The 60,948-nt window shown below is 31.5% G+C and overlaps 3 protein-coding genes across 3 annotated transcripts in view; 2 read left to right on the forward strand and 1 right to left on the reverse strand.

Moving 5' to 3' along the window:
- The window catches only part of LOC139496356 (contactin-5-like), a 16,052-nt gene extending 11,092 nt beyond the window's left edge, over positions 1-4,960 (forward strand). Inside the window, exons 7-10 of the mRNA XM_071284882.1 lie at positions 1,927-2,059; positions 2,628-2,746; positions 3,281-3,437; positions 4,897-4,960. Coding sequence (XP_071140983.1) covers positions 1,927-2,059; positions 2,628-2,746; positions 3,281-3,437; positions 4,897-4,916 — 429 coding nt within the window. The 3' untranslated portion in view covers positions 4,917-4,960. The remainder of the gene's footprint in view (positions 1-1,926; positions 2,060-2,627; positions 2,747-3,280; positions 3,438-4,896) is intronic.
- Positions 4,961-10,711: 5,751 nt separating this feature from the next.
- On the reverse strand, positions 10,712-20,161 carry LOC139496353 (uncharacterized). The gene is made up of 8 exons (XM_071284879.1): positions 20,069-20,161; positions 18,682-19,778; positions 16,227-16,340; positions 15,119-15,255; positions 14,646-14,778; positions 14,260-14,384; positions 12,381-12,543; positions 10,712-10,824 (listed from the first exon to the last, which is right to left on the reverse strand). The coding sequence occupies exons 2-8, from the start codon at positions 19,751-19,753 to the stop codon at positions 10,796-10,798; spliced, it is 1,773 nt and encodes a 590-aa protein (XP_071140980.1). The 5' UTR covers positions 19,754-19,778; positions 20,069-20,161; the 3' UTR covers positions 10,712-10,795.
- Positions 20,162-27,334: 7,173 nt separating this feature from the next.
- On the forward strand, positions 27,335-43,014 carry LOC139496352 (uncharacterized). Its single transcript, XM_071284878.1, has 14 exons — positions 27,335-27,450; positions 28,520-28,744; positions 29,575-29,802; positions 31,016-31,123; positions 32,028-32,141; positions 34,499-34,612; positions 35,068-35,181; positions 35,795-35,928; positions 37,050-37,191; positions 38,612-38,745; positions 39,808-39,940; positions 40,898-41,016; positions 41,884-42,040; positions 42,856-43,014. The coding sequence occupies exons 1-14, from the start codon at positions 27,375-27,377 to the stop codon at positions 42,873-42,875; spliced, it is 1,818 nt and encodes a 605-aa protein (XP_071140979.1). The 5' UTR covers positions 27,335-27,374; the 3' UTR covers positions 42,876-43,014.
- Positions 43,015-60,948: the final 17,934 nt, after the last annotated feature.

A 60,948-nucleotide genomic window follows, 5' to 3' on the forward strand; every position in this document is an offset into this window, starting at 1 on the left:
AGAAAGAAATTCACATAACATTTCATTGCATATAAGAAGCTAAATCATTACTGGAAGTTAACCAATCAAATTTCTCCCCTTATTTAAACTACTAGGTGTAGTAACCATGTAACCTAAAGTTTATAAATATTCTATAGAAATCCCAAATAAAAAAATAATGGTGCTTTGAAATAACAAAGACATATGTTTATGACACAGAAATGTTTTACAGTAATAAAATGTAGGATTAATTATATTACCTACAACTGTAAAATTCAAGGGAATATTTTTTTCGTCCTATTTTCTTATACAACCGTATGTGACGTACCATGATGTGGTGGTATTACACCTCATAAGGATATACATGATATAAGAACAGAAATTACAATTATTCTAGTTAAGTAAATGCTGCTTTAAAGAATTGCAATTTCTTGTTATCTTGAATTTTTGTACAGACTTCTGTTGAACATAACGGCAAAAAATGACCTTATGTCTCAACCGGTCTATCACGGATGACAATATATTTTATAAAAGAAAACATTCTTAAAAACGTAAAATAGTTTCTCTGATTTCTAAACAAAATATATACAATATGCATTTTTTCAATTTTTTTGTTGCATCCCAGTTGTTTTCTTCTTAAAATTAATGTGTTTCTCCCGGTTTTGGTTTGTGACCCTGGTTTGTTTTCTCTTAATCGATTCTTGACTATTGAACATTGATATACTTATGTACTTACGAAAGAATTCAAATGATACATTTCTGAACACGAATTTCTGGTTCGTCCAAAAAGGAGTGAAACGGTATTTTAATCATTATATATAAATAGATTTTCTATTCATAACCGGAAGAAAAAGGAAAGAATGTGACTTGTGTTGTTTATTAACCTTTTAGTAGTACCTATTTATTTTACTACTCGACACTTCTATTATCATAATTTATCTTGAACTGCACTAATGATAATATAAGCTCTACACAATATATGGTTTCGACCAAACATATATAAAAAGTATATTGTGTTCTGACATCCAATCCTTGGTAGCAAATGCAGCAGTCTCTATACATTTCTGAGTTAACAATCCATTTTCAATCTGACTTTAATTCTAAACATTTCAATGGTTCTTTATCGGCATTACATATATGTGTAACTAATTGGGCTGTAAATGTATGCTCAATGATAGTTTTACACCACGCCAAAAATAGTAAATACATGTATAAAGCATCTTTATATATCCACCACAGTTTCCGGACATAACCATTGGTTTTATTGTGTTCTTTTAACATTTCTTTGTAGACACAATAATCCATCTGTTCTGATGTATTCCAGAATCCCATCTGGTGATTTATAGTGTTAATTGTTTTTGTGTTTTTCAATACTTCAAATAGCACATATACTTTATACTCTTTTTGACGAGGAAAAATTATAATTACCATAAAACAATTACCCTGTAAAAAGGATTATTGGGGATAAAAAGTATGAAAATAAATAATGTCACTGGCAAATGCATGGGTAATAAATTATGATAAAAAAATTTAAAGCCTTGCCACCTACAAACCTCGCAAAGAGTTGTTGCAATGGTAATTAAAGTGCAGAAAGCATGAACCCCTCATGGAGGCATCTGCTTGAATGTCCAGGATGTGGTTACGTAATCAACTATCCTTCATAACCAAACGAGGCTTTATTTGCACCTTTTTAACTCTATCTTTTAGGATAAGAACGAATCTGATCATACTTGCATTCCGATACACCCTTGGAATGGGTTGGTAACATAGGGCAGTCAGATCTTTTAGGATGTTCGCTCCTCTCGTTTTGATTTTTTGTCCGATATTTGAAATCCTGTGGTTTTATCCATATGAACAAGCAAATGGACAATTATTTTCCCTCTTCTTTTCAGTTTTTTTACTTCTATTCTATCAATTATAGCTAACCACATTAATATGATTTTATAGATTCCTCAAGCTACAACTGGTGCAAAATTCACAGTTTCCAGAGTAACAAACTCTACCTCCGGGGTGTATTCTTGTATTGCGACCAATGATGCTGGGACCAGTCAAGCCAACATTATTTTGAAAGTTACTTATGGTAATAATTCACTGTTGATATTTTAACAACAACGCATACATTTAATTGTTATCAAACGTACCTGGCATCTTATTTACTACGCCAGACGCGCGTGTCGTCTACATTAGACTCATCAGTGACGCTCAGATCAAAAGTACATAGTTGAAGAGCATTGAGAACCCAACATACTAAAGTAATATGCCATATACGACTAAGGTAATATATGCCTGAAATAAGAAAGACCTAAGTATTTAACAAAAATCAGAATTTTGTAAACAGGTAATACGTTATTACTTGACAGAACAACTCATCACATAACAAAAAACTCTTTCTCCTTATAATGACTTGAAATACAAACAAAACAAGAAAGCCATACTTTAAACAGCGACACAATAGGGTTTGGTCAACAAGCTTTGTTTGCGTAAAAAAAACCTCTGCTTTTGTCTGTTGATGGTGTTGACATCTATTGTCCGTGTAATATGATTTATGAATTTTTAATTTGTGTGTGTTTTGATTGTTTTAGTAAATACCGTGAAAATCAAACAGTTTGCATATAAATTGTATACAGTGTTCTCAATTTCATTGTTAGATCATCCTAAGATATTGAGTCCACCGTTACCAACAATAAGTACAGCTGGAGAATCTCACAATTTTACATGCAGAGCTACCGGGCATCCTATTCCAGTTGTTTCATGGATTTTTGATTCGGTATTATGTATAGTATACACAATAATGGAATTGGTTACAAAAACTTCAGAGGGCAACTCTTACATGGGTTAAGTTTTTAAATACACGATAATAAGTGTCTATCATCTTTTAAATTATATTCTATGATTTTAGATTTCATAACGTGTCACAATCATCGCTAGTGTGATGAGTGTAGTCAAAGCAGTTTCTGTTGTATGTGTGTATGTGCAATCTGTATGTGAGAGAGGTGAAAGATGCCAGTGGGACATTAAAACTCATAGATCGAAAATAAACTGACAATGTCAGGACCTACGTTACTCTTTGTTTTTGTGAGAAATTTCCGCAAAGTTGTTGAGTTTTGATCAGATAACAATGAAAATAATATAATAGTAAACATCAGAAAAAAAAGCTTAACCTTCAACTTGTGTCATTGCAAGTAGTTAAAGTTGTTGACATACTAACAAAATAAAATTATGCCCATAATTAAACGTAAACATAAATGAGTTGATTTAAAATAAGGTAACACACTTCATTCTACTCTTCATTTATCTAAAGTTCACTCACCATCCCAATGGCTTACCACGACATGTTACCTTTGAGAATGGAGCTGTGTTAGAATTAGTTAATATGCAGGATTCTGGCCAACTGACATGCACGGCTGAAAATGAGTTTGGATCAGACACAAAGTCAACTAATGTTATTGTTAAACATCGTAAGTTTTGTTCAGTAGAGAAAAATGGATAACCTAAATCGTTGTTCACTTGTTTAAATGGTCAGAATTTAACTTGAACGAGTCAATTAGGTATGTATGTCTATTTGTATGTTTCATTGGAATATGACTGACTGTAAATAAAGGCAACAGTAGTATACCGCTGTTCAAACTCATAAATCCATGGACAAAAAACAAAATCGGGGTAACAAACTAAAACTGAGGAAAACGCATAAATATAAGAGGAGAACAACGACACAACACTACAATGTAACTAACACACACATAAACGGACTAAGCATCAGACAAAATCCCGCGAGAATAACAAATATAACATCAAAACCAAATACATGAATTTGGGATAGACAAGTACCGTGACACGTCTTATCGCAATGTCAATTTATACTCAAAAATAAGAGAAAACAAACGACGCAACGTTAAATTGTAACACACACAGAAACGAACTATAATATAACAATGGCCATATTCCTGACTTGGTACAGGACATTTTTAAGGGAAAAAATGGTGGGTTGAACCTGGTTTTGTGGCATGCCAAACCTCGCACTTTAATGGCAATGTTAAATATAACATAGAAATGACAACATAATATTACAGGACTATAATACAAATAAATAGGAAAACGTATTAGAAAAAGAAACACATGATTAATGAATAACAAAAAGCATCAGGTTTAAAATTTAATACGCCAAAAACGCGCCTCGTCCACACAAGACTCACCAGTGACGTCCAGATATATGTTATTGTCTAATATGCGACATAGTAAATTAGGATTATAAAGTATTTAAATTAGAGAAAATTATCACTTGAATAGAGTTATAGTAAATAATTTATTCAGACCAACATCTGAAAAATCTGCAAAAATAATCTTGAAAAGTCATGTTCAATTTTCCAGTCTATCTGTTGAACAATGCATTAGCAGTTAATTCAGTACCGTTCTGTAGCGTTTCGTTAAATTGAGTATGTTGTGTGTGTGTAAAGGTAAAACAGCAACAATGTTCTGAACATAGATTCAAAATATCTTAATTGATTGCAAACGAAGTGTTCAAATATGTTGAATTAACCACATCAGATAGTTCTTGAAGTCGACTGTGAGATTAAAAATATCAAACTTATTCATTTTTTGTTGTTTGATGAACTGCTTAGATAAATATAAGATCACACATGTTCTACTAGTAGATGGTCGTAATGGGTCGTAAGGGGTTACAATAATTTGAATAATGATATGTTCGATACTACAAATACTTGAAATGATAATGATTGATTGATTGTTGGGTGTTTAACTACAAGTAGGCAAATACTTCATGCATTTTCAGAATGACCGATAATAAAAATTATCAGAATAATAAAAATACAAAATATGATTATGCCATTAAACAAGATAAAAAAATATCATGAAATGGACATGAAATACTCATATTTTTTTTTTATTTTTATTTTACAGCAACTGCAGTGATTGGATAAATCAAGACAATACTAATATTAAGAAAGTAAATAATTGTTATATAGATTCGATATTTCTTTTAATTGCAATGCAGACACTGCGTCTTTCTAGTTAGAAAAGAACAGTTCTGTAATAGATGTTAATTTTTGTGTCATTTGGTCTCTTGTGGAAATCGGTCTCATTGGCAATCATACCACCTCCTCCTTTATTTGTAAAATAATCAAATTGAAAATAAATCATGCATAATTGGCTAATTCATATGGGCGTTTCCTATGTCTACGCAGACTTTTTCGAATGTGATGTGAGTGACACATTTTTTTTTATCTTGTCCCTATTCTATATAAATTGCCTTTTTGTTTGTCTTTGCTGATAGGTTGGCTTGTGTTTGTAGTGATCAAGATTATAACACAATGTTGGACTCTGTACCTCTATGTTTGACCCTATTACTTAATATGTACACATCGTTAACAATACAATTGAATCCATACGACTGTCAAAGAAGTGAGAGGTTAGGCAAGCAAAACAAAGGCTTATTCCACCATTGTCTACGTAAAAAAATGCGTGTACCAAGTCAGGGATATGACAGTTGTTATCCATTCGTTTGGTGTGTTTGAGCTTTTGATTTTGCAATTTGCTTAGTGACTTTCCGATTATATTTTTTTTTCGTAAAATGTTACATATACTAAGATTATGCCTCCTGATTTCGATTTTAACACTTTAAAACAATATCAGAAATATTTTAAGGTTAATAGATTTTAACGACCTTCTTCCTAAATAATGTAAGTTGTTCTTACCTCCCTTTGGCATCAGCCGCAAAGAAGCAGTGCTTCAATTTTGGAGAAAACAGAAATATTATATACAAAACAAATGCTGATGGATACAAAAAGAAATACATTAAACCAAAACAAAGAGTGGACGTAACCTGGGTTCTTGAACAGGTCAACATCAAGCATAAAAGCAAGTTAATTAATCAAAAGATATTCAACTTTACAAAAAAAGAAAACAGACACACTAATTAATCGTGGAAACACAAATGATAAAAAAAAATCCTGTGACAAATGAATTTTAACGATCATGGATTGTTACTTTCTAAAAAGGAAATATTATATTTGACAGTCAACAGATCTTATGTATGTTGTATGTATCCCCCTTTGCCGCTTCGCTAGTTTTATTGTAGTATCTATTGATATTTTATTAATTAAAACGTACTCTCAAATTGATATAATTAGTTTATTTAAGCAGAATATTGTTGGACTCGGTAATATTGTGTGACTGTCTGTCAATTGTACGAAATATATGAAGTGAACTTAATACGTTTTCAAGATATGTCAATGGGTTTCTGTATCATTTACATTCCTGATTATTGTACATTTCTCGCACTCAGTTATATATATGATTGATTTTTATTCGTGCTTGGCAAATTATTATACTATAAGTCTTACTTTAAAAATTAAAATGTTCCATACTAATAAAAAAAAATGCAAACCAAACAAATCTAATCATACCTGTAATTGGTTATTCAAATATTACAATTGATTTAAGGTGGTACCTAACACTACAGGGAGATAACTCTGTAAAATCAGCTAAACGTTTTAATTACGTTATCTTGTTAAGGGAATATTAACGTTCTCAATGATCAAAATTAGTGTTTGTCAAACTGCTATGTGACCAGTGTAATTTTTCTGATATATTGGTTGGTTCAAATTTTTATATTTTTGTCAAAGGGTTGAAGTAAATACTTTGTCAAAATTTGATGAAAACTAAACGAGTCAAATTAATTTTAGTGAAGGTGTTGGGTACCACCTTAAGCACATAATTGTGTAAAAATTTTATATTTTAACTGGTAAGTGTAAACACATTTTATTATGTAAAATAAATAATATACGGAATTAGTTAAACATTTATTAAAACAACTGAACATTTACTGGTTAACAATAACACGAATAGGTTTGCAGTAACCGCAGTAACCGCATATCTGCATAAATTGATATGATACTGACTATGTGTTGTGACAGTACAAAAACAGTTCATTTACAAATCAATATAATGAAATACAACTAATTCTATATATCTGGTATTGTATCCAATTGTCATTCCTGTAGAATACACAAACACTTTTGTTCTGTTAGTTATTCAAATCATACACTGCTACCTGAAGCTGGATGAAACAAAGTTAGAAAAAATATAATCATGAAGATCATTTAATGGTCTCCATTTGTTTCGTTATTGTCATTGTATAACGTTGAGCAAGTCAGATTTTAGGGACTTCTTTGTTTTGAATTTAGTTTCGCGTTCAAAATTAATTGTTATAACATATTACGTAACGAATAAGTTCATGAGTTATAAACAATCATTATATTAGTAAGAGTAGACGCAATCCTTCTAGAATAATATACAGAATTCGGAGAGCATCCCATATTGCATTTTTACAATTTCACTGCAAAACACACAACTGTCATTACCATACACGAACTATGCACTCTAGTTGATTTGAGTGTTTAAATATGACAGAATGGTATTAACAGTGCATTAGAACGATCAGAGTGAAAAGCAAAATTGTTTAAAAAACATCATTTTTTATTTCGAAACTCGTTTTCATCTGATTGATCGTTTGATTTTTTGATTGTGTTGTGTTTTAACGGAAGTTTCGGAACGTTTGTTGTATTGTGTAGTGCCCAGTTGTTTAGTGGGAAGCCGAAGTGCCAGGAGAAAACCACAAATGTGATAGCAATTGTTATTTGAACAGTCCGATTTTGACTTACATGTATGCAAATAAAAATATTGCAACGACGGTATTGTAAAAGGTTTTGATGGGGGGAAATGGATTTTGTCTTTTACTATTAGTATTACCATTATATATCAGCTTTACTATTAAATATGTTATTTATATTATGGCTTTTTAATAGTCATGCGCATTTCTAATGACAACATGTGCAATCACACACAATGATATATACCTACCAGTGTTTTATACCGATGAGCTCTGTTTTGTCCTGATTCAGTTTCAGCATACTTGAAGTCATCCAATTGCTTATCTCTGACAAACACGCTTTCAAACGGTCGGATAGATCGTCCCAATCATCTTCCGGTTTAATCACATGATATGCCTGAGTGTCGTCGGCATACGAGTGGTAAAGCATTTTATGTCGCCTGCATATTTCAGAAACAGGTTTTGAGTACATGCAGTATAACTTTTAACCTAGATTGCTATTTTTTTATTTTATTTCAATTTGTTGACAATGTGTATTTGTATTGATCTTTTATATTATGGTAGGCATTTTTGTTTTATATTTTATTTTAGTATTTGAATCTAACACAGTGTATGCATATGTGTTATGTTTTTGTCTTTGATTTGTTTTAATTACCATGCTGATGTACAGCGTCTTAGAGTAATTTTTACTTCCTATATAGGGCGCTCTATAAATTTTCATTATTATTTTTGATTGAAATGGTAAAATCAAAAGATAAAACACATCAAAAGAATAGATAACAACTGTCATATTCCTAACTTACTATTGGAACTTTTTGGTGTAAAAATGGTAGTTTTAACCTAGTTTTATAGTGCTAAAACTCTCACTTGTATGACAGTTACATCAAATTAAGTTAATTGAAACCGATGCATGAAAAAAACAGACAAAGTAAGTGAAATTGTCAAAATAGGGGTACAGCAGTCATCACTGTGTCACAATCGCAGATATCAAATTTAACAACCACATGTATTGCTTACTTAGAAAGTTGCATATGACGTCAGAATCTTAACGTCACACAGGTGGAGATTTAAAACATTTTTGTCGTTCAAAGTATGCAAAACGTATAATAGAAAAATAACATAATAGCGGGATTTAAAGTACTAAGCCACGTCATATGTATTAAAAAAACACAAAATATTGCATGGACAAAGGACACTAGCAATTATGAAAGATAATACAAACAACACATTGACGGGATGCATAAATACCGAGCCACGTCAATTTGATATCACCAACAACAGACCAAACAGTAAAAGTAATATCCATAAAGCAGTTAAAAGAACAATATATCACGTTATTAAGATAATCAGTCCGCAAAATCTACACACCAAGATCATAATGTATTATTTGTGAAGTTGATACGGAATATATATCAACAAGATATTGGTACCTTCCGATAAACTGTTTTAGAAAAAAAGGCGAGACGGTTTTCGACATACCATTGGTTCTTCAACTTTCTGCTCATACATTGGTTACGTTTAACAAAGTGTGAGTAGAAGTTGAAAGCTCTTAATTGTAAATAAGTTGGGAAATGCATACACCATATGCAGGTGAAGTTGGTATATTGCTACTTAGGTGGGGAAATTGATAATTTTAATTGTCTCGATTGTCAAATAGATTCTGATACTGAGATGTTTGTGGATGTCAATATCGAGGTCTAAAAAAGTCTAAAAATGAGGCGGAGGAAGTCGAATCTGTTGTTTACAATGTTAAAATGATCCATGTGTTTGTAAATTTTTCTCGTCCGTATATAACATTCTTTTTTTAAATTTGTTAAAAGCACGTGTCTTATTGCAATTGACTAGTGACTCTAAGATATTTAGACCCTACTGAAGTGTATGGTCAAAAGTGTTTTGTTTCGTTTGGTTTTATTCTTTTCGAGTCAACAATATCTAACATTAGTTCTTTATTTGGTAATAATACAACTTTTTACATCGGCAACAACGTACTGACTTTAAACAGAGTGTTACATAATGATTTCTACCACATTTGACAAGACAAACTTTCTTAGGAAACAAATAAATTTGCACGGACAATTAAAAAAAACAAAAAAACATGCTTTTGCATTTAGTAAATATTTTGTTTTCAAAACAATTGTTTACATATAAAAAAATAGATCTGGTATGATTGCCAATGAGACATCTCTCCACAAGAGAACAAACTGACACAGAAATTAACAACTATCGGTCACCGTATGGCCTTCAACAATGAACAAAGCCCATACCGCATAGTCAGCTATAAAAGGCCTCGAAATGACAATATCAAACAATTCAAACGAGAACAACTAACGGCCTTATTTATGTACAAAAAATGAACGAATAACATATATTTATCATATGTTTAGTAGTAAATACAGTAGTTTTGCATATGTGATAAATAGCCTGCTGTTTAACCCATATCGCGCAACTATGATGCGCACCCTTTATCGCATACCCTTTATCGCATACCCTTTATCACACCCCTACCCTTTATCACACCCCTACTTTTTTTTTTTTTTTTTTTTTTTTTTTTTTTTTTTTTACATAAAGTCAGTTTTAGTTTTTTTTTTGCTTAAGAAAATTTTTCCTAATAATAGGTAAATTTGTTGAATGACGTCATTGTTTGGTATATGACGTCACGAACGTCGAGTTTTCATATTGTATGTGACGTCACGAACGTCAAGTTTTCATATTTTTGGCACACTAAATGCAACTATGAAAAATACAAAACACACAAATTAATACAATAATAAACAAAATATTTTTACAACAACAGCACGCAAATTGTAAGGTAACCCAGGTGCTTCGGATAAGTAATTGAGCAGTTCTTTTAAAGGCCTTTGAAACAAGACAAAAGTAGAACTGAAGGTAACCCAGTGCTATGGATCAGAAAACAGTTCATATAATATAATACTCTTCTGTTGAAATATATGATAAAGTGTATAATACATGGCAAAATCCGTATCACATGCCGTATCACCCTCGACCAATATCATCCCTCGGGCCTAAAGGCCCTTGGGCTGATATTGATGTCTCGGGATGATACGACATATGATACGGATTTTGCCATGTATTATTCTCTATATAACACATAACCAAACAACAAGTTACTACATCTGGTTCACATTTCTTGATTAAACTATTTTATAAAATGTTCACGTCTTGTATCAGTTATCCAAAACCAACGCTGCTTCCGGAAGCTGAAAGTAAAATAGACACTATGAATATTTAGCTGGAGAACATATTATGGCGTTTTTGTTTGCATTTTAAATTATCCGTTGATACAAGAAAAAAGGCGTTACGACATTATGGTTGAAACCCTTTCAGCCAAAGGTGACCGCATGTTAATTTGGTTATGGCTTTGAGTTTATAATGTTTATATTGCACATATCAAACCTCACAATCCCATATTTTATATTTCTGCTAGTATGAATTAAATACACATGGTGAAAACTAGCTTTGTGGTCAATCATTAAATTTTAATCTCAGATTTTCAGATTTGTAGTTTTATACGGTTTTTTTTATGCGTTGGCAACTATTTTTAGTGTTGTTGTCAATGATGAATATAGAACTTTTCTAAATGTGCATAGTTTAGGATAACAATAATCATTTATGTTTCGTGATTTATTGTTGTTTCAAACAGCTAATAGTAAAACGAAATGGAGACTATAAAAAATACCTGTACAGGAATTATTGCAAAAGAAAAAAGAAAAAAAAATGTGATGAAATTGTAACACTTGACACGGATTGACAACTACTTCGAATGATACCAATTCTTTAATAGAGATACCGAATATATCAATACCATATGCAACAATACATTTTCTACAGTTAAAAACATATAGATAAAACCACCTAGTCAAGCAATACGTATTCAAAATATAACATGGAAAAATATCTAACCAAACAACCGGGTGTTGATCTGACATGTTCATCAAGAGTAAGTAATGTCTGCTTCCTGCTTGACACACAGTGGATTCCTTGTGTACATTCAATCTAACTGATGTCATATTCGACAAAACGAGGATGATATTTGATAATGACAAAGGGGAAAATCTTCATTGAAAACCCAACATATACTAGTTTTCAATATCTGTCAAACAGTTTTTAACTCGAAATGGCATAAGTAAAATGTTCTTCACTGTTTGGAATATTTGGTTTATTAGTTTAGAATCAACTTTACGTTAAACAGATCATGATAAAAAAAAATAGATACAGTCATATCGTCTCAACTCAATGACATATTCACAATATGCTACCCTAAACAAACAGCAAACAAAAACCATTAAAAAATCCTAAATTAAAGGGAGATACCATAAAACACCTATTGATTATTACAACTTTTTTTTTAATTTTAATATCATAGTTGTTAAATTTCTTTTGGGTATTATTTTGTGTTTATAATAAATATATTGGAGTTTAAGTCTCTTCTATGCTAACAATGTTTCACACAGTGAACATTTATATAGTATGCCAAGAATTGCTTTGGATACATAACACTGTACAACTCGCCGTTATATGACTACAATAAGGATCGGGAATCGTATATATATTTAAGTCTTGTACATTGCTGACAAGGTTTATTGACTTTGATGTAAAGAAAAACCATGCAAGACAAAAAAAAACCAGAAGAACATTTATAAAACGTTAAAAAGTAAAACACAGTTGAAGATTTAAAGATTCAGAATGATTTGGTAACGTTTAAAGTCACTGCCGAAACATTCTTATATTGATATCGTAATTGATTTGAACTTACGCATGTTGAATATAACTGGAACGGAAACCTGCTCAATTCCAATATCGTTACGTGCTGTACAAGTCAGAGTCCCTGATTCTTGTGCTTTTATTGCATTTAAAGTTAGAATCGTTCCATGATGGTATAACTGATGAGGTGGCATCGTGGTTGAATGATGTATAAACTAAAACAAATCAGATTGCAAGAGAATAATTCTAAAACAAAAGTCATAGGACTAACATCGTAACAATGTTTTAAGGGTATCGGTGCTGTGTAAAGAAACGCACCGTTTAAACGAAACGAGCAATAAAGTTCTATGCAACCAATTTTCAAGGTACTTGTTACAGGTTTCCAACAAATGGGTTATTTATTTGCATACTTAAACAATGCTTTCTGTGAAATGAATTGTTTTTCGTGTCTAGAATGTTGTAATACAGTTACAATCTGTGTAAAATTAACCTGTGTCATGAACGTTATTCCTCTTGTAACGTGAAGAGGGCATATAAAGTCACGCATGATATCTTTTATATTGATTACAATATGGAAATTGATGCAACTGTCATAAGATTCATATAGAATAATAAATGGCAAAATCCGTTTCGCATGCTATATCATCACGAAAAACCAATATCAGTCCCAAGGGCCAAAGGTCCCGAGGGCTGATATTGGTCGAGTGGTGATACAGAATGCGATACTGATTTTGCCATGTATTATTCTGTTTACCATATATTTTAATAGAATCAGATTTATGGGATATCCATTTTTTCTTTAAGTTGTCTGAAATTATAAGCAAGCATAGACTCATTGGTGGACATCAGCTGTTGTCTGCTCTATGGGTTGTGGTCTCTTTGACATATTCCCCATTACCATTCTCAATTCTATTATTACTTTCCTGAATTTTTCCAGCTGACTTGTTTTTTTTTATAGACATCCTTATTTGCTAAATATCCACATCGTAATGCCCTCCTATAATCTTATTACATTCTCAATTTATGTTAAAGACCATGTATTAAAATGCATCCACTAAAGATACTGTCCTATTATTTCAACTAAAATTAACATTTATCAAGTTTAAAATATAAGATGTTTAAAGTTTTATTGTTTTTTGGCGATGATATCATCATCTTAATTTGTTGAAGAGGTGAACAGCAAGACAAACATTTCTTGAAAAATTTGCTATCTACATGTATTCTTGGCAAAATTTAAACCGTAAAAATTTGCATTTGTGCTTAATCCATCAGGTCATGAAAACAAACTTCACGAAAATGATGACCAAATAAACAATGAAACTTCATAAATTTCTTTATCTTATTGTGTTTTATATATATATATATATATATATATATATATATATATATATATATATAAATCGCTCGTAAAGTTACTGGGTAATAATTTTTGGAAAAAATATCGATTTAAGTTAAAATGATAGGACATTTTTATTTACTGGGAACTCATTTTTGTCCTATGCCAGGAAATACAGCAACTGAACGTCATAGGTCAAACGTTGACGTCATTCAAATTGTGACGTCATGCCAGATATGCGATACGGATTTTGCTATGCGATACGGGGTATGCGATACAGGGTGACTGGAAAAAAGAACCTTTATTAGATATACAAAAGTGCTGTATTTTGTACTAAACATATGATAAAGAAGTTTAGCTAAGAAAATACCTGTATCAAGTTAGTAATATGACAATGGTTATCCATTTGTTTGGTGGGTTTGAGCGTTTGATTTTGCCATTGATAAGGGACTTTCCCTTTGAAAGTTTCCTAGTGATTTTACCTTTTGTTACACGTAAGCAGGACCGCTTTACATTAAATATTCTACAATAACTGATAAATCAAAGGTTTTGTGTCAGGAATATCCTTTAGGATGCAATACTAAACAAAGCTTACCGTCTCGAATGTCCATTCAATGGATGGTGTTGGCTGTCCAGTAGCAGAACAGGTGAAATTGTGGGAGTGACCAGTCATAATAACAGCTGCAGTAGGTGGTGTTATAATCCGGGCAATATCTGAAACTTTACAAAAAATAACTATTAGATATTGATCAAGAATTAGATCACATGGTAACTTCCGTAATGCAATTATTAGTGAATTTGAAATCATTGAACAAAGCTTAATTACAGTGTGTGCTCCAAACACTAACATACCATAAACTAGTAGAAATTGGTGTCCGTGGTTTGTAGTTTGAATGGCTGTTTCAACTTTTGTTAGGATTGTTTAGTCTATCATGTCATGTGTTGTAAGGATCATTATCACTGTTCGTACAAATGGTTTACCTTTGATTGCTTCTAGTTGTATTTGAGCTTGACTCACACCAACATCGTTCGTTGCAATGCACGTGTAATGTCCTGTTTTGTCACTTGTTACATCCTGTATAGCTAACACGTTTCCAGTATATAACAAAACGTTCTGTAATAATAACAAAAAGTCTAATTTAGAACAATGTAGAACGAGGAACAACAATTGTATTGTTTTATTGTGATTCTGTAGAAAACTGTAATTACGATATATAAGTGATAAAAACTTACAAAATATCGTTTTGAAGAGGAATGTTATACATGATTATGTTTATGTGTTTTAGATCTGTTGTATAAAAAACAAAACATCAGAAAATAAAGAACACAAAAACGCATCGTAAATAAACAATTTTCTGCATTATGTGCATTGACATTTAAAATTGATAACTAAAACATTGTGTCTTCCTTTATCATACGACACGTTAAATAGTACAATTTTAGATAATGCTTACATTGTTATATTTCCACGTGATTGACGGTACTGGGAAGCCTTCGACGTTGCATACCAGTTTGGCGTCAGAATGGTAATTTACTTGCACAGTAGATAATGCACGAATAATAGGTCTAGTGTGCAATATTGTTCCCGTTACTATAAACAATACAACGAAAACAAATAAGGAATAGGTTAACATGGTTAATTTATACGTGTTTCTCGTTTTTCGTTTTTTTTATATAGATAAGACCGTTGCTTTTCCCGTTTGAATGGTTTTACACTTACTCTAGTAATTTTGGGGCCCTTTACAGCTTGTTGTTCGATGTGAGCCAAGGCTCCGTGTTGAAGGCCGTGCATTGACCTATAATGGTTTACTTTTATAAATTGTTATTTGGATGGAGAGTTGTCTCATTTGCACTCACACCACATCTTCCTATATCTATAAAATGCACGGTAACTAATTAAGTTTGATGTTTATTTTGTACGACAACCTTGTCCTGTAGTTTTGATAATTAAACGAGTTAAATATTAATAAAATCATATTTCCGAAGATATATATGTTCACCAAAAGAAGAAGAGAAATGTTTTTTTAATATGCTGGTGCGGGAATCACTGCCGAGTCTTTCGTAGACGAAACGCGCCTCTGATTTAAAAATATTCGAATAGTTATCAAAGTTACCAGGATTATGATTTAGTACGCAAGACGCGCGTTTCGTCTACATAAGACTCATCAGTGACGCTCATATCAAATTCGAATTGCACAACAAAGGTTTTTCTATGATAATGTTGTTGTTTCATTCACTTCAAGAAGATGTTTAATATTAATAGCATCGCACAAAACAAGATATGTTTAATCCTTTTAAAATCATTTGATAGTTACCTGCTCTTTATAGAATGATATAACACATCTTCTTAAAGTAAATAAAATGACAAATTCATGAATTTCGTAGATTGAAAAAAAATGCTTGTTTTGAATTCCAGTCATCAGACACACAGCAACGTTATGGGGAATATAAGAATGACATATACATGATATCAAAAGTAATAGCATGTCAACTTTGGAGGGATCTGAAAGATACAATATTTCTCGACTATCACGATCTGGAGTTATTAAGTAGATAACAAACCGTGTTGACAATTCTCCCCAGTAAAACCTTGTGGGCAGGTGCAGTGATATCCGTTGGTTATATCTAAGCATTGACCACCATTCATGCATGGAAAATTGTCACATTTGATAATGTCTGAAAATCAAAGTCGCTCTTAGAATCTCAATATACGTTTCAATTATCTAATATATTTTATATAATTAATATAGTAAATTGACTGCTTTTTATGTGTTCACTTTTGTTTTTTGGGTTTTTTTTTTGTATTTGCTGTGTTTGCATGTTTTACATTTCATTTACACATATATAGTAAACTTATGAATAGCAAGATTACCCTTTGAAATGGTTGTATTCTGTTTCTTTTTGTCAGGGATATATAGATCTTATACACACTTTGTTGAAATTGAATAACAATTGGAGAAAAATTATGCAACTATTATATAATTGTATTTGTTTATTCATTGCTCACTGGTACAGGTTGAAATAAGTGGTTACCAATTTGACAATCTCTTCCACCATAATCAACTTGACACTGACATCATCTCTAAAAGGGCATTTGCCATTGTTTTTGCAGGGGTGATTAGAGTATTGATCTAGAATAATGGCAAGAATCAAAAACATTTATCTTTGTCATGGAATGAACTACTTTGTCGCTGGCTATTACTAAAAATGGTGAAGTTGAAATCATCCCTTCGTAAATTTAATGAACGCCATTACAAGTTGGTTAACCGTTATGGAATAACCGTTTCACAAATGATATCGGATATGTTCCTTACGTCGTAACTACAATTTCCTTCCCTTTCATGAAGGTGACCTAGCGAATTAGACTATTTACCGGATGTTTTATAACATAAGCAACACGACGGGTGTCACATGTGGAGCAGGGTCCGCTTACTCTGCCAGAGCAACTGAGATCATCCCTAGTTTTTGGTGGGGTTCGTGTCATTTTTTCTTTAGTTTTCTATGTTGTGTCATGCGTTCTATTGTTTGTTTGTCTTTTTCATTTTTAGCCAGGCGTTGTCAGTTTATTTTCGATTTATGAGTTTGACTGTCCCTTTGGTATCTTTCGCCAATCTTCTAAATCACTGACCCCAAGGGTGACTGGGGTATAGAAATATGGTCACTTGGTCTTCTCCCGACCGGCAGTAAAATGCTTGCTGAAGTGGGGCGTCCGTATGGCTGTGCGGGATGTATCAAGTTCGCAGTCACGTCCGTCAGAAGGGGACGTTAAATCCGATGCCTCGTGTAAAGAGAGTGCCACGCCCTCTGCACGTTAAGAACCCTTGCAACAACTCTTTGAGGGGTCCGGAGGTGGCCTGTTGTAAGGCAAAATTTCTGTCCCTATCCAATATACCCTCATTTTCCAGTGGCAGTCCAAATTTCCCCGACCATCATCCTAGATGGCCTCTATTACAACAACCTACCGTTTGTATTTATTGTGAACTTGTTCTCGTCCTGAATATGCTTGAAATATTTGCCACTGGACGTTAAGCAACCAACAATCAATCAATCTAAATCACTGGCGTGCATTCTTAATATTTCGTTACAACATACAATGCACCTAAATAATCAATAACACATTTATCTTAAATAGGCATCTCATATTTTATACTCGACCTAAACAATAGTTAATCTATCATTATTTCAAGTTTTATAAACAGGCGCCTGTCCGAAGAGCATGTTATCAAGTACTTATCATTGAATTCTGTTTGTTTTACGTTTTTTGGGTTTTTTTTTTTTGGTTCCTTATTTACAAGGCTGTGATGTTTCCATTTGATTGAATGATTCGTATTACACTTAGAACCCTTGATAATATGTGGGGTTTGTGCATTGTTGTTGGTCGTACGGTGAATAGCCTATAAATTCTTACAACCAGACTATTTTGAATCTGTAGATAGGTGTGTCATAGGCAATCATACTACATCTTACATGTTTTATTTTTTTTAGATCTCTCTATACTCGGTCGATTTAGATTTTATTTCAATTATCTTTAAAGACGACGTCTTTTTGGTGTACATGGTGTAGTACGTGTTGTGTTTGAGATCATGTTCCATTTAACACTACCAACATGTCTGTTTAACACATTGTACCAGTTCATACACGATTCTAGCCCGATATGAAAAACTCAAAAGAAGAGCAGCATATATCAAAGGATCTTGGAATTGACTCCCATTTGCTTTGCTTTTTTGTATGTGTAGTCTTCTCATTCATAAATAAATACATACTTTTGAAATTAAGATGGAGTGCAACTTTAGGTAATAAGTTTTTTTTCGAGATAAAGTTTTTGGAATTTTTTATGTTATCTTCTTTTAACACTACTCGTGTACTTGTTATATAGTATTCTATTTTAGGGGGGGGATTCACTTAAACATTAAAAATTAAAAATAAAAAATTGAATTGAATCGATGCACATTAAATTGATAGCCATCTATTCCGTTTAACATTACCTGTGTAATTAGTCGATACATATGATACATACCTTCTTTGAGAGACAATGATGATACGACATAAAAAATAGTCCTCTCAAGAATCTCTGCCAAATCCACCTGTTTAAAAACACCTGCCATAAATTGATACTCATCCGTAATGTTTAATCCAGTTAAGTCAGCCTGGTTCATTTTGGTGACGAAAAAGTCAAAACTGTTCGTGAACATTTTACTAGTTAAAAAGTCTCGTAAGGTACCAAGTGTCCACAGAAAAAATATAGACTGAATATCCTCGCGAATGGTAGGTTGATCAGTAAACAACGGGATGACAGATATCAGTATACGTTCCAATTTGTCAAATATTACTTTGTTATTCGAATTCACAAGGTAATTATAAATCAATAATTGTTTCTCGTTGAAGTCTTTTGCATTCTTTACTTCGGTGATAATGGATGTTGGTTGTGTTTTTGTCGTTGTTGAAGACGTTTGCGTTGGTGTAACAGATTCATCTGTTGTAACCGAATATTGTGAATTTGGTTTAATCTTGCTAATTTCAGCGAGTAAACCCGGTAATACAGGAAGGATATAAGTTTTAATGGTTCTCTGTATTTCAGCAAATACAGCAGTAACGATTTTCTTAGCTACAATTTTATCCGACCCTTGTGTCACCATCCAATATTCAAAAATGTCAGCTGATACTTTGTCAATTACATCGAGCCAGTCCATCTGTGAGAAAATTCCAGACATGACAGTGAATTCGTTTGTCCTGTTAACGATCGATACATTAGCTTTGTTTATCTCAACAGCAAAAATGTGAAAACAGTTTTTAAATGTTTGACTTTGAAGTAGGTTCGGCAACTCACCCATCGTCCATGGTACCAGATGATCCGTAATCTCGGGTCTTAACGTCGATTCTTCATAAAGCAATGTTTGTGCCTCAAAAAATATATGTTCAAGTCTATCAAAAATTTCCGGGTTGTTTAAATAATCGAGCAAAAATCCAGCTTTTTGTTGAATGGTCATAGTTTGTAGTATGCTGACAATACTATTAAGATCAAATTGAGCATCGCATGGAGGAATCGATAAAACACAGATGATGGTGACGACAGTTGTTAGGAAATGCATAGCAGATGGTCGATTTCACACCAACCTAAAAAATATAGATGTTATAATTAATACAACTTTTCCACGTTTATAAGTGTGTTTCTGTTTTTTTAAGATATTCATTATTTTATAAATGCATATGAAAAACAATGGAAACTATACCTGACTATGTGTTCAATTCGAAAATTCATAGCAGAAGTCTGAATGCACACTGACCTAAACAAATAGAAGTTAGACAATTTAATAAATTTTTCAAGTAAATTAGTTTCTGTTATTTTGAAGAAATTAATAACGTTTCATTTTTTATAAATGCATACAAACATAAAGAATCTTTACCTGACGATTTGGTGAATTTCGCAGTTACATGAACTTAGTTAGATAAAAACAGTCTTGCCTCAGCATGTAGAATGATAACGTGTTGTAGTTTCATATGTTTTAAGTGGCTCTTAAGATTATATTTTGTCATTCTGAACGATATAAGATAAATTGAAGGTCATGGTGAACTTTAATCACGACAGTGACTACGAGTTATTAGTATTATCCAGTTTTGTGCATGGTTGACCTACGACAGATTTGGTATACCAGTAAATTTCCTTGGTCTAATTGCTTTTTAATTATGTATTTGATTTGACTTTTTATGTTTTAGCGAGCACCACTGATGAGTATTTCGTAATAAATGAAAAATATTGCTTGCAGTATTTCTATTATATCATTACAACCACCTGTTATTGTTTTGTTTTTAACATCGAAAATGCTACTAAATGATGAGAACTCAAACGTTTTTTGCAATTTATTGTCAATCCCAAAACTTTTTGCTGTGATTTAGTTGTTCTCTTCTTCTTTAGTCTTTGCATTATCTGCTAATCCTATTAAATGAGTATGTGTTCTTGCTAATTTCCTTAAAATAGTAAACCCCTTTTAGATAATGACTACTAATCGATCTGATATTTGGGTTTTTTAAAGAAGAACTTGAATTACTTCAGTTTTTGCATTTTGTTTGATTTCTCATGATGAGGGCCTCAGGGAAGATTAGTTATATAGCTAACTGTGTAACCCTCTTAAAATAAAGTATTGTTGTTGTTGTTGTTGTTGTTGTTGTTGTTGTTGTAGTCTAAACCCAATGACATAAAAGTTTAATCCATATTTGGTAATATTCTTTATATATAAATATGTTTGGTCATTTAATCATTTAACAGTATTTTTTCATATACAACTGTGTCTTTCAAACATTCGTCTTTGGGAGTTCCTGGTAAAGGTAGATTGAGAAACCCGCTTAGAACGCATGAAATGTATAACATGTAAAAAACTCTATGAAAAGTCCATAGTAACAAAACAATGCAAAGAATAATAGTAATGATATTGGGTATCTTATATCTATTATATTTTATGTCTGATATATATGCTTTATTTATTGAAATTAAGAAAAATAGAAAATAACATAAATTCCTAAGTTGTACTTATTGATCTGAATAACTAATATATATATAATACATATGAAAGACAGGTAGGGACCGAAAGGAACATTCTGTTGTTTTAAATATTTTATTTCAAACTTGACATTTCTTACTCACAATTGGATAGTTTTCAGGTCAAAGTTCAAGGTTTCGTATGATCAATACTGTTACATACATGTGCTCTTTACTGTATCAAAGTGTCCACATGATTGTATCAATCCATTTAATGTAAAAAAAATTGTTGCAGGTTATAGAATTTCAGTTGTGTAAAAATCATCAAATGTACTCTGTTGTTTGATTTAGGTATACGTTTTATTTTCTAACAAAAATTAGAAGAATTATACTATTGGGAAAAAGCAAACGGGACAAAAAAAAGTTAAGGCAAATGGTTTTCTGAAAAGGTTGATCATAGACATCTGAATAAGAAATGTGGTGACAAAGACACAATAATGTTAAAATAAAAACAAAACTTCTAAACAAACAAACTGCATATAAATTGTCCATCAGTCCTGTTTTTTCGATAGTCGAATATAAAATTCGAAGAGTTTTTAAGGGATAGTTCCACATTTTTTTTTTGGTTTACTTAATTTCTTATCATTGAAAGTGACACGTTTGTGACAAAAATACATCTACTGAACATACTTTCTCAGGCTGATGGATAAATCAAGAGAAGAAAATTATCAAAGGATTTACATACAGGTGAAAATGAATTTTGTGAAATTTTGCGAATTTGATATTCACTGTATAATAAAATAAATAAAAAAGCATCAGTGGCCTTATTTGTATAAAAAAAAATACAGAAATAAACTGTAATCATACATATTGCAATTTGTTTGAATATCATAATGAAAGAATACTTAATTAACTGTCTTAAAGAAGTGTTAGAAAGTGGTGATCAGTGAAATAGAATAGAGAATGAATACGATGCGTGACGTCAATACGTTACCAAATAACGTACGTTATGTGTAAGGACCAAAACAGTTGGAGACTTTAATGACCAAAAAGGACCAAATAATAAGAACCAAATCCATATATGGTCAACTTCGCTTGAGGGAGTTGAGACCTTAGTTTCTATTCGTAGTTTTTAGGATCGGAAAGGCTTGTTTTCAATCACGTCGGTTTCGAAGAACAGACTACTTAATATTCAGGACTGATATGCATAAACTATTTAAGTTAAGATATGTTCCGAACGGACGAATTTTCCTACGTGTCATACGATAAGTAGTACCTCGATTTCATATCTTAACTTATGTGTTATTAAGCAAACGAGCCCAGCTTTCTTACAGTTGAAATAAAAGCTGTTTTCTCCTATATTTTGTTTTCATATCTAATATTTGCAACTGGACGATGAGGGGAAAAAATAATCCGTATTTTCAGAAGTTTCTTTTCAATTTCTATGATCGTTATATATATGGTTCCAATAAAATTCTTAAACAACAGTATTTTTATTACATAACTACAATGTTCCTTGGTGTATATTTTCGGAAGCAGTTCCTGTATTTAATATAACAGTATATAACCTCTACTAAAGTAAATTAGGTAACTTAGTGTGTCGGTTCAAGTAAACTCTTTGTTTTGTGTATATGCACATATTCATATATAATTCACATGATTCATGTTAAGTAAGATACTCGAAGATAAGACTACTATGATATAAGGCGTTCACTTAGATTTCACATTACTGCGCTGGATACCATGTTTTTTTGTCTAGGAGTATATCTAGCTGGTCTAGTTGCAATAGCCCAGGGCACAGGTAAAGTTTTAACGAAACAATTCTATAATGATTTAGTAGGTTATCTCCCTTTTCGCGTTTTCTTTCATTCTTTGGTATCTCTGCTGTAATTTTTTTTTACAGCGGAATTAAAAACAAGAATTTTACACATGTTACAGTTCAAAACGAATATCATATACTATTTCGTATCATCCACCATCTAGATTCACAATAGTTCTTAAGTTTGAAAGAATGTCAGAACACTCCGTCATATTTTCTTGACAGAATGTCGGAAAACGTCGTTATATTTTTCTATACTAAATTATGTAATGCCAAAGTTGTGTACTTCTCGACTTAATCTTATTTCCCGTGATTAAATTTCACGATTTCATTTTTTTCTTGTGTGTAGAATGTGAACTTTATTTGGTCTATGTCTTTGCGTCCGTCTGCCTTATTGATCTATATGTTAGTGTTAGCCTCTACTGCTTTGACCTTTTCAGATAACAATTATTATGTTTATACGTTCTATGTAGGTAAACTTGTCTGTTCTCTTTTCTTTTGTGAGGCTTGTATCAATATTTATATCAGTAATGTCTAACTGCTATTTTCTTTACAGTATGTTCAACATCGTATAAAGGAGCTTGCATCGACATATTCAGTACATGTCCTAGTGGCTACGTTCAGAGTTATAGTCACTGTGGTTTCTTAGAACTTTGTTGTTACCCATTACATTCTACAAGTACCGGAACCGGAACTGGAACAGGAACCGGACCTGGAAGTCACCAAACGAGTAGCGGAGGTAAATAAAGATTAATATTACATTGGCTGTATTTGTCAATACCTTTTTGGAATCGTTTGTCCTCAATGCTCGTTAACTTCTTAATTGATTTTGCATTTTAACATTTTTTTACTCGATCTTGCACTGATGAGTCTTAAGGAGGCTCGCGGGTATAAGATTTTCAGAAAAAAATTAAACTTTAATTTTTCATTACAAATTTTATTTATTACCTTAAGTAGTTGTTACTTTATCATATGGTACAAAAATCATTCCAAAAAATCAATTCGTGTTGGCCCCAGGTGACTTTTAAAATGTTGATATCATTGACAAAGCTCCAAATTATCTCCCTTTGGTGCAAAAATGCAATTTTTTGGCATTAAAATTGAAATATCTTTTTTTACTCATCGGTGACCTATAATTTTTATTGTTGTTTTCGAATAAGCTGTACTTAAACTAAATAATTGTAAAATTTTAGCGATTTCTGTAATTTAGTTCTTTTTTTATTTCGATATTACTACTATTTCTCCTATTACAAAAATGTATGCTTCTTTCGAAGGCAGATTGTGAGCGTAAATAAACGGTGACCTCATTTTTTTATTTCATTTTTCTATTAAGTATAAGATAAAGTTCATTTATGGAAAAATATAGAGAAATCCTATATTAAATAAAAAAATTGATTTAGACCCGCGAGCCCCCTTAAGTAGACGAAACATACGTCTAGTGTACAAATATTTAATATTTTAACTTTTTGGAGATTCAGCTGGTTATTAATTGTAGCACAGTCAGAATATGATAGTTGTTTTCCGGTCGTTTTGTTGATTGATATAGACTAGGCGTTTGATTTCGTACGATTTGTATGGAAGTTTTATTGATTTTCAAATTTATGTTGTTATATATTATTTGTCCTCATCAAATGAAAGACATAAATCAAACTAAATTAAAAATGATCAGCATAAACACCATTTTATTTGTTGATGGCATGCGGGGGGCAGACAGATTTTGAAAAAGACAAACCATGCTCGGAAAGATTGAAAAATCTTGACTAAGAGATGATGACAAATGATGAAATTTTACCCTCACAATGCTTGAAATACCGCGTGACATACATAATAAATTGGTCGTGTAGAAACTGCGATTGTGCAAAGATTTGAATAGTTTTGTACATTTAAGACTGTATCGAAATTTTGGACTAGGAGGACAAAGATTTAATAATTTAGTTCAGCTAGGACTGTATTGAAACTGCCAGCAAGGAATACAAAGATTTAAATAGTTTAGTTAAGTAAGGGCTGTATTGAAAATCCCTGCTAGAAGAAGAAAAATTTTAATAGTTTGGTTCAGTTAGGACTGTTTTGAAAGTCCCTGCTAGGAGAAGAAAGATTTAAGTAGTTTGGATCAGTTAGTACTGTTTTGAAAGTCCCTGCAAAGAAAACAAAGATTTAAATAGTTAAATTCAGTTAGAACTGTATTGGAACTTCCTGCTAGGAGAAGATAGATTTACATAGTTCGTTAAGTTACGACTGTATTGGAACTCCCTGCTAGGAGACCAAAGATAAACTAAGTTTAGTTTAGTCAGGATGGTACTGAAATTTCCCTCTAGGAGAAGAAAGATTTAAATAATTAGAACTGCACTGGAACTTTCTGCTAGGAAACAAAAGATTTAAATAGTTTAGTTAAGTTAGGACTGTTTTCGAACTCCCTGTTAGAAGAGCAAAACATTAAGTAGTTTTGTTTTGTTAGGTTTGTATTGAAAATCCCTGCTAGGAGAAGAAAGATTTACACAGTTTCGTTCAATGAGGCCTGCATTAATAGTCCCTGTTAAGAAAAACAAAGATTTAAATAGTTTGGTTCAGTTACAACTAGTGTATTGTAACTTCTTGCTAAGAGAAAAAAGATTTAAATAGTTTAGTTAAGTTAGGACTGTATTGGAACTCCCTCCTAGGAGATCAAAGATCTAAATATAGTTTAGTTAAGTAAGGACTGAATTGAAACTCCCGGCTAAGAAAGCAAAGATTTGAATAATTTATTTCATTTAGGACTGTATTTGGAACTCCCTGCTAGCAGAATAAAAAGTTTAAATAGTTTAGTTAAGTTAGGACTGTATTGGAACTCCTTGCTAAGAGAGCAAAGATTTAAATAGTTACGTTAGGACTGTATTGGAACTCCCTGCTAGGGAGCAGAGATTGAAATAGTTTAGTTAAGTTAGGACTGTTTTGGAACTCCCTGCTAGGAGAACAAGAATTTAAGTAGTTTAGTTAAGTTAGGAGTGTATTGAAACTCCTTGCTAGGAGAAGAAAGATTAACTTAGTTTAGTTCAGTTAGGACAAAGATTTGGAAAGTTATGTTCGGATTAGACTATAATGAAACACAATGCCGGGAAAAAGAAAATTTGGTTTATGTTTAAAGTCAGGAGCCTGTAATTCAGGGTCTGTCATTTGTTGCTGTGTTAAATGTTTGTTTTTCGTTAGTTTTTTAGTACATTGATTAGACCATTAGTTTTCTCGTTTGAATTATTCTCCATTCGTCATTTCGGGGGCTTTTATAGCTGACTATGTGTTATGGGCTTTTCCCATTGTCGAAGGCCGTTCGTTGATCTATAGTTGATAATATATGTGTGAATTGGTCTCTTATGTAGAGTTGTGTCATTGGCAATCATGCCATATTTGTTTGGTTTTTTTTTTTATAGATAACACTATTTATTGGCTGTGTTAAAAAAATATCACTTGTTTCAGTATATTAATGACTAAGGGCACCATTAGTATACAGATATGTTAAGAAGGCGTTACTCGATTCGACAGAGATAAATCAAGGTAACCATATCATATTATATGAGGGTGTCACTTAAACTCCAAAGTGTCACAATCGAGAATAGAACAACATAAGATATATGTACTTGTATCTTAAGTTATAAGAACGCTAACATTTCGTTATTGATTTGTGACACTGTATACTGCTATCGGTATCCAACTCGTAATGGTGAGCGTAAAACTTAGAATCAAATAGTCAACTTAGCCATTTAAAGCGAGATAACTGAAATCGTAAAGTTTGTATAATGTAATTAGAGAGAAATGTTTTCCTGTTTCAAGAGGTGACAACTTATTCATGTTATTTTTTTCTTAAAGCGTATCAACAAAATTATATTTTCATTTGTTCACAAAACATACTTATAAGGGATCACACCAATAAAATGTTTTGCAACTGCACATATAATTAACACCTAAAACCAAACTAATTTTCTGCTAAATTGAACCTGCGTCTTTTTGTTTGGGCATCACACATTGAACATGTTGAATAACAAATGACTAAACTGAGAATTATGAGTAATATACGGTTAAATTTAAAACAATGGTAAGAGAGCACGAGTTTGCAGTAAAAAAAAAAAGGTTACACCAGTTAGTTAAGATGAATCACACATAAAAGATTCGAATCATGTGTTTTGTTCAATGGATCTAGACGACAGTATATTAAATATACCTCACAAATGTACATTTATAATTTGCGTAAATAGAAGGTACATGTAAATCTTAAATTCAATCCATTTGCTGATATTTACATGTCGTTATCTTAAATGGGGTTATATTTCACAATAATATTTGACCTATGTGTGAAGCTAATCAAACAAAGATAAAAATTATACCTTTAACATGGCTTTCTCTCATTTGACTATGCAAGTATTTAGAATAAGTGGATCTGTATACTGTCATGTTTCTCATAATAAGAATTCTGCTTTGCTCGCCTTTGATGGGAACATTTTTGTATGCAAAGGAAAGTAGAACAGGTATGTTAGGTTAAACATCTATTTACAACTCCCTTTAACAGAATATACAGTGAAAATGACAGCTAACTGTGTGTGTACCATATCACAAAAAAGTACCATAGATCATTTTCATATCTAGATGAATGACGCAAGCAAGAAAATCAAAATTAAATCTTAAAATATTATACATAATTATAATAGTACCTTTAACTCTTAATGATCAATAATAACAGGTTAAAAGAACATGACACACATATTTTAATTTTTCCTGAAAGGTATCGTTTCATTAAATTAGTATCTTATACGTTTTCATTCATTTAGAAGTATTAGTGATAAATAACTGAAAAAGAACTGATTCGATTATTATTCAGTTATCTTTACAACATTACAACTAACACACATAAACCAAAACAGATAATACAACACGCGTTATTTTGTTTTTTTCTCAAAAGAAATACACGCCTCCGGGTGTGGGATTTTCTCACTGTATTGAAGACCCATTCGGTTGTTAGTTGTTCTGTTATCGGGTGGTTTTATCGTCGACACAATCCCCACTTTCATTATCAATTTTATATGAATAACAATATGTCATCATATCTTTGTACTCGCTAAAAGGAATTTTACAATTAACTCCAATGGTTGTTTCTTTAAAAAAACAACTACACATCTGTTTTTTAATCCATGGCAGCAATCTCAAAAAATTATCAAACCCGATGAACCAACCGGAGTTTCGGCACGAACGAATGCTTTAATAATGAAATTCATCACACAACTGTTTAACATAGTTGTTTACAGTACTAATATTCAAATATGAACTTTTATAGCTGACTATGCGGTATGGGCTTTGCTCATCGTTGAAGGCCGTACGGTGACCTATAGTTGTTAATGTCTGTGTCATGTTGGTCTCTTGTGGACAGTTGTATCATTGGCAATCATACCACGTCTTCTTTTTTATATTTATTGAAAACGAGGAATGTCCCTATTGTTAAGAATTAAGAATGAAACGGACAAAGTTTCAAAGAGACAAAAAACAAACGCTTAAAAGCAGAAAAATAGCTCCAGGAATAATGCAATAACCTGTTTCTTTTAGATAATTATTGCTACAACAGACATAATAATGGATCTACATATGCTGGAACAGTTAACTCCGCAGAAGGGAGGCACACTTGTTTAAACTGGAAAACAGTTGCTTCGCCGTATATTCCGTACCATGAAAACCATAACTTCTGCAGAAATCCAAATGGGTTTCCGCAACCTTGGTGTTATACAAATTCTACCAATTATAAGTTTTATTACTGTGATATTCCAGTGTGTGGTAAGCTATTTTTCTAAAATATGATGTAAGTATAGTTGCAAGTATGTCGTTTTATCATGACTTGAGTACAATTAATATATTTTGTTTAAAATTCAAACTGTCAGCATGGTCAATGCCATTATCTTATAAACCATAAACGTTTTTCTTCAAAATGAGTAGGTTTTGTTGAAAATATTCATACACTATTCAAATGTAGTTAGTGAGGTTTTAGATAAACATTTTACTAGATCGGGTATTACCAAGTCAAGAATATGTCAGTTGTTATCCGTTTGTTTGATGTGTTTGAACATTTTGATTTTTGCCATTTGATAGGGATATTCCGTTTCGAATTTTCTTTGGAGTTCGGTATGTTTCTGACTATACTTTTAAGACAATTAATTATGTCTGTGTGTATTTTCTGCTTCATCTGTTGTTTTTAGTACTTTTCTGATTAGAAAAACAATATTAAGTCATGACACAAAATCCCTACTGGTAGTTTATATAATGATTTCATTTGATTATTAAAGTCTTAGTATATGTGATTGTATATATTGTTGGTAGTATAAAACATAAAGCTAAACGGTATTTGGATAAATTTCTATACGTTGGTTGGCTTTGTTATCTATGTTATATCTATCGATTGTTTAAGCTATTGATTTAGTCATTTGATTAAAGACTTACTTTTTTGAATTTTCCTCGAACATGTCGAAGATCAGTATATTTTGTGATTTTTCGTTTGTCACTAAGTGCAGGTCACTTTTGTTATGTCAACTGCAAAAGAAAAAGATGTACATGTATAGCAATGAAAACAAAATGTTACAGAAACAAAAAAAGATGCATATTTCTTTTAGATACTGGATGCTACAATAGAAACAGTAGTGGATCCAAATACAATGGAACAATCAGCACAACAATGAGTGGACGAACCTGTCTTAATTGGAAATCTGTAAATTCGCCATTTGTGTCATTTCATGAAAACCATAACTTTTGCAGAAATCCCAATAGTTTCTTGATGAAGCCATGGTGTTATACAGATGCTGATAGATACCGTTTTGAATTTTGTAATGTTCCTCTTTGTGGTATGATATTTGAATACAAAGTAAAATTGAGAATGGAAATAGAGAATATGTCAAAGAGATAACAACCCGATCAAGAGCAGGCAGCAGCTGATGACTACAAAAAAGGAGAAAATACCGCTCCTGGAGTAGGTCCTCAGATAGCCCCTAAATAAAATTGTGCACTAGTTCAGTGAAATTGAATATCAAACAAACTACAAAATAAAGGCAACAGTAGTATACCGCTGTTCAAACTCATAAATCCATGGACAAGAAACAAAATCGGGGTAACAAACTAAAACTGAGGGAAACGCATAAATATAAGAGGAGAACAACGACACAACACTACAATGTAACTAACACACACAGAAACAGACCAAGCATCAGACAAAATCCCACGAGAATAACAAATATAACATCAAAACCAAATACATGAATTTGGGATAGACAAGTACCGTGACACGTCTTATCGCAATGTCAATTTACCGTCAAAAATAAGAGAAAACAAACGACGCAACGTTAAATTGTAACACACACAGAAACGAACTATAATATAACAATGGCTATATTCCTGACTTGGTACAGGACAAACAATATAAATGAACTAAAATTATACATGCCAGACCAACTAAGGCCAAAGGCTCCTGACTATGGATAGGAGCAAAAATGTGGCGGGGTTAAACATATTTGTAGAAATCTCAACCCTTCCCCTTTACTTTTATCCTCCACAGACTTTTCACACCTGACCTATAAATGAATTGTAAAGTATTGTTCTTCTGTTCAAAATAAAAAATATATTAAAGCAAGAAAAGTATGTTCAACATTAAAAAAAACGCATTAAAACATTATTTTTAACGAAGGGTGCATATACTAGATCGTAGATTGTTGTGAAAATGAATATCAGGAAACATCAAAATACCATACCAGACCTTTATTTGATTTACCAGACAAGAAATCTCACATGTTTGTTTGTTGTCTCATTAAGACATTCGTCAAAAACTTGACAGGAACATGTTAGAACTGCAAAACGATTAGTTTATTTTTCCATCACGTTAAGATTGTGAATCTTATTGAATATTCATTAGTTATAAATGTACCAAGTGCAAGAAATAGAAAATATCTTATGCCTAAAAGTAAATTTGATAAAATAAGTAATGAAGAATATATATTACAAGTTTATTACAATGTAACAGTATATATAAAGTCTAGATTTAACATAATAGTCTTTTACTTGAAGGAACATGTTCTGAACATCTTTGTCAGCATGGGTCTACGTGTGTAGAAGACCACGGCAAGTTAACTTGTATATGTAATCCTGGATTTCTCGGTGCACAGTGCAATATTGGTAAGAACAAATACATTAGTATGTTATGTTGGTGTACGTTCTTATTTCATTTAATTATAATGGCATGTTGTTTTATTTAGAATAACTACTTGATAGATTAATTTATTTGTCATAGTATATAAGTTGCACATGTCTTAGTACTAAACATAAAATGAAAACATCACGAACATAAACAAAATTGTATTTAAGTTATTAATAAATGTGCAATTATCTGTTTAATGTATTAAAATTAAAAAAAGAATTGACAAAAACATCATGCTTTCCAATGATAACGTAACCAACTGTTTTTGGTATATCGTGTTGTGCGTGCTTTATATTATCTCCCAATTGATACTATATTCCCGTGCTCGCATTTCTTATCATGATTTTCTTGATAGAGGGTTGTTGCTCACAATGAAGTTATTTAATCAAGAGTTCCAAATGGTGAAGTTGAAATCATCACTTCGTATAATTTACGGACGCCATCACGAGTTGGTTGACCGTTATGGAATAAACGTTTCACAAATGATATCGGATATGTTCCCTACATCATAACTACAATTCCATTTCCCTTCATGAATGTGACCTACCGAATTAGACTATTTATCTGATTTGTTATCTCATAAGCAACACGACGGGTGCCACATATGGAGCAGGATCTGCTTAAACTTCCGGAGCACCTGAGATCACCCCTAGTTTTTGGTTGGGTTCGTGTTGTTTATTCTTTAGTTGTCTATGATGTGTCATGTGTACTATTGTTTGTCTGTTTGTCCTTTTTTTTAAGCCATGGCGTTGTCAGTTTATTTTCGATTTATCAGTTTGACTGTCCCTCTAGTATCTTTCGTCCCTCTTTTATATTAGATGACACATGATTTAAAATATATTTCATAATGCCCCAATATTTGTAATTTTTGATGTATTATAGATATGAACGAGTGTGCTAGTAACCCCTGTCACAATAATGGAACATGTCATGATAGAGCAAATAGTTATACATGTTCCTGTAAAGCTGGGTACACAGGTGTGAATTGTGAAACAAGTATGTATCATTATAGAAAAACTAATCTAGACGGATAACAAGCCAAAAGTCATACATGTACATGATTTCATATATATAAAAAAAGTAGTAAGGGATAAATAATAGGGAAATTCAAAATAAATTTTTAAAAAACACAAAAAACACAGATACTACTATGTTTAAAGACAAACCTATAAAAACGATCAACAGTTCGCAATTGATAATGTATGGACTATGCCGGTAAGAACATGTTTACAAACATCGACACTATAGTTCTGAATGTCATTATATAAGATCATGTAATCATTCCAGATTGCTTTAATATTCTTTTACATAGTACATCAATTTGTGCTCCACTTTTAAATTTGTTGGATTTTTAATCAAGTACACCATTATTGTGGAATTAAACACTTTTGCAGTGAAAACTAGTACTAAACGTGTATTTCGAATTTCCTTATATCTGTTATATGAAACGACAATATTAAGATAAACAGAATATTAAATCGTAGCATGTCCATATGCCTATGTTAACAAGAATTTATTCCATGATTGTCGTGCGTCAGGAACTTTGTAAAATATTGTTCCGAGTTATTTATCTCGTCACTGATGTTATTAAGTAAGCAACCTTATCTGCGATTTTCGACAGTCAGAAACCTCATAAATTGTGATCAAAAGTCAGGAATATCGTCACTGAATGTAGCATTTAAAAACCCGTTAATGATTGTCCGTCACTGTTTTATCCGGATTCAAAAACTGAACCAGTCTTTGTATAGATAAAGGACCATTGTCACTTTCTGTACCGCGTTAGAAACCTCGTCATGATTGTCCTGAGTTAGGAACTTTTGAAGTGATAGTCCCGAGTTTGTAACCATTTCAGTTGTTGTCCGGAGCCTGGAACCTTTTCAGTAGTTGTCATTATTTAAGAATGTCGTCATTGATTTTCCCGAGTGAAGGATATTGTCATTGATTTCTTCGAGTTTTGAACTTTGTCAGTGGTTGTCCCGTATCAGGAAACTCATAATGATTGTGCGAAGGTCAGAACGTTGTCCGTGGTTGTCCCGAGTTGGTTAATTTGTCAGTAGTGATTTTCATATTTTCGCGTGATCGTATGTCTTATTGTTGTAAATTAGATCTAATTATGAAATTGTTCTAAGATCCTGTAAAATGGTATTTTTTTTATATTTTTCTCGAATTTATGTATGATTTGATGTTTCCCCATTTGTTTGTATTGTAGTGTTGTCATGTAGTGTTGTCATTTTGATGTTATATTTTACATTGCCATGGAGGCCAACCATTTTTTCTTGAAATGTCCTGTGTCAATTCAGGAAAATGGCCATAGTTATATTATAGTTCGTTTATGTGTGTGATACATTTTAGTGTTGTTTTTCTGTTGTGTCATGGTTCTCCTGATATATTTGATGTGTTTCCCTAAGTTTTAGTTTGTAATCTGGATTGTTTTCTTCTCAATCGATTTGTGGATGTTAACAGCGGTATACTACTGTAGCTTTTATTTGATGCATGTGCTATTGGTACACTGGTAGAGTATATATATGTTGTTGAAAACATTATATTGAACTCTGTAAGCCTTTTGGTAATACTGTATGTGTGTCGTTGAGTTGCTTTCTCGACTTCCTTCTCACAAAATGTAAAAAATTCTTTTTCTGATTTTAGTTTTGAATTTCTTTGATTAATACATGTAAAATGCGCCTGATTTCCCGGTTGTCAAACTGATATTCCAAAGAGAATGAGTACGCATAATTCTCGAATTATTAGATCAAGTAATCTTGGGAAAAGCTGTAATATGTCTTTGCTATGTAGTTAATTTCCTTCTTCCTTTTTTTGTTGTTTATGGTTATTCTAACTGAGATGTAATAAATTGTGAGACTGTAATAATAAACGATTGATAGATTATCGTACGGCGAAAGTGAGAAATTCAATCGAGTTGATATTACCAATGGTAAGTTTATCGCTATTTCATCTATGACGACGTTGTTAATTTCATTGACAACGACACGTGCGACCTTAGTTTCAAGCGATAATTTTTGTATCACTCTACTGTGCTGATAAAGAACATTATCAGTCAGTAAACTCAAAGGAGAATTCATATGATAGCGATAAAACATTAGCATTACTACAACATGTTTACTATGATATCCAACAACTGAAAACGTTCAACATGCACAGGTTAAAATCGGGCTTCTGGCAGAAAAATCGTATTCTCATTTTTCAATCACATTTTCAATGTTTACGTACAACTATTCTTTCTTTCTCAGTACGCGAGAACAATTTTGAAATTCATAATTATATTTTCAAATATTGGGTCATCTTTAAAATTGCGCGTTCTACGTGCAACTCTTTGTTGTTCAATTTTAATTTAGATATAGATGGATGTGCAAGTGATCCGTGTAGATATGGAGGAGTATGTCACGATGAGGTAAACAGCTACATTTGTGTTTGTCCATCTGGATTTACTGGAGTTAATTGTGAGAATGGTTAGTACTAAATATTAACAGTTTCCTTTACAACTGGAATCAAGGTTAAATCTATACTTGATATCTTTAAATTAGCAAGGAGTGGCGATAGATATTAGAGGGACATTCACAATCATAGATCGAAACAAACTGACCACGCCATGGATAAAAAAGAAAAAAAGACACAAAGACAAATAATACTACACAATACACAAAATAAAAAACTAAAGACTGAGCAACACGAACCCCGCCAAAAACTGGGGTGATCTCATGTGTTCCGAAAGGGTAAGTAGATCCTGCTCCACATGTGAATAGTTGTCATGTAAAAACAAATTTAATTTAACAAACACATTTTAATTTCAAAGAATTAGTCATTTTTAAATGAATGGCTAACGATTATTTAAAAGCAACATACATATATAGTCAGCCAGTATGAGTTCAACTAATGATGAAGTAATGTATTTTTCTATATTTAGAATTGAATGAATGTTTGAGTAGTCCCTGTCAGAATAAAGGCACATGTATAAACCAATTCAATGGATACAAATGCATTTGTCGAAAAGGAGACTCCGGACCAAATTGTCAATTAAGTAAGTTTTGATACGTGGTATATAACATGTATAAGGTTCATTGTGAAAACAAGTTGTTTCGAGTATACTCAATGATACCCATGTGTATTGTGTGTTGTTATATAATATATATCATACTGGTTTTTCGTTTAATGTTGATATAAACCATAATAAGTTTCTCGTTTGAAATGGAATATTTTTTTATTCGGGAGCCGTTCATAGTTGTCTGTGTGATATTATACATTCATTTCCCGTGCCTGAGGGAGATATGAAGATTTGTTCACCCTCGAATATTCATATTTCACGAGGGCTTTGCCCGACATTTAGTTCAGTGGAATAATATGAACAATAATCAACATGCAGTGAACAGTCTAACGTTCGACCAAAGTTGATTTTAGCATTAAAAACACAATGGCAGGATGAACCTATCAACGTCAATCATACGTATATACAAAACATGAAACATACACATGTAAACAGTAAATGTGTAAAAATATAGAAAGACAAATAGTTAGGAATATATTAAACATGTAATTAAGATGACAACAACCTAAAATATATACTGTAACTTTAATATATTAATACATTATGCGTTATATCTGTGGAACTATATACCATATCAATTGTGTTAAAGGATCTGAAGTATCTGTACCCCCAACTATAATCATACCAACTGATAGAACTTTTAAAGAGGGAACACCTCTAGCCGAGATATCATGTTTTGCAGAAGGAATTCCCCCTCCAGATATAAAATGGCGAGCCGTAAATGTATGTACAATTAAAAGCATTCATCAAATGATGTTAATATGCATACAAGGTATTATATGTCTCCTATGATTTTTGTATTTGAATACTTCTGTATGTGTTGTATTACTGGCAACCTCATATTTTAAGCAAGATTTAATCTAAAATTACCAGAAACCAACGAGAATGACTGTTGATTTGTATGCCTACATGTCGTAATTTGCCCGTAATTTTGCCCAATTAAAAAAGGCAACAGAAGTATAATGCTATTCGAAAGTCATAAGTTGATTGAGAGAAAACAAATCCGGTTACAAAATAAAAAACCGAGGGAAACACATCAAGTATAAGAGGAAAACAACGAAACAACAGAAACACCAGAGTGCAACAAAACCCAAACGACAATGTAACACCCACAGAAACGAACTATAGGATAACAAATGTCATTTTCCTGACTTGGTACAGGACATTTTTAGAAAAATATGGTGGGTTGAACCTGGTTTTGTGGCAAGCCAAACCTCCCGCTTTTATGGCAATGTTAAAATTTTAACACTAAAAGGACATCATTACATGATGATAGGTATGAAAGGTACCAGGCTTATAATACAATACGACACACGCGCCATTTAATCGATACGCGTAATTGAAATAACTATAATGACTAAATTGTTTGCATCCGAATTGATTTTAATTTTATTTACCTTCACATAGTCTTCACCAGAATCGGAAGCACCGAGTATATAATGAGCATTCAAACAATAAAATTTGGATAGCGCTGAATAGCTTGACATATTGTATTTTTTTAAACTAAGGGGACGTGTTTTAGTGTCACTCTGACTGTCCTTCACCATTGTGTACCGATCGATTGCAAATATTTGCTGATACTCATATCTATATCGATAGATTGATAATTCAAACATTTAACTTATCAATCTAATATATATATGCATGTACTATATAGAAACAATTGTAAATAAAACTTTGTTGACTTATGTTTTTGACTTGATATCTTTTACATTTAATCAAGTATGTTTATATTTGACTTGATTATTATCTTGATTCCGTTACGTCGACAAATCTATTGGGTTTTTTTCTGTACGTCTTTCTAGTATTAGTTCATGTTTTAAGATTTTTATAATTTATTCCAGGCAAATTTACAGGGTAATACAAAACAGATAGCTCATTATCTAATAATACAAAATGTGACGGTAGCCGATGGTGGATATTATATGTGTATAGCAACAAACCGAGTCGGCACTGATATAAAAGCTGTTCATATACATGTTATTGGTGTGTTATTATGCCTTACGAAACTTTATAATATACGAATGATTTTATTATCATAATATCTTTGTATAAGGATATCCCTGATCAAACAAATATTCGCATATCCTGCCCCGTTAATTATCTTGAGTACTTATTGTTTTCATTTTGAATTTGTTTTAAAGCAACACATACATGATATTTGATTCAGCAGTGTATTTTATTTTGATAGCAATTTTTAACTCAATTCACTGTTTTTCAAGTTTATATTTGTATTGAATATATTTATAAAACAAACATTTTGGAAAGGCTACATCTTAAAAATGTCATTTCAAGTCAATTGCATGGTAAATGATGAAAAATTCTTGAAGAATTTTGGTATGATTTAGAACACAAAATCCTTGTAAAACTAATTAATTTTTTTTTAAGTTTTCCAAAAGCATGATCATGATATATTTGTTCAATATCTTATCAATCAATATTATTTGTGAGATCCTTATCATGGTTTTTAAACATCTGTCTGTCCTTTATAATGCAGCAATATTTATATTGGGCTTGGTAAAAACATACACAGTCAAGACCAGTTTAAGTGTAGTCGAACTCTTTTCATTTTTGGAATCCTTGCATAATTTATTTGCGTGATCTAAAATGGCCGTTCTCGGGGGGGTGAAACACATGTTTATTGAACACATAAGAAATTAACAACTTGGTTGAAGCTAAAAAAAAAAAGGAAATGGTTAAAAGTACATATGATCACGAATAGCTAAATATCTACTACTTTCAGATGTAAGAACATTTTGTAAAATTTCATCATGTATGCATTTAATATATCTGAACACGTGGTACTAATCTAAAAATAAAACATGACTTCCGAAAACGATAGTAGAGTAGGTGTCTCCAAACTTATATGCAAAAAAGATGGTAGCTCATTTGTGATGTTGAGACTACTTACTACTCAAGGAATGTAATTATATTGTTTGCCAGAAACAATCAATATGAGAAGCATGGATTCATCAGGCCAACTGATCAACGCAATAACAGTTCTTTACAAAAGGTTATGGTCAATGATCGTAAAGTTTAAATTCTTAGGAACAAAACCGAACAAAACTTTATATTTCCCGTAATCATGTGACTGCATATTTTGCAACAAAAAAATGTTAAGCTATGAGACAAAAAAAGTACTTATAAATATGTATTTACTGTTTAATTCCCTGAAACAACATTATTCTTTCTATTTCGACATCGATTTTATTTTTATAAAAAGTATTTCCATCATTATGTACCAGCAAAATTTTTTTTAAGTAAACTATTGACCTAAGTAATTCGTGATTAGGCTTATTTTCAAACTCTTGTCTACTGATTTCCATCCTCGGCATAAGATGTTAGAATCACCCTACTGTCTATTTACTCATCTATTTTTGTTTCGTTTTTTTTTTTTTCATTTCAGCAAAACATACATTACATGTAGCCCCAGTTATAACAGCTCCTTCTGAGGTGACAGTGTTTTATTATACAGAGGCTAAATTAGTTTGTAACGTTACAGGATACCCTACACCTGCTGTTAAATGGCTATACAATCATGTATGTAAAATATGATTTAATTTTGTGAAGAATATCTGACAGAAACAAAATGCACGACATGAGAGTCGAATATCGCACGACAGAATTTGAAAGTTTGTATATTGGAAGTGACCTAAGGGAAGGGTACCATAATACATTTATTGAAATTTGTGTATCATTTATCGTTTACTGATTCAGTAGTTCATGTAGTTCGGGTACCGTGCTCTTTTTCCTCTTTCATATTAATAACTGAATTAAACATGTTTAACAGTAATAACTAAAAACCAATATATTCTACTATTTTCATCACACATCTTATACTATCACAGTAGACATTGGAAAATAGCAGTAGCATATGTAGTCTTTGAAGTTATGTAGACTAAGTTAAAGACACAATTGTATATACCAAATAACGTTGGTGATGGGATTTACAGGTCATTATTACACCTTATTTTTGTATTGAGCAAGCATATTTACAATTACTGTACCAACATTCAATAAATGAAGGAAGTATACAACCTCTCTTCGCACGTATCTATAACCTCATCGACAAGGCATGGTAATGAAAAACACATAAAAATCAAAGATCACTCCAAAATGATGTATGTCACCAAATCATTAACAAGATCTCGACTCGTATTCGTTTTTCTAATCGTAAATACACATGCAAGCATTTATTTGTGTCTTGTTTGTCCGTGTGATCTTACAGCAATCCCATCATTTGCATTAGCCAAAAATCTTCACCCAAAGAAAATAAATTGAGGGCGAAAATATATCTGTTCGTCCGTCCGTCTGTCCCGCTTCAGGCTGAAGTTTTTGGTCAAGGTAGTTTTAATTAAGTTAAAGTCCAATCAACTTGACACTTAGTACGCATGTTCCTTATGGTATGATCTTTCTAATATAATTGCCAAATTAGATTTAATACCCAATAACACGGCCCATTGAACATGGAAAATGTTAGTGCGAATGAGGCATCCGTGTATATTGGACACATTATTGTTTTGTTGTTTTTTTTATAATAGAACACTGTACCTTATTATTATACATTATTGGTTTCGAATTAATACATGCTACATATTGCAGGAAGAATACAATGCTACTGGGAACACCTTAATTATATCGACAGTTACAAATGCCACTATCGGACTTTACACTTGTATTGCAACAAACGATGCAGGGACAAGTCAAGCCAACATAATACTTAAATTCACCTATGGTAAGAATGTCTGTTTAAAGGAAGTAAAGTCTATTATGAATTATTAATATCTTCGAAATTAAAGTATGATGCAACACGTATATGACGTATTGCATGCGCAGATATAACTTTAGACTGTGAAATGTTTTGTATACATATCAGTGCATTCAATGTTCAAACGCTTCCAAATGGGTGCGTGCGTTATGGTAATAATTTGGTGGACTGTAATTGACACCCGGTATTGCTCGAAATAACAATTCTAGTTAAAATTTGTCACATGCATAATTGAGTCATTCCTTTAAATTTCTATTCTTAAATTTCAACAATTTAAGTCACATAAGTAAGCAGTGTGATAATTTCATCTATTCAAAAGACATCTAATCAATATACTTGAAAAAAGCAAGAATAATACTACTTCTTGTTGTGATTTGTTATAAGTTTATCGAAATTAATGGACTATTTATTTTCACAAATGACTGATGTCTGTCAAAAAATTATATTTCATACTGTTCTGGAAAGCAGGCAATACTGGTATCCTTAAAGTGTATAGTGTCTGTTACTATTATAACGTGTCCTAGTAAAATTAAACAGCGATAAATGTTAGAGATATTGAGAAAAAAACAGGTGGATATGCTTAAAGTTGGACACTTGATTGTTTGATTCAGAAAATAAATACGCAAACACACAAATCGACCCGTTCGTGATACGCATTTTGTTTTGTTTAAAGCATCCCTAAATTCTTTATCCAATTTTTTAAGTTATTATCATACACAAAATATTGACAAAAATACCTTGCTGAATGCTAACTCATCATGATTTTAAGTTAACCATCAAAGCATTATATTATAATTATACAGTTTCTATTGACTCCATTAATATCATTGTATTTCTTGTATTTCTTATAATCTTTCCGTTTTTCAAATACGATTGATAACAGTTTTTGATAAACTGATAAACGTTTTCTCCATTTTTTATTAGATGCACCTACTATAGTATCTCCACCTTTGCCATCTATTAGTCACTCTGGTGAATCTCACAATTATACCTGTCTATCTACCGGACACCCTCTTCCGATTATAACATGGAAGTTCAATTCGGTAAGAATTGTTCAGTATACATGTAGTATGTTACGATAGTATGGGTGTCTTTCGCAATCTTGTTTAGTTTAGTTTAAACATATTTATTTATAGTGGATTGGGAAACAAGTTTTGCAACTTATATTAATTCCTTTCAAATTTGCGGGTGCGAGTGCTGCCTTGTAGCGGCATTAGCCTGCTTTTTTTTCGAAATCTACAAGGGTGTCTTTAACGTGCAAGAGTTATGGCTCTCTCTTAACACGGGTCAGCCATTTATCGTCCCCTTCCGACGGACTATCATCATTTCCTCGAGACCATACTCGCAAATAGTGTCAAGGGAGAGCCGAAAACTTAGTTCCTGAAATTTTCATCCCAGACGGGAATCGAACCAGGAACCTTTGTGTTAGTAGTCCGATGCACTAACCACTTCACCACGGCTATCTCGCAATCTTGGATTGTACATAACAGAGAACATAAGGTCAACATTTTCATTCGAAAATTTTATGCAGGTATGCAGATAAATAATGTCAATCCGCATTCAAAAGAACCAATTTTCAGAAGGGGAAATTATTTTTGCTTCATTTTTTATTGTTTTTTTAATTGTTATTTGAAGGGAAGGTAAATCTAAAATAGAGATTTTTTTTACAGAATTTACCTTTATTTTGTTATTTATATTTAAGCTGGAATAAATGTACGATAACCTTTATTTTTTACGTTCTCAAAACATGTTCTAAAAGATCTACTGTTATTTATTTTCTTAATTTGTTTTATTACTTGATCTACTAATCACAAATCAGTACAAGGTTAATATTCTACTTTTGAAATATATGATATAATTATATTTTACTATAGATTCAGTTTAAAAAATATAAAAATATATTTTTGCAGTTTTTTCATCAATCATCGAATTTACCACGCCATGTTAAGTTTGACAATGGTACAATTTTACAGTTGATCAACATACAAGAATCTGGTTTACTATCGTGTACAGCTACTAATGAGTTTGGTACAGAATCAGCATCAGCACATGTTATTGTTGAGCAATGTATGTTTTATTTAATTTCATCATAATGTAAAAGAATGCAAGATATCCCGAAGCAATAGTTAAACTCATAAGTTGGAAATGCAATGGCAAAAACGATAAATAATCAAACAGTAACAGTATCCAAAATCAATATACTAAAAATGACTGTGCAACACAAACCCAACAAAATGGTGGACGTGATCGCTGGTGTGTGGGAAGTGTTCACAAATCCTGCATCACATCTTCTTGCGACTACGTCCATTAAAAGAGATTACTCGAGACAGGAAACTTCATATTTTAAAAAACAAATACATATGCAGAGAAATACATGTTATCAATTGCAACTGAAAATTAAGTATAAAGTACTTTACATATAAACATATTTGGAAATTAGTATGGCGTTCATTATCACTGGACTAGTATATATTTGTTTAGGGGCCAGCTGAAGGGCGCCTCCGGGTGCGGGAATTTCTCGCTACATTGAAGACCTGTTGGTGACCCTCTGCTGTTGTTTTTTATTTGGTCGGGTTGTTGTCTCTTTGACACATTCCCCATTTCCATTGTCAATTTTATTCTTAATTTTCAAAATCAAGAAACAACTGTTTTGTAAATTGTGGTCAGACATTACGCTTACTATACAAGTCTACTTTCATTTTGACTTCATATCATTCATTATTGTAATTTTTATTTGTTTGTTCATAAAACACGAACTTTAAAAGTGGGAATATCAAGTTGAATTTGCATGAAATGTTCACCATTGTCTTGTAGTTTTGAGCATTTAAAATTTAATAAACACACAAATTTAAAGGATAATTTTTTAAATATATTTTTTTCAGCAACTGATGTCATTGGTTGAAATAACGGTTATTTGACAACTAATGGTCTACCAAAGATATTCTATCATCGTACATCTGTTGTTTTTTTTTTTCTTTAGATCTGGTCTTCTTCACAAAACATGCTCATATGTTTAGATATCCATTATTATGCGCATGCATGTGCTTTATTATTTTTAATAAAAAACTTAATATTGATTATGTATTTTAATAAAAAGTTACATAATGATTCACTTTTTACATATCCAACAGTAGGAAGTCGTAGTAAAATTCTTTTACATATCATGTGAAAAATTGACAACAGAAATATTTCATACAAACTTGTTGTTATAATATCACGATGATCTTACAACCCGTTCGGTAAAATGTTCTTCAAAGTTCAATTTCTTCTTGGATATGTATATGTGTTAACTTTTTAGGAGAATGGATATGGTATATCGATGAATGACAAAAATTACATTTGCTTTATTACTGTCGTGTCCACAATCCTCGTGCATGTTACGTTTGAAACTATCTGTACTAGCAAAAATCAATTGATGTTGATGGTTATAAACGTTTTCATCTGAAAATGGCAATTGATAAAAGAGCAACGTTTGCATCTAGGTTAATACTATATTGAGCCCTCTATATTTTTCAATTTAATACACCATACCATAAGTACACATATTAAGTTATGAATTCAAAGTAATTTTTACATAATTCTGAAAATATAACAAAGATTCTACCAAATTGACTGTCAATTAAAATACAACTAGGTAGAACCGTTTTAAAAGATTAAACTTAATGTCTCACTTGCAACAGTAGTTATAGTTATCAAAGGTACCAGGATTATAATTCAGTACGCCAGACGCGCGTTTCGTCTACATAAGGCTCATCAGTGACGCTAAAATAAAAAAATGCTAGAAATCACTTTTGTTATCAAAAAGGTCAAACAATACATAGGGTTCCGCTGGCGGTCGCCATTTTCCGCACATCACGAAACAAAAATTGCGATTAAAATTCATTTTGGAAAAAGATTTTGCCGAAAGAAATATTAAACACGATTTCATTCATCTTGTTTACCTTTTTCATGTTTGTCGTACTTTACCTGAACAGACAATCAGCATGGACTCGTAACGACAAAAAATCAATTATGAGCTGAGTGCATCAACAATGAACTATTAATTAAGGTGTTCATTGTGTTGTTTTACGAAATGATTATGTTAAATGGCGTCACAGGTCACCTAGAGGAGTCATCTAGAGGATTTACTCACAACTTTGTAACGCACGTGGTTGAAGCATAATTTTCATCTACTTGTTTTCATTTTAAATGTGGTTCGTAAAGGAAAACTGTTGTTATATATGACGAAAACTGTTTTACAGCAAGAACAATCTTAATAATTTTATTCATTTAACCTTGATAGAAATAAATTATTTGAAGTGGGTACCAATACAATACCGACGCCCGTGTTTCTAGTATACATGTAGTTTACGTCTCGAACTTTCTTTTCACGATTGTCCGGAAAAGAAAACTATCGCTACGAAGAAATAAATTTTATTGCAAGAAAAGTCGCTGTCTTTATCCTTGATCTAGACGGCAAAATATATATCAAGTAAACTTCTTGAAGATGAATCTCTTGTTCCCAGTATTAAACAAATATTGTTTCATAATCTATATTTCACTTTCTTAGTATTTGTTTTCAAAAAGTCAATGTTAAATGTTCATTTCAAAGTAGATTAAAACAGATTTGTTGAGTTATCAAAGACAACAATGGGGCAAACTGATTAGTTACAATTGTTAGACAGAAGGAAGATTTTAAAGAAAACTATGTTTATGTTAGTTGTTAGTTGGCATAAAAGAAAAAAGTGGCGAATAATTAATTTTGGCGAAAGAGGTGCGGAAAAAGATAATTGACTCATAAGAAACCCTGACTACATAGTACTGAAGGTATATATGTCGTGTACATTTTATTATTTTGTACAGGTTATAACTTGTACAAAAACTTTGTACAAGTAATTACTTGTATGATGCCATCATACAGGTTATTACTTGTATAAATATAATTGTACAAGTAATAACCTGTACAAATTTTGTGGAGAAAAAGATAATAACTTGTACACCTCACTATCTTTCGTATTTTTTTTAATTTATATTGTGTTTGTTTTTCTGTTATTATCTTCAAGTGTTTATCAGTATTATTTTTGAAATGTTAGAACTTTACAGATGAACGAAGGACGCAAAGTAATAACATAAGCTAACGTGACACCTTGTGCACATTTAGCTAAACAGCTAGATGCCACGTAAATACAGACTTCTGGTGCAAAGTGACATAATAGTTACAAGCAAAAATAAATTGGTACCCTTCATCCATTTATTTTCAAACATACATCATGGCAAAAAATTGCAAACATAATATCATACATTGGAAATATCAGTCAAGCCTAATGGATTAAAAAACCTATTTGTTTGCACAAGACAAGGAAGCATGGCATCTTGAATTACACAATTTTTTGCATTTACATTTGCCTGTTTTACAACCACCCCAACAGCTGCAGTGAACATGACCTTGGCCACCACTTAAAGAAAGCAATTGTACTGCTTTTCTGATGTTGACCTTTGTGTTCTCTGGTATGTCAATATTGTCAATTCCTTTCTCTGAATCTTTTCAATTTGATTTCGACTCATGAAACCGATCATGATTCCAACTTTTGTACCTATTTTATATCCATTTTCTGCAATATCAAGCACAACACCTTTGATATTTTTACAGTCCATCAGACCACGGTCTACTCTTTGTACTGATATTATGACATTGTCTCCAATTTCTAAATCTTTCAATCTTTTTTTGGAAGAAGACAACATCCCATCGGCCTGTATTTGTTGGCCTGACAGGGCTCGTTTTCTCGCACGTATTATTTTGAAATTTGTGTCTGTGTCAACATCAGTTTCAGTACTCGTACTAGTTAAAACATTAATTTCAGTGTTTTTGTCCAGATTAATTTCGGTTTCAGTATTTGTGTCCAAATTGGTTTCAGTTTCAGTGTTTGTGTCCATATCGGTTTCCGTTTCAGTGTTTGTCTCCAGATCGGTTTCCGTTTCAGTGTTTGTCTCCAGATCGGTTTCCGTTTCAGTGTTTGTGTCAAAATCAGTTTCTGTCTCAATGTTTGTTCTGACATTATCATCACTAGTAGCTGTTGTTAATGCAATTAAATCTTCTTCAGTTTCTAGAATGTCAAGTAATTTTTTTGGAAGTGCTGACTATGACAAGCAAAATTTAGGGTCACTTCCGAATAAAGCTTTATACGGTGACTGATCAATGGTTCTATGGTGTGACCTGCAGAAAAAAGATTAAAAACATGGAATGATTTAAAAAAATAATGAGGGAATGCTAATAGTTCAATATCAAACATAAACAACAACCACTACGACAATAACTTGAATCTTTAATGTTAGTTAATGCTTAAGTCAGTTTGATATAAACTACTTGTGACTGGTCAATGATATTTTGTATGAAGTTGCCTTAACATCATAACATATCTATTTGACGATTATTTTGAGACCCTGTATGGGCCAGTGACTTTGAATTTATTAGTAAATTTCAATGTTTATTTTACTGCTTAAGTTACTTTGATATGTACTATTTGTATTTACCGATCAGTGAAATTGTGTATGGAGTTGCAATATTTACCTATTGACGAAACGTGGGTGGAATAAATTGTGCACTTCATTGGTTAAGTCGATGTTAAATATAAACGAAATGTCTAGATATTAGTCAAGATTTATTCTTACGAAGGCGCTTGATAGTAACGATACTGGTACAAAAAAGATACGTTATCTATCAGGCTAAAAGTGTAAACCTCACAAGTATTAAAAAAGGAAATATAAGCATCTATAAATATTTCGGTTAACAGATATCATATGGTGTTTAACTTATCATATCAGTCTATTCTTATAACTATAACAAACTTTAAAACTATACAAAATATAAACCGAACAACACTTGTACAATTCTCAAATGTCACCTTAGTCAAAAACAAACGGTTTCTTTAATTCGATTCATTTTTAACTGTTCTCCAAAGACTTAGACATTTCTATAATATAACCAATGTGCAGGACATAATTGCTTGTGACAGTTCTGATCTTCACATTAGTTAATGTATAATAAGTTAATTGCCAAAATGAAGAGTCCGTTTAGATGTGCGGAATGTACGTAGTCTTATGCATAGACGTTAAATCTTATATCTCTTTTAGATATACTATAACGCTCTTTATATGTTAGTTATGCATGTAATATATGCCACTGAACGTTCAGTAACCAACTGTAAATCAATTGTCGATAGCGTAACTTGTGTTTAATTTCTGTTGATACTGTTTTGATCACTTTTGATATAAAGATTATTTGAGTATCTTCAGTTTGCCAATGTTAACAGTGGTTGTAAATGAATTCGTTTGACTTATACTTACGTTAATTATTGGATATTGTTGTTTGAGGCAAGATATATGCTTGAACCAATCCTTCTTTGTGAACATTCTAACTTCGAGAAGTGAAAATGACTAACTTTGTTTTGACATTTTGGTCATTCATACATAAAATACTTCGACGAATTCAAAAGTTTATATTAATGAAAACAATTTACAATTATATTCGTTTTAAAATCGTCATATTTCCTGAAAGCATAGTCTTATACAAACTGTATCAATATAGCATGTTGGACCTTCAACTTTGATAATAACTACGTGGTCCGAATATACAGTTTAATCTTATCTTGTCCTATTTTTGAACTAGATGTACGTCTTGTGATTCATGATATACTGTACTTTTTCGTGTTAAAATCTAATGTTTGTCGTAGGTAAGTACAATTTCAAACATTTCTTTTAAACAGTGTTAAACGTAATTCAAAGCAACACGATACCGAATGACGTAACACCTTGAGTTATCGTTTTTGACGTTATCGAATAACTTTCACATATACAAAGCGGCCAATGCAGCAAATACTGCAATCACAAAGTGATTAAATAATAACAATACTTTTAATTTAGGTAATAATGGGACATTTTTAATGGTAGCTTTCCCTAGATGCAGAGTGCCGATAGTTTATATGCAATACGTAACGGTTATATAATTAGTTGACATAGATTGCTTTATCGTTTTTCCGCAGTTCGTCTGCTCACTTGTCGGCTCTTGGGCTGATAAGAAATCTGATATGAAAGATACCATATTGTCATCTATTTTTATCACATATTTTCCAGCTGGAGAAAAAAAGAAAGCATATATATTAAATTATGTTTAATAATTTCTATTAAAAAAAACCATTTGAATAAAATAACATACAGTGAGTTAATGATGATGTTTCCGGAAGATAAAGTCGGGGGCACGATATGTATTGTCGGGGAATCTATGGCTATTATTGGCCATGCAGAAACGTACATATTAATCCAAATATGTAATCATTTTTTGTTCTTTGATATTTAAGCATTTGCACGATTCATCTATATAGTTTCTTATGCAAAACAGACTGAATTTTATCACTTTTTTTATTTGTATTCTTGGTTTTATTGTTGCAATAATTACTTATTCATGATGCACGCCGTATCCCCATGAATTTTTGTTTTGAAAGTAAAAATCTAATTTATAGAAACTAAGGATGAAGTGTGCAAAAATGGGAATTGTACAACTATTAATTCGTTTTAAAATAGTCGTCAAAAACACCACTCGGGAAAACTGGAAAAGTAAATTTATCTAAATGAGAAAACGGATAGAATTAGCCGAATAAGCACAATACAAGCAGACGTTGAAACTCATACATTAAATAGTTTGCTCGAATGGAAAGAAAAAAAGTCGTTTAACTTGGTTGTTTTGCCGAATAACTTTTTGTCCTGTGTTCCAAGTGTAAACAATCTCTGAAGGTACCAGCTTAGTAATCATATAAACCAGATCTACACAGGACAAACAAGGTCTTGGTACCTTCCGATGAACTGTTTTAGAAAAAGATTGAGACGTTCTTAGATATATCCCTGGTTCATCAACTTTCTGCTCAGACGCTTGTGACGTTTTACAAAGTCTGCCTCAGAGCCGCATGCTCTTGAAAACCAAATTAGTTAAGAAATATATCACATATGCAGGTGAAGTTAGTATATTGCTTCTAAAGGGGGAGGGATAATAACAAAATTAAAATCTTTTCTCACATGATTTTCACAACTAATAGAATGATTAACATTTTTTTGACTGGTGCATCAAATGTGACTTTTGGGTCCTCAATGCTCTTCAACTTTGTACTTCTTAGCTTTACAACTATTTTGATCTCGGCGTCACTGATGAGTCTTATGTAGACGAAACGCGCGTCTGGCGTATTGAATTATAATCCTGATAACTATAAACATCTGTTTTTAAAAGAGTATTGTATCGGGGACCTGAACGTTAAACAACCATGAAACCGAGCAATAAGAAAACCAGTGAATTGAATCAAATGTTTGACGTACTCTTTTTCTGCATGGATGCAGCGATGACACTATCATTGCCTAATATGACGGAGTTCAAAAATCAGTAATTCGAATGAATATCACGTTCTTTTCACGTGAGTTTTTATTACATTTTAGAATAAAGATATTATTCTAACAATTCTATTTTAAAAATTTACGTGCATTTCACGTGTACAAAATTCCGGTGATTTATTAATGAACTATAATCATAAGATTAACGTGGAACCAACCAGTTAAAGTAAAGTTCAAGTATATGCTCGTTTGGCGAGATGAATGTTAATTCATGTGAGTGAAATGTCCATGTGCAGGACGAAATAAAATTATATCAGAGGAATTTTATATTACATTACTAGGAAATTTACGAAACCCGACAGTGGAAAGGAAAATAGAAGTGCTTCGCCAAAAGGTCTACAAGTTTTCTGTACTGTGTACAAACTTGTGCTTGTAAATGGAGACTTGAATATAACGGAACAAAAAGTTGTGTTTTGGCTTTTAATAATAATACAAATATATCGTGTAAAACTGATACAATTTATGCTGGTACATAGTACAACTAACAATAATAAAACGTTTGAAAGGACAAAAAATGCGGCAAAGAAATTAAAGAAAAATCTGCAGTCATTGTATAGTGCTGGAGTAAACCCGAAAGACCTTACGTCGATTACAAACACGTTAATATTGAAGCGTTTTGTTCTTACTACAGCATTGTACTCTTGCAAAGTATGGGGACAACTCTCAAATTATGAAATAGAACTTTTAAAATGAACAAAACGATATGCTGCGCAAAATATACAGTGCATGGTCAATTATTCACCAACAAACTCAACTACAAGTAACCTTGGTTTATGGTCATTGGAAGCTTTAATCGACAAATTCAAGCACTTATTCGTTGGGCGATTATGTAGGAGTAAATCTTGCACAACTCATAAAAACAATTTCAACTTGTGCATCAGCCAATTTATTCTGAAGGAAAATGCCGAACACTCTATAACCCATTATCTTATAACAACTCTAGTTAAATACGATCTATTGTCTTTCCTTGAAACGTATGTAAATGAGGGGCACATACCAGAAAAGGTGCTGTGGTCGAAAATTGTCCGTCAGTCAATTGAAATTTATGAAGAGAACAGATGGAAAAGTAATTCAGAAAAAAGAGATAAACTCAAACGGTATTCCAAAATTCATACTACCCTCTGTGAACATAGATTAATTCGGTTGACAGTTTCAAATCCCGATGTAAAACTCCAACTGTTAAAACTTGTGGCCTTATGATCGGTGGCCATTTAGAAAGCTACATGTACTCTATGTAACAAACTCTTTTGATATCGTTAAACATTTAATTATGGAGTGCCATGTTCTATTAACAGAAAGAAATGTTATGTTTTATAAAATGGTAGATGAACTTCCCAATCAAAAGTCCGTGGACTATTTCAATTTAGACGACGATGACCTTCTTGAAGTACTATTAGGAGCTGTTAATGATACAGTATACGATCTCGATCCTATATATTGTTCTAGATAGATGTATTACAATGCAACCCATGTTTACCCTATAAAATTGAGAATGGAAATGGGGAATGTGTCAAAGAGACAACAACCCGACCAAATAAAAAAACAACAGCAGAGGGTCACCAACAGGTCTTCAATGTAGCGAGAAATTCCCGCACCCGGAGGCGTCCTTCAGCTGACCCCTTAACAAATATATACTAGTCCAGTGATAATGAACGCCATACTAATTTCCAAATTGTACACAAGAAACTAAAATTAAAATAATACAAGACTAACAAAGGCCAGAGGCTCCTCACTTGGGACAGGCGCAAAAATGCGGCGGGGTTAAACATGTTTGTGAGATCTCAACCCTCCCCCTATACCTCTAACCAATGTAGAAAAGTAAACGCATAACAATACGCACATTAAAATTCAGTTCAAGAGAAGTCCGAGTCTGATGTCAGAAGATGTAACCAAAGAAAATAAACAAAAAGACAATAATACATAAATAACAACAGACTACTAGCAGTTAACTGACATGCCAGCTCCAGACTTCAATTAAACTGACTGAAAGATTATGATTTCATCATATGAACATCAGGCACAATCCTTCCCGTCAGGGGTTTAGTATCATACCATCATAGCATATATGAGAAGAACATAACCCGTGTCATGCCAACAACTGTTTTTAGAATAAATGTGTTTAGTTCCGATGCAAAGACCTTATGAGTGACTCAATATTAACGCCAAAATATGCAATCTTTAATGACTTGACAACAGTATCGTAATTATATCCCTTCTTAATAAGTCTATTCAAAGGTTTTGTAAGTTTCTGAGTTGAAAAATGACACCTTTGTGCTTTATAAATGAATGGACAAAACAACAAAAATGTGATATTCTTCTAATACAAGAAACACACTTTACTGACAACTTAGAAGAATCTTTAAAAAAAAGAGTTTGAAGGTGAATTAATCATCAGTAATGGTCAGAGCAATGCTAGAGGGGTATCTATATGGTTAAAAAGTAGGCTTAACTACAAATTTATTGACTATTATAAAGATAAAGATGGACGACTCCTTCTGATAAATATAGAAATTGACGAAAGCATACTTACAATTGCAAACGTTTATGCACCAAATAATATTAAGCTAAGAAACACCTTTTTTAAAACAGTCAAAACTTTTATTGATAAATATAGTCTTGGACAATTGTTAATAGGAGGAGATTTTAACGATATTTTATCTGAAAAAGATACAAAAAATAAAAATAGAAGAATAAAATTTGATAAACCAGTCTGCGGACTTAAAACTTTAATTAAATCTTTTAAATTAACAGATATATGGCGTGAAAAAAAAAACAGAGATAAAACTCAGTTCACATGGTGTAAAAGAAATAAAACAGAGGCCACAAGAATTGATTACTTGCTTGTTAGTACTGAAATTAAAAAAAATTGCTCCTCTTGTGATATCAGACCAATTGTTATTCAATACACTGACCATAATAGTGTATCTTTAAAATTACAAATATCAAGAAATAATAAAGGACGTGGATACTGGAAATTAAACAGTAGTGTCTTAAATGATGAAATTTACCTAAAAATAATATACAATCTCATTAACAACTATAAAATTAAAGCAAGTGATTCAAAAAATCTAGCTCTTTTATGGGACACTTTTAAAATAGAGGTTCGAGACTGTACAATTCAGTTCTGAAAATTGAAAGCCTTAAACAAAAAAGATTCAATCAATGTATTAGAAAATCAACTTATACAACTAAACAATGAAATTCATAAAAATAACATCAGAGTTAATGAAACAAATACATACTTGATTGAAAAAATAGAGAAAGTAGAACAAGAGTTAGTAAATTTATATAATGAAAAAGTAAAAGGCAATCAAATTAGATCAAGGGTAAAATGGATTAAAGAGGGAGAAAAAATTACTTCATACTTCTTAGGTCTTGAAAAAGCCAGGCAGTGCAAAAAAAACCATTACTAGATTATATGATGTAAACAATAATATAATTACTGATCAAGAAAAAATACTTAACCTTGAAGTTAACTATTATAAACATTTATATTCCTCTACTAAACCAGATAGGGAAGATACCATAAAGTACTTTAACGATATTAAAAAATGTCCAAAATTAAGTGATAGTGAAAGTGATATATGTGAAGGAAAAATCACAGTGCAGGAATGCACAGATGCAATATTCAAAATGAAACTAAATAAAGCTCCTGGTCTAGATGGACTTAATGTTGAATTGTACAGAAAATTTTGGGAAAAAATAAAAGATTTTATTGTACCAGTATTCAACTTTTGCCATAAAAAAGGAGAATTGTCAACTTCACAAAAAATCGGAGGAATATCATTAATATATAAAAAAGAAGATCCACTTTCTTTAAATAATTATCGTCCAATAACTCTGTTAAATTATGATGTAAAATTGTTAGCTTATGCACTTGCTCAAAGATTAAAACAGGTTTTACCAAAAATAATTCATACTGACCAAAAAGGTTATATAAAAAATAGATACATAGGTTTCAATATTAGACAAATACAAGATATAATTGATTACTCAGAGAAATTTAAAGTAGATGGAGCCATACTTTTTGCTGATTTTTCCAAGGCATTTGACACCCTTGAATGGAACTTTATGTCAGAAACTTTAGTAAAATTTGGCTTTAAAAGTAGTTTTATAAGATGGATTCAAACAATGTACACGGACATAAAAGGTTGTATATTCAACAATGGATGGGTGTCCAGCAGTTTTAATATTTTTCGCGGAATTCGACAAGGATGTCCAATTTCTTCGTTAGCCTTCGTATTAGTAGTTGAAATTATGGCAAATAAACTAAGACAAGATAATAATCTCAAAGGCTTAGAGGTGAAATTAGATGGTAGAAACTGCTCATTAAAAATATGTCAATTTGCAGATGATACAACTCTATTTCTTAAATCACCACAAAATGTAAGTTTAGCAATGAACATAATTGAAACTTTTGGAAGTTTATCAGGATTACAACTTAACCGAAATAAAACAGAAGGATTTTGGTTAGGAAAACTTAAACATAGCAGAGATAAATTTGAAAGCATAAATTGGAAAACACATAACATTAAAAGTCTTGGCTTTCACTTCGGTTATAACAATCAAGACTGTCAAAAACGAAACACTGATAAACAGCTTAAAAAATGTGAAAAAATTATATCAAACTGGATGAAAAGAAATTTAACATTAATAGGTAAAATAATAGTAGTAAAATCACTAATTCTTCCAAATTTAACTTATATTGCATCAAATATGTACATCTCAAAGGAAATAATACAAAAGTTTAAAACTCTAGTATATAATTTTATATGGAATGGAAAAAAAGATAAAATTAAACGTGCAACCCTTTGTAATGACTATTTAGAAGGTGGGTTAAAAATGATCGATATAGATTTGTATCTCAAAGCACTTCAATTACGCTGGATTTTAAAACTTAAACAAAATTCTGGTGAAAATTGGTCAATCATACCCCAAGTTTACTTAAACAAATTTGGTAAAAACCTTTTGATATTTCAAATGAACATTAAAAATGTTAATATGTTAGACAAAAAAATATTTAAATCCCTTCCTGAGTTCTATCAGCAATTGATTAAAACTTGGATTAATGTTAAGGGGGGACAGACAAAGACCCCACAAACATTTCTAGACATAAGAAAGCAGATTTTATGGGGTAATCATAACATACAAACAAAAGGAAAATACTTATTATTTACTAAATGGATTGAACAGAATATTTTGTATGTAAATGACATACTTGATGAAAAAGGTTATATATCAGAAAATAAAATATTAACCAAAATAAAAGATAAACGCGATTGGATTCGAGAATTATCCTTATTAAAGAAAGCTATTCCAAAACATTGGCAGAATATTTTAAAGCAAGAAAGCTCATTTAAAACAAAAGTAAATATAAAGAATACAAAAAATCTGCAAATACTACTCAATCATAATATTCATCCAGAAATGAGTAATAAAGAAATATATTCAATACTATTTGTCCCCCATAAACAAGAAAAACCTATAGGTTTTCTAAATTGGGAAAGAATCTTTGAAGAAAATTTAAATATAAAATTTAAAAGCACTCTTGATTTTATATTTAATTACCTAGATAACAACAAATTTAAAATGTTTAAATGGAAATTACTCCACTTCATCCTTCCATGCAAAGAATTGCTAGTTCAGTGGAAAGTATTAGAAAACAATTCTTGTAATTTTTGCAAAGAAATTGCAAAGAACTATAAACATTTTTTTATTACATGCCCGTATAATAATAACTACTGGCAAGAAATAAATAAGCTTTTACTTTATCTTCAAATAGATAGACACATTCTAAAGATAGAAAATTTAATAACTGGCTATAAAATAGCAGATATAAAATATTCTGATATAAATACCCTGATAACAGTTATATTCTTCTCCATATATAAGGCACATTTTGTTTCAAACAAAAAAGAAACAAAGATAGAAATCTATAAAATTTTTAAAAAGGAAATAAACGACATAATAAAATTAAATGCGATAAGAAACATTGAAACCGGGAAAATGTTAATAAAGACGTCAACATAGTGTAACCTGTAAGTAAAAGTATTACTGGTTGACAAATTAACATATGCTAATTTCCTTGGCCTAGTCTAAATAATACACCACGAGGTGCCACAAAAAAAACGCCTCGCAAATAACCTTTTGATTTGAGTTTAACATTATTCACTTACCTATATGTTTATTTTCATAAATAAACATGATCAAGAATGTAAGCTAGAAAAAATAAATCCTTAATATCACAATATAAAAGAATAAGTTAGGCTAACTCCAATAGGTCTACACTATTAATACACAGGTTACCTGTGAGAAAGTAAACACACATAATATAATAACAAAACGGTACGGCGTAGAACCGTAACTTTTCCCGATTTGTAAACAGACACAGACAAACAAAAATTAAAAATGAATAAATCTATTTGTATTGATGTTTATTTATATAATGTATTATCTTTAATTGTAAAATACTAACATTAATATACTATTTTATTATATATTCTCCCTGGATGTATAATAATTGATATACAGGGATACTTAGCCAAATGCTGTAAGCTAGGTAAATTGTTAAACAGCATTTAGTGCAATAAAGATGATTTAATTGTTTCAAAAAAAAAACAAAAAAACCTTTGTGCTTTATAAAGAATATTTCCATAAAAAATGGATGTGACATACCTGAACGTATTAGAAGTCTGCATGTTTAGCTATATTTACGAATGATGTCTTTATACCGATGATAAAATTTAGTAAATGTTTTGACTAGTTTGAGATATCGAAAACCCTGGTGTAATAATTTTTCAGTAATACATAAATTTCTCTCGTTTAAATCTAAAACATTGTTACATACACGAGCGAATCGTACACGTTGAGATATATAAACACCGTAAGATGGTGACAAGGGAACTTTAAAAATTCACATATGTATTATTTGAAAACAGGTTTAATTTTTGAATTTTGAATAGACTTTGAAAAAACATTGTTTATATATGAATATTGAATGTGTGTTGTATGTTTATCCAAATATCTTTTTCTTTCATTGGGTATTTATCTCAAAATCTATGATACTTGTTTCTTTTGTAAATAGTTACTTATTTCTTTTTGTATGCAAAATCTGCATATACATGGAGGAAATAAAGATTCATTCATTCGTTCATTCATTCATTCATTCATTCATTCATTCATTCATTCGTTCATTCATTCATTCATTCATTCATTCATGTATTCATTTATTTATTCGTACACTATTTATGAGTAGGAATAACGTTATATTCTGTATACTATAACGTCACACGTTTTCGGTCAAATTCTAGGCGTATCGATCAACTTTGTAGCCATTTATCTCATAAAAAGAATGGTGACATATGAGTTTCTATAGTGTATGGATTTAGTAGTATAGGCAATCCTGGATATTATGTTAGTTTTGTTTTGTTTTTTCTCCATATATAAGAACATAGCCATCCATCGGAAAATCTAGAAAGGTAAGCCGAAAAAAGGCAGTTTCCCTATATACCTATATGCTAAAATTGTCGTTTTCCCAAAAAAATTATAACAACAAAAAAGTGACTCCCATTTTTTATTACCTATTCCTATGTAACTTAATTTAAAAAAACACGCGTGTCAAAAAGTTTGGAATTCAGGAGATATGACATTCGGTATCGTGTCACCTTAACGAATACATGTGTTCTGTTTCAGAACCAGTATATAAGCAACAATTATAATCACAAAGACCGAACTCCAATATAAATTAAAAAAGTGAGAAAAGTAAAAGAAACTGTCAAAATTGAATGCTATACAATATCATCAAACAGAACAAATAGAACACAATTTTCACAATCCTGACTTGAATCTTCAACATTTAAAATGCACTATTCATTTTAAAATGTACGAATCTTCATCCTTACTTTATTGCAAATTAGAGCGTAACTTTATACCAAGAACATTTTTGTTTCTACATATAACTACAATACCCCCCCCCCCCCCCCCCCCACATACATATCAAATCTTTAATAATTGGTATTGGTTATATACACGACTGATATACTGGCTAGCTTACAAATTAATTTTTTTACGAAAGGACAATTTTGAGGTAAACATTGTATGACTAGTTGATTTTAAAAAAATCATAATAACTTCTGGAAATAGACATGTCAACATTACTGTACATTTTGATTCCTCAAAATATATGTTGTATGATATTCATAAGGCTATACAAACGAAGTACAATATATTTTCAATGAAAGATGAGTATGTTTGATTGAATTTTAATGTTCGGTCGATTATTATTATCTCTTTTTACAGGGGTTTATTTTGTGTATGTCCAATACAAAAACAATCAAACAATGCATCATGTAATTCAATATTGATAATTGAGTCCACCAGTTGGAAATCTATGATATGATATCTATTTTTAGCTCTTGATTCAAATATGTAATTACTATTATTATAAAATTTTAGGTATACTTCTTCTTTGCTCTATTATACATACAACTGTTGAAGGTATGTATTTTTTCTCTTTTTAATGTAATTTGCTGCGTCAGAGGAACATTAAAACGCATTAGGCGAATATAATCTGAGAACGCCATGACAAACAAAAAAGAAAACGCTCACAAGAGAAACAAGAATCTGCAAACTACAACATAGAATACTAAATATAAATGATCATTAACCGCAACATAAATCTATAATGCACTCATGAATATTTTTTTTTTTTACAAAAACCACAACAGCTTATTTTGTTATCATATTTTGATAATAACAAATATGTATTTATACTGCTTTATTTTGTTGTTTTGCAAAAGTCAGAATATGATGGAATATAATGTCGCTTTAGGATATGTTGTCCAAGCCAATATAAGTTGTATATAACATGTTAAAAAGGTATATTAAGTGTGAATTCACATTACTGTGTGACGTGTCACGGTAATTATCTATCCCAATTTCATGTGTTTGATTTTGATGTTATATTTGTTATTCTCATAAGATTTTGTCTAAGGCTTAGTCCGTTTCTGTGTGTGTTACATTTTAATGTTGTGTCGTTGTTCTGCTCTTATATTTAATGCGTTTCCCTCAGTTTTAGTTTGTTACCCCGATTTTGTTTTTTGTCCATGGATTTATGAGTTTTGAACAGCGCTATACTACTGTTGCCCTTATTTAAAATGTTTAAAGGAATATAAAACATGAAGATAAATGAAAACTGCAAACATGTATTGTTATATGGAGAGTCAGAACTTGATTGCAGATGTTAGATGTTTTCTCAAGCTTCCTAAACTTGAGACGATGAATGACTTATTATGTCGCTCTCTATATATGTATGTCTTGGATTGTTTGTTTCTGGGTTATTGATTCACTGACCCAACATATTTGTTCATTTATATTTTCTTGGAACATATTCTAAATATCTTTTTATTCTTTTATTTAGATAATATTCGTTTAAAATGTTGTTAAAACTTACTTTTAAAGATTAATGACGATACACAATAAATTAAATGATAATTCTCGAACAATTGTCAAAATAAGAAATAAGCTGAATTGTAATCAATTTGATTATTTCAGAAGCAGATAAGGGAGCACGGGCACGCTCTCTCGTTAAACTTTATATGGTTAATGCATAGACTCTTAACATATCCATCTCCTAACGTTGCTTAGTTTGGAGGGTCGGGCACCCTTTTTCAAAATTATCGAATCGTATCTGAATCTCATGTAATTAAAAAATTTCTACTATTCTATTTGTCCAATGGAAGTGTACCCTTAACAAATACAATAACAAAAAATACCGGCTCCAAGGAAAATTAGAAATAGCAAAATCAAACACTCAAACACATCAAACGAATAAATAAACTACTGTGTCTTTACTCCTTACCTGGTACAGGTATTTTTTTATATAGAAAATAGTGGGATAGTCCTGATTTTAAGAAGGGTAATAAAGAACAATAGGAAACGATGGATATTAACACAACAGTATCGAATCTTTTGAAATAATATAAACTAATGTGTCCGATTCATTTGTTAGGATAAAAAAATATGAATATTAATCGAACATTACATATTTCAATTTTGATTGGTTTTCATACGTCCTTTAATGTATAGAATTACAAATAGTTTGATCAATAATGAACAAGATGTCTCCAAGCGATTTAAGACTAACGAGTCAAGAATTGGTGTCTTCTAAATGAAAAAAATAAGAATAATTTATAAAACTTAAAGTATCAATTCAAAGGAAATTCGAAGCAATTATAATTGTATTGTTGAATTACATATCGCAAAAAAGGTTTACTCGTGCTACTAATTCAGTTTTAACAATTAATAACTCTTTTGATATTTTTGTGTGTGGTTTTGTAGCTTCGGATGCACGTTGTGGTAACCATGGAATCTGTCAAATACCTTGGAGTTCTGAAATATGTGTGATATGTAACTGTTATCCTGGATATTCTGGTACACATTGTAAGACAGGTAGGAATACTCCATCAGCATTGCATCTGTTATATTCAAGATTAAAATTGTGTTAATGTTAATGAAAAAACTGATTTATAAAATTATAAAATAACGAATGAGACAAGTTCTGATATAAAAAAAAAACACGTGAACATTGTTTCCATAAATGTGTGAATATGCGGGAAACAGTTTTTGTTTCTTACTAGATATTACAGCAACCAATAACGTAGTAGCGAGATCATGCAACTCCTGAAGATGTTTAGTATTACGGCAACCAATAACGTAGTAGCGAGATCATGCAACTCCTGAAGATGTTAAGAGAGTGTTTATGAATTAGTTTACATACAAATAAAAGCAGAGAACTACTTGAACAATGTGAGAGAGTCAATTAAACGACCATCAAATTGAAAAATCGTGGTTTTAACATTGGTTTCAAATTGTGTATACCCTTGTTTTTAAATTTAACTGAATTATGTATATGTTTAGACCTGTTTTCTCAAAAGATGTTGATTTGATACTCTGCTTACATAGTAGGTAAACTGACCTTTAAACTGTGTATATTTATATTGTACAATATCTATCAAACGATTTGCTAGTTCTTAATATATGCATTATCATTGTACAAAAAATTGACACAAAAAATGCTAACACATGCGCATTCTTCAGATATTTTAGAAATTCAACAAATGATTCGATTTTTTTCATCAATTTTGTTTCTCCAGACATAAATAAATGTGCCAATAACCCATGTCAACACGGTACATGTTCAGACAGAGTAAATGCCTACATATGTTCATGTAATGCTGGTTTTACAGGAAGGAATTGTGAGACAGGTATTTGATGCATATATTGTATAATTATTCTGGGTTTTTTTTCGTTGATACAATATGTTCAGATAAAGGAAAAATTGTATCGATACTTGATTTCGCGGTTTTAACTAATTCTTCATGAAAGTCAATAAAAATGAATAGTGATACCGAAATGGCAAAACATCAACATAAACATATTCTAGATTTGAATTAATGTAAAAACATTAAATTTATTGATTAGGAAATTCAAATTGAGTCAGTAAATTATCGAATTTCAAAGTGTGATCCTTATTGCCATGTTATTATGGTTATTACGGTGATTTT

This window comes from Mytilus edulis, chromosome 11 (genome assembly GCF_963676685.1).
Source record: "Mytilus edulis chromosome 11, xbMytEdul2.2, whole genome shotgun sequence".
In the NCBI taxonomy this organism is placed as follows: domain Eukaryota; kingdom Metazoa; phylum Mollusca; class Bivalvia; order Mytilida; family Mytilidae; genus Mytilus; species Mytilus edulis.

Coding starts and splice junctions, on each gene's coding strand:
- LOC139496353 (XM_071284879.1), bottom strand. CDS start 19,753: ATGCATTTCCTAACAACTGTCGTCACCATCATCTGTGTTTTATCGATT. Junction 16,341..18,681: donor ATCATTGTCTCTCAAAGAAG/GTATGTATCATA, acceptor TTTGATTTTCAG/ACATTATCAAATGTGACAAT. Junction 14,779..15,118: donor TCACGTGGAAATATAACAAT/GTAAGCATTATC, acceptor TTATTATTACAG/AACGTTTTGTTATATACTGG.
- LOC139496352 (XM_071284878.1), top strand. CDS start 27,375: ATGTTTCTCATAATAAGAATTCTGCTTTGCTCGCCTTTGATGGGAACA. Junction 29,803..31,015: donor TTGTAATGTTCCTCTTTGTG/GTATGATATTTG, acceptor TTTTACTTGAAG/GAACATGTTCTGAACATCTT. Junction 34,613..35,067: donor TGGAGTTAATTGTGAGAATG/GTTAGTACTAAA, acceptor TTCTATATTTAG/AATTGAATGAATGTTTGAGT.